At 41.3% G+C, this 72,089-nt stretch overlaps 1 protein-coding gene and 1 non-coding gene across 2 annotated transcripts; both read left to right on the forward strand.

Moving 5' to 3' along the window:
• The first annotated feature begins 24,274 nt into the window (after window positions 1–24,274).
• On the forward strand, window positions 24,275–24,381 carry LOC148789858 (small nucleolar RNA R71). Its single transcript, XR_016079933.1, has one exon. It is a non-coding gene; the product is annotated as a small nucleolar RNA R71 (small nucleolar RNA).
• Window positions 24,382–48,502: 24,121 nt separating this feature from the next.
• Window positions 48,503–50,521, forward strand: LOC148789859 (uncharacterized). Its single transcript, XM_088893791.1, has 4 exons — window positions 48,503–48,862; window positions 49,385–49,892; window positions 50,010–50,090; window positions 50,238–50,521. The coding sequence occupies exons 1-4, from the start codon at window positions 48,503–48,505 to the stop codon at window positions 50,519–50,521; spliced, it is 1,233 nt and encodes a 410-aa protein (XP_088749917.1).
• Window positions 50,522–72,089: the final 21,568 nt, after the last annotated feature.

Consider the following 72,089-nt stretch of genomic DNA (forward strand, 5'->3'; position numbering starts at 1 on the left):
AGTCACTCTTTCCAAGAAGTTGTCTCCCAAGACCTTTGAGGAGATTGAGGGAATGAAGGACGTTCCTTATGCCTCTGTCGTTGGGAGCATCATGTATGCCATGCTGTGCACTCGGCCCGACATTGCTCAGGTAGTGAGTGTGGTAAGCAGATTTCAGGCCAACCCAGGGTAGGACAAAAGAGTTTTGTTTGGTATTCGATGGTAGCTCTCTACAGATCCAGGGGTATACTGATGCCGATTTCCAGTCGGATCCAGATGATAGAAAGTCTACATCTGGATATGTTTTCACGATAGGATCGTGTGCTGTTTGCTGGAAAAGTAGCAAATAGGGGTCCACTGCAGACTCCACGACTGAAGCTGAATACATTGCCCCAAGTGAGGCTGCCAAAGAAGCCGTGTGGATGAAGAAGTTCGTTCATGAGTTGGGAGTAGTTTCGTCCAGCACATCACCCATCCCGTTGTTGTGTGACAACAATGGAGCCATTGCTCAGGCTAAGGAGCCATGAGCCCACTCGAAGTCAAAGCACATCGAAAGGATTTACCACGTACTACGGGAGAATGTTGGTAGAGGGGACGTCCTAATTCAGAAGGTAGTGTCAACGGAAAATGTAGCAAACCCATTGACGAAGCCACTATCATAAAAGTGTTTGAGAAACACGTGGAAAGCATGGGACTCCAGCTGGTACCAGATTGGACCTAAGTGCAAGTGGAAGCTGTTAGACAGTTTTTGTATCCCCTTAGCTTCAATCAGAATGATGTACATTATTAGTTTTCTGTAAATGAATAAAGTACATATTTGATTCATGTTCCTTTGGTGTGTCTCTGTGAAATACCCTTAAACTAGATACTTATTGAGACTCGTGTTAGTTTAGAATGTTCACAACTAGTGGGTTGGTCTGGGGAGACCTATCCTAATAAGGCTAACGCTGATGTGCCACCAAGTCGGTTGGGGTGGCCTGTCTCGGCCGCCAGGGTGAGACCCAAGGCACATGCAGTGTAGGATCAATTGAATCATTGAACTGGACCAAATTTCCAGTATTGCCGTGGACCTTGGAGATTAATGGGCAAAACTGAAAAGTTACACCCGACCCCTAGACTCGATTATGATACTACACTAGGTGTCGGATTTGACTGCCTTTGATGTACCAATCAGTGAGATCCTTAACGGGGGTCAAAACCTGGGTGTGCTGGGGCAGTCTGAGAATTCATCTGAGTGGGTGATCATAGTGACAGGATCAGCCCCTTTGTCGGACAAAGGTAATGATCGGGGATGCACTCTCACTGATGGAAACCAAGACTGCCGGCAGTCAATGTCAATCATTGAGACTTGTTTTTGCAAAATATATTTTATAAGAGATATAAAAGTATATATATGTTATGGTTTCGAATTGTTTGCAAAATGTTTCAATTCCCGGGATCCATATAAGCAAAGAGTGCAACACTATTCCTTGCAGCCGAGGGAGAGGTCCTCTCTTGTTGGGCAGTGTTTGATCATTATGGGCTGAGTGGTAAGTGTAAGACCATAGAAGGTAATACCTGATGGGCGAATCTTGCATCTGCCCACAGTCCCTGGGTGTTACAAGGTGGCTTGGCCCAGGGACCTCTTAGGGTAAGTGTTGGGCCCATAGAGCCCATGTGATGGGTTTTAGGGGGTGCACTGTCCATAACAGTGTATTCAGCCAGGCCTTATAACAAAGGCTAGGCCGAGCCCATGTGGCTGATATGTAGATCAATGTTTGAATCCCACGCCATACAAGGAAGCTCAACTGGGCAGTAGTTCGGAAGGCTAAGTGAGCACATAACCTTAATGGGCCTAAAGCCCATTTCGAACTGGGCTAATTTAATTAGTTATATATGGGGCGAATTCTGGAATGGATTAGCAGATAGTATAGGGTCTTAACCCTATCCACTTAGAGAGTCCAGATATGAATGTGATTCAGATATGGAAACCTCCTATTGAGATTAGGAGAAGGCTGATCTAATCTGCAGATAAGATAAGGGTTTATCCTTATCAACTAAAGGGATGTCTGATCCACATATGATTTGGATCAGCAACTCCTAATGGGATTAGGAGCTGATCCCTTTAAGGTTAAAAAAGAAGGGGGGGCGGCAGCCTTTAGAAAATACATTATTCACATCCTCTTTAGAGCTGAAATCACAGAAGGAAGAATTAAGCAATCCCGCGAAATTCTTTCTTGCCGCCTGCTTCCTATTGCCGCCTACCCTGCCAGTTCGATCTCCAGTTCAGTGGAAGAAATCAAGAATCGATCTTGACATCAGTTCCTTGTGAAGGGACTGATAGGAATTTGTGGTCACATGTCATTCTGCTACTTCTTGCGAAGGATTAGGTTCTTGGAGAGAACACTACTAATTCTGCTCCACCCTGCAAGAACAAAATTCTTGCCTCTTCTAGCAAAATTCTCTCCAAGAACAAAATTTTTGGAGAGAACCCATGGCTCTTCGGCAAGATAATGTATTTATTGCTGCAATATTAAGAGTATCAAGTTTCTTATTCAGACTAGCAAGTTGAGCCGATAGAGTAGCAAAGGAATCGATATGGTGTACTCTCCTTTGATTGGTTCGATCATTAATCCATTGGTAGCTGTTTGACACCATCTCTTCTACTAGGTCATAGGCTTCCTCTGGTGTTCTTCTCATGATAGTGCCACCTGCGGCTGCATCAATAATAGATCGATTAGGGGGGTAATGCCATTATAAAAGGTCTGATTTTGATACCAAACTAGTATTCCATGGTGAGGATACTCCCTAAGCATATCTTTAAATAAAGAAGGGTTCTTTCTATTTCAGGATCGAATCTTGCTAGTCCTTCTCTTCTAGTGTGTGTCATGCACTAATAAATCTGAACACAACAAGAGTTCGAACAAATAAAATAAAATAAAAATAAAAAAATAAGGAACAAAACAAAAATAAAAATCCAAATTAACCAAGGTTAACAAGTTCCAATATTATTTTAGGATTAAATCCCCGGCAACGGCGCCAAAAACTTGATAGCTATGAATATATAACCCTAGCAAGTGTACTAGTTATCAAGTAGTATAAAAAATATCGTTCCCACGGGGATTTAACAAAATAAGTATTAGAACCACAGTCTTCCTTAATTATTTGGACGTTCGAAATTCAGATTTGAGTAAGAACTACTGGAAATAGAAACTAAAAAAAGAAAAATAGAAGCAAGGGTGATCACTAACCAAATATGCAATGGATGAAATCACTAGGGCTTTTGGTCCACCAAACCAATGTAATGAATATTAATGGACTCGATTAACCAAGATTATTTGTCATTCAAATAAGCTGAGGTCTTTCCAATGTTATTTAATATTCTCTCTCGAGATATATTAAACCTATGCCTACCAGGTAGCCCTTCGATCTCTCGAGTAGAGCTCTCAAGATGGGAGTGCATTAAGTCAAAAAAACCATTAAATTCAGATGAATCATGTATATATATCTCTATATACCATTCAATTCACACTATGAATTATTCAGTCGATTATGTGAATTCCTCTCTCGATTCATTCACATAAAACAAATCAATTAAGAGGTGACCAAGCTCTTAATTGCATTAAGCACAATTATTCATAGACTATATGGAAATCACAATCTTGGATAAATCATAAAGATAAAAATATATTCATTAACATGGTTAGGCTTTCCACAGCCCTAGCAAGAAATAAATCAGTTCATGATAAGAGAATTAAAGCAAACAAAGGGAAAGAAATAACTCTTGAATTTTCCCATGGTGCTGAGATCTCCTCTCTTTGCCGCCACCTTCTTCTTGAAGTTTCTTGAATTCTTGATCACCTTCCCTCTGTTTCTTGACTTCTTTTCTCCTCTCTTGACTTATTGCTCAATGCAATTCGTGATCCCCTCCAGAGATTGAGTGATGATGCTCAAGCTGGTCCGCCCCCTCCTTTATATAGCTTAAAGGGGAGGGGGTGGTCTCCTACTTCCTCTTGAAGTTGATCTTACAAAAATAGAAAGTCCTATCCTAATTCTACTCTTATCTCTTTATCTAATGAATTCAATCCCTTTATCTCTCTAAGATTACATCAAGAATTTAGATATGGAGGACTCCTCTTAGTTTCTTGTTCTTGGATTCGTATTAAACCTCCTCTACGAATTGGACTTCAACTGCGGATTGGGCCTTCCTACGAATTTTCTCTGAATTCGGGCCCGGATTTGACATCGATGCAAGCCGAATCTGCGAAAGCCCAAAACATGAAAGTTGTGGCTTGTTCTCCTATCCTTCCAGTGGGTCTTGAATCAGCCTAATCGGAGTTTGGATACGCAAGTTAGTCCCAGATTACTGAACGGTGCCGAAACTATGAAAAATCATCAGATTTGCCTTTCTTTGCTCCTGATGCCTTCTTTCATGCCCTGAACCGAAATACAAGAAATATGAGTTTAATTATGTACTAATTCAGTATAAAATATAGAATATTAGGGGATAAAATATGATAGATTTTATTCTCATCAACAACTTTAGATTGCCTCTTCTAGAAAGAAGCAATATCAAGAATGGTTCATGATCTCTCCTACAGGTGGAGATCGAACTGGGTAGGGGCAGCAAGAATAGGAAGAAAAGAGTAGAAGACAGAAGCAGTCAAATTGTGAGTTCTCTTCTCTCTTAATTTACCAGATTGTGGGTTTATTTGGAGGTCCACCCTACTCTCCTATTTATAGCCTTAAAGAGAGAATCTCATAATCCTATTAGAAGTTTCCTAATCCAAATCTTTTATTTGGATCTGAACTCTCTTCAAGTGATAAGGATAATCCCTTATCTTATCTATAGATAAAGATCAACCTTCTTAATCAAATTAGGAGTTTCCTGATCCAAATCTTTATTTGGATCTGGACTCCTTAAGTGGATAGGGATAATCCCTTATCCTATCTGTTGATCCAAATCCCAGAACCACCCCTTATTTAATTTATCTTATTAAGCTGGTTCGAATGGGCTTTAGGCTCATTAAGTCTATGTGATCACTTAACCTCTTAACTTACTACCCCATTGTCTATCCTTGTATGGCATGGGACCCAAACATTGATCTACACATTAGCCACTTGGGTTCAGCCCTGCCTTTGTCACAAGGCCAGGCCGAATTCACTGTAGGAGACAGTGAACCCCTGAATTCATCACCATGGGCTCTTACTAGGCCCAACATTTACACTAAATGGTCCTTGGGTCCAGCCATCTTATGAAAACCCAAGGACTATGGGCAGATGCAAGATTAGCCCATCAGGTATTACCCTCATTGGTCTTACGCTTAACCTCTCAAGCCATAATGATCAAACACTACTCGACAATAGAGGACCTCTCCCTCGGTTGCAAGGTACAGTGCTTTACTCTCTACTCACATGGATCTTGGGAATTAAAACCATTTTCAAACATTTTGAAACCATAATGTATATATATATCTTTATATAAATATATTTTGCAAAACAAATTTCAACGGTTGAAATCAACTGCCGGTAGTTTAGGTTTCCATTAGAGAGAGTGCATCCCCATCCATTCACTTTGTCCGACAAAGGGGCTGATTCTATCACTATGATCACCCACTCAGATGAATTCTCGAACAGTCCCAACATACCCAGGTTGTGACCCCCTCTAAGGATCTCACTGATTGGCATATCAAAGACAACCCAATCCGATACCCATTGCAGTACCATAATCGAGTCTAGGGTTCAGGTATAACATTCTAGTTTTGCCCTTCTAACTCCAAGGTCCAAGGTAATACTGAAATTTTGGTCCGGTTTAGGGTTTCAAGAAAACCCACATTACATGTTCCTCAGGTCTCACCCTAGAAGCTGAGACAAGCCACCCCAACCAACTTGGTGGTAAGCTGCTACAGCTAGCAGGATCCTAAACGATTTAAGCATGGCCACAGGTGAAAAGGTTTTCTCATAATCGATTCCCTCTTTCTGAGTGTACCCTTTCGCCACAAGACGAGCCGTGTAGGTCTCAATTTTACCATCGGGGCCCTTCTTCCTCTTATAGATCCATTCGTAACCAATTGCCTTTACCCCAGAGGGTGGATCTACTAGAGTCCAGACTCCATTGGTCTTCATTGAGTCCATCTCAGCTCCAATGGCATCTACCCACTTCAAGGAATCTATGTCTAACATAGTTTTCGTGTAAGTCACAGGATCCTCCTCATTGGTCGTGGCTTCCACCATGTAACTTTCTTGGTCATAGCTGTAATGAGTTGGAGGCTTGGAAACCCAGGTAGATCAACTAGGTTAGTTATTTTCTGGAGCTGGTGGGACATCTCCCACTACCCCTAGGCTCTCCTCATTAAGAATAACTTCCTGATGATGATTATCCAGGATGTAATCTTCTAAGAAGTGGGTATTTCGTCTACAAAACACCTTTTGCTCTTTTGGATCATAGAATAAGTAACCCATAGATTCATTGGGGTAGCCTATAAATAGGCAACGACTGGTCTTGGATTCCAATTTGTCAGCACTAGTTCATTTAACATGTGCTACTTCAGTATGTATATCGCAGTCTAATGCGTAACCCCAAAAGGATGTGGGTAGTTCCGAGTGTACGAGAAGTGATCGGACCATATCCAATAAAGTCTCATTCCTTCTTTCTGACACACCGTTTAATTGTGGTGTAGTAGGAGGAGGTAGTTGTGATACTATTCCATTATCCTTTATGTAGTCCCTGAATTCGTCAGAGAGATACTCACTGCCTCAATTTGATTGAAGGGTCTTAATTTCTCTCCCTAACTGTTTCTCGACTTCTTGTCTGAATTATTTGAACTTTTTAAAAGATTCAGACTTATGACTCATTAGGTACACATAACTTTATGGTGAGTAATCATTGGTAAAGGTTATGAAATAAGCATGTTGTTTATGTGTCCTAACATTTAGGGGACCACATACATCAGTATGTATAAGGTCAAGGTTCACAGGTTGGAAGATCTTCTACAGTTAGAAAATCCAAATGACCATCCTTTACCAATCTTATGAAACGATCTACATTAATGTGGCCAAGTCGGTAATGCCATAGGCACGTGGGATTACCTGTATTACGAGTCCTCTTCTTGGGGATTATTTCCAACGTAGTTTCGGTAAGATTTGTTTCCAGAGAAGGATGGAGAACATAGAGATCGTTCTCAAGTTCTCCATATGCGAGGAATTTGTTGTTCCGTTTAATAGTAATACACATTACTGAATAGGATAGAATAACCATCCACGCACAATTTTGAGACAGAAATCAAATATCTTCTTAAATTGGGTACGAAAAGACAATCTTTAAGTACAATAGTTTCTTCTCTGAAAACTAATTCTGTAGTTCCTATGGTTGTAGCTGTAACTGTTGCAAAAGTCCCCATTGTAGAGCGTCACTTCTCCATCACTCAGTCTTTTGCTTATCTTGAACCCCTGTAGTGAGTTACACACATGAGTTGAAGCCCCGAAGTCAATACATTAGGAAGCAGAAGTGACCAACAAATTGGTCTCTATGATAAAAGATTCAAAATTACCTTTCTTCTTAGTCGCCAGAAATTGAGGACAATTCCTCTTCCAGTGGTTGGTCTGCTTGCAGAAGTGACAAGCATCCGATGCCTTATCCTTCTTATGCTTTTTAACTTTGCTACTTTTCTTCTGAGCCTTCCCTTTAGCCTTCTGCTTTCTCTTGCCTGATTTTCCACCTTCAATAAGCATGACTATTGACTTATCATTCTTAATTTATTCTTCAGCCCTCTGCAACATATTGCTGAGTTCTTGAAGGCTAACGTTTAGCTTATTCATGTTATAGTTCATGATGAACTGATTGAAGGAGGGAGGCAAGGATTTGAGGATAGCATCAATTTTAGCTTATTCATGTTATAGGAATTTAAATCTGATGTAATATTAATAAAAAAATAGGTTTTCTATTTTATTTCATTCAATGATGAAGCAAAAAGTGCAGAGGAGAAATTTTCACAGATTTGGGTTCAGTCATCTGCAATTTGCGGTTTTGGAAACTGCATACTGTGATCTCATCTTTGTCTTGCAAGGTAGCAGTCTTACAAATTGATCTTGAATTAAATAGCAAACCCTAGACCCATTTGAACCAGATTGAACCAAATCTATGGTTCAATGGGGGCTGTTCTCAGCCCTAAAATTTCATATATGGGTCCAGGAGTTGATGAATTGAATTTTAGATTTAAGAATAAGAGCTACTGAAAATAAAGACTAGGAAAAGAAAATAGAAGCAAGGGTGATCACTAACCGAATATGCAATGGATGAAATCGCTAGGGCTTTTGGTCCACCTAACCAATATAATGAATACTAATGGATTCGATTAACCAAGATTATTTGTCATTCCCATAAGCTGAAGTCTCTCCAATTTTATTTAATATTTTCTCTCGAAATATACTAAAACTACTTCCATCAGGTAAACCTTCAATCTCTCGAGTAGAGTTCTCAAGATTGGAGTGCATTAAGTCCGAGGAAAAACCATTATATTCAGATGAATCATGTATATATATCTCTATATACCATTCAATTCACACTATGAACTATTCAGTCAATTATGTGAATTCCTCTCTCGATTCATTCACATAAACCAAATCAATTAAGGGGTGGCCAAGCTCTTAATCGCATTAAGCAAGATAATTCATAGACTATATGGAAATCACAATCTTGGATAAATCATAAAGATAAAAATATATTCATTAACAGGATTAGGCTTTCCACAGCCCTAGCTAAAAACAAATCATTCATGATAAAAGAATTAAAGCAAACAAAGGGAAAGAAAAAACTCATGAATTCGCCCATGGTGCTGAGATCTCCTCTTCTTGCCGCCACCTTCTTCTTGAAGTTTCTTGAGTTCTTGATCTCCTTCCCCAAGTTTCTTGATTTGTTTTCTCCTTTCTTGATAGATAGCTCAATGCAATTTGTGATCCTTGATTTCTTAGGGTTGGTACGCCCAGCTCTGATATAGCTTACAATTACTTGGAGTTATCTCAAGAATGGATAATTCAGCCTTTATCCAAACTCCTCCTATCCTATCCTATCTCATCTCCTATCTCATGATCTAAATCTTTCCTAATAATTCTAGAATTACATTTAAAATTTAAATCTAAGATGACTCTCGAAATTCTTGAATTCGATTGGGCTGCTTTAAAAACTTGGGCCGCTTCATGGTTTTTCTGCGAAATGGGCTTCAGTTGGGAACTGGGCTTCACTACGAAATTTCTCCATCTTCGGCCCGGATTTGACTTCGATGTAGGCCAAATCTGCGAAGCCCACAACATGAAAGATGTAGCTTTCTCTCTTATTGTTCCAGTGGATCTTGAATCAGCCCAATCGGATCTCGGATATGAAAGTTATGCCCAGATTACCGATCGCTGCCGAAACTGTGCAAACCCATCCGATTAGCCTTGTTTTCCTTCTTGCGACTTCTTTCCTTGCCCTGCACCGAATTACAAGAAATATGAGTCTAATTAACTACTAATTCAGTATAAAAGACAGAATATTAGGGGGTAAAAATATGATAAATTTTATTCTCATCAAATCCCCCACACTTGAATTCTTGCCCGTCCTCGGGCAAGACAAAACTGAAGCAAAACTAAAACAAGACAAGTTGACTAACTACTAAAATTTTCGGAGGTCATTCTTAACAGGATGTTCACCGTCTTGCATGCCTTGATTCAGTATTTAATGATCCTTTCATTCGTCTACTTCTTGTTCCTCTTTAACTTGTCAAAGAATCATCTTAAATCGCCAATCCTCATGTTCCCCAGTGAAATCAACAATCAATGGGAGCAGGCATTTTGTCGCATAAACCATTTTAGGACTAATGTAAGCACTCATTGTTTTCATAATCAAAATGCAGCAAGATTCAAATAATAAAATATATATATTTTTTTGAATAAGTCAAAAAAAGGAATGTTATTACTATAGGCTTGCTCATGTATCACTCTCCACCACTAGCATGAGTTCATTGCATCAAAAGGTGACAAGGGGTTTGGGAGCTAAGGATGAGTGCATTTTATGCTCCATCTCACCCTTTTTTTATGCTTTTAGTGTGAGTGCATTTTATGCTCCATCTCACCTTTTTCTTATGCTTTTAGTGTGAATGCATTTTATGCTCCATCTCACACTACACTTTATTTCTTCTCCTCTTCCCTTTCCCTTTTTTTTTCGAAAAAGGGCATCACCATTTTCATACCAATCCTTGAACTCACTACCATGATCTCAACATGTCTACTGAAGCAAGTTCTAGAATAAACAAACCATGTTTGACGGTCATAAACCAAATGCTCATAGGGGTCAAATTTGTATTGCATCTTGCTCGTTTGATCATTCCAACTACTGAGGTACCTTCCATAGCCAAAAATTTCAGCTTGATTTGCTTGCATCCTTTCTTGTCTATCTCACCTAAGCACATGATTCATGGTGGTTTGCAATGATTCGAAAACAAGTTTCTAGGGAGCAGAAATTTTGAAAGCAAAGGTTAGAGAGTGATAATCAAAGCATGCTAGAGTCCAAAAAAAAATTTATCAACCCCTTAATCCTCCCCCACACTTAAGATATACATTGTCCTTAATGTATGGAATATGCATAACAAGAACAAGGAGAAAAGAATCCATGTTGTATATTTGAAACAGGTTGACCTCCTTGCTTCTCTCATGGTACAATCCTCTTCCCGCTGAGCCCCCCTTTCTCCTCGGTCCACAGAGACAAAATGTAGGACTGGTGCCAACAGTTCATCACGGAAGAAAGGACTCACCGAGCCGGGATCACTAACTAATACTAATATAATAGAAAAGAACTGTCTTTTCTGTATACTTTCCCCGGTTCCCTTGCTACCGCGGGCCTTATGCAATCGATCGGATCATATAGATATCCCTTCAACACAACATAGGTCATCGAAAGGATCTCGGACGACCCACCAAAGCACGAAAGCCAGGATCTATCAGAACAATAGATGGGAGGAGTTTTGTGTGAGATGGATGTAAACTAATAAAAGATGCATTATGAGTTGTAATTTCAAAAGAGTCTAGCTTAGAAGTCAAATTTTGCAATTTTGATTTCAGTACAAACTTCTGCTCTGCTTCTTGCAATTGATTAGGACTATTGTTAAGTGCAACTTTCAGCGTGTCTTCTGATTTAGATGTATCTACTTCATCAATGCAATCAATTGCATATATTTCATGTTCAATTGTGTTGGGACATTTCATGGTTTTATATACATTAAACACCACTTCTTCACCATTGATTCTAAGAGTAAGTAGATGAAGGGATGAGAGATCCATCCTATGGACGCCCAAAAGATTGTGGAATAAGGGGCGAATTTCAAAAATTTTATCTCTCCCTTCAACTGGGAATCGTATTCCCTATTTAGAAAATCATGTTTTCCAGGATCAATCTTGAACCATAAACTGAACCAGATCTGAACCAAAAGGAGTGGGAGAGGATTATACCTGATACGGAGAAATACTATCTCCCAATGGAGGTATTCACGCCCAAGGATCCAAAATCTGCTCCCACTGAAGATGGCGCAGTGCAGGGCGGAGCAGAATCAGCAACGTTCTTCAAAAGAACTTGATCCTTCGTTAGGATCAACTGGACGACTTGAGTACAGCTCCAACCAATCTTTTCACAAAAGATTGAAATCAAGATCCAATCTTGATTGCTCCCAAGAACTGGAGATCGAACTGAAGGAATGGCAAAAGCAGGAAGGTGGCGGCAGGAGAGAATTCGCAGTATGCAGGAAATCTCTCAATCTCTCTTTCTTGAAAGAGAAGATTGCTATGGATGTTGTTGTGTAGTAGGCTGCCGCCCCCTTCCCCTTTTATAATCTCAAAAGGGATCAGCTCCTAATCAGATTAGGAGCTGCTAATCCAAATCATATTTGGGTTAGAAGTCCCTTAGTGATAAGGGATAACCCTTATCTTATCTGCAGATAAGATCAGCTGTCTCCTAATCTAATTAGGAGGTTTCCAGATCTAAATCCCATTTAGATCTTGGACTCTCTGAGTGGATAGGGTCTAAGCCCAATCCTTTCAGCTGACCCTCTTTAGAATTCGCCCCCTTTAAATGACTGATCAAATCAGCCTAGTTCGAAATGGGCTTAAGGCCCATTTAAGGTTATGTACTCAAAAGGCTTCCAAATTGCTGCCCAGTTGGGCTTCCTTATATGGCGTGGGACCCAAGCATTGATCTACACATCAGCCACATGGGTTCGGCCCATCCTTTGTTACAAGGCCGGGCCGAATACACTGTTAATGACAGTGCACCCCCTGAAACCCATCAAATGGGCTCTATGGGCCCAACACTTACACTAAGTGGTCCCTGGGCCAAGCCACCTTGTAACACCCAGGGCTTTAATTTCTCTCCCTAACTGTTTCTCGACCTCTTGTCTAAACTCTTTGAACTTTTCAAAGGATTCAGACTTGTGTGTCATTAGGTACACGTAACCATATCGTGAAAAATCATCTGTGAAGGTGATGAAATACACGTGTTGATTTCGTGTCCTAACACTCAGGGGACCACATACATCAGTATGTATTAGGTCAAGTGTGCCTGTACATCTTTCAGGCTTACCGTCAAATGGCCGTTTCGTCATCTTGCCTTGTAGGCAAGGCTCACAGGTGGGAAGATCTTCTACAGCTAGAAAATCCAAAGGACCATCCTTTACCAACCTTGTGATTCGGTCAACACCGATGTGACCAAGTCGGTAATGCCACAGACACGTGGGATTAACTATATCACGGGCTCTCTTCTTGGGGTTTTCAACCGACGTAGTTTCGGTTATGTTAGTTTCTAGAGAAGGATGTAGAACATAGAGACCGTTCTCCAGTTCCCCGTATGCGATGAATCTGTTATTTGTTTTAATAGTAATCGTATTACTAAAGAAGACAGAATAACCATCTGCACACAGTTTTGAGACAGAAATCAAATTTCTTCTTAAATTTTGTATATAAAGACAATCTTTAAGTACAATTATTCCTTCTCTAAAATATAGTTCCATGGTTCCTATGGCCGCGGCTGCAACAGTTGCAGTAGTCCCCAAGTAGAGTGTGACTTCTCATTCACTCAGCCTTCTGCTTACCTTGAACCCCTGCAGTGAGTTACACGCATGAGTTGAAGCCCCGGAGTCAATACACCAGGACGCAGAAGCTACCAATAAATTGGTTTCTATAACACAAGTTTCAAAGTTACCTTTCTTGGATTCCAGGTAGGCAGGACAATTCCTTTTCCAGTGGCCGGTCTTCTTGCAGAAGTGACAGGCATCTGATGCCTTGTCCTTCCTCTGTTTCTTGGGTTTGGCAGCCTTTTTCTGGGGCTTTCTCTTCGCCTTCCTTTTCTTGCCCGATTTGCCAGTTTCAACAAGCATGGCAATGGGCTCATCCTTTTTAATCAATTCTTCGGCCCTCTGCAACATATTGCTGAGTTCCTGCAAGCTGACGTTCAGCTTGTTCATGTTGTAGTTCATGATGAATGGATTAAAGGATGGAGGCAGAGAGTTGAGAATAGCATCGATCTGAGTCACCAGATCCAGCCCGGATCCAAGAGCCTCTAGTTCGTTGATATACCCCATCATCCGGAGACAATGGTCGTGAACTTGTTGGCCCTTGGTCATCTGCGCGGTCATGAACTGTTTCAAGATCTTCTGCCGAGTAGAACGATTCTGCTCTTCGTACATTGTCCTAAGTCTGTCCAATACGTCTTTAGCAAGTTTGATCTGATCGAACTGCCTCTGAATTGGATTGTCCAAGGAGGCAATGATATAGCAACGGGCAAGGGAGTTTTTCTCCTCCCATTCTTGGTATTCTCTTCTTCGGGCCTCAGAAGCCCTATCTCCCGGACGGTCCGGGGCAGGATTCTTGGCTACCTTGTCCAATCTCTCAGAGGTCAAGACCAACATAAGGTTCCTGTACCAGTCAGCATAGTTTGGGCCTTTCAACTTGTTATCATCAAGTAGCTTTGCAAATGATCCATTTGCCATTTTCTGATAAAAGAGCAAACATCAGTCCACGACCGAATTTGATACATGTTCATTTCATAGATATGGATTTTAATCTACGATCCATTTCCATTTATTCATCTCTGAGATTTCCCTCCTTTCTCAGTGACGGAGACTACGGGTTGTCTCTGGAAATGTGGGAAATCACATAGGGTGCATGAGGCCAACTGTTTCAGCTGCATAACCCCACCACCTTTCTGTGAAGGATCATATCCACTCATCATATGAGTTTTCCCTTTGGCCTCTGTCAGACAAGGTTCAGAGCCGTTTTCAGGTAAACCTTTCTGTCCAGTGAGTGCTTACCCATCATATTCGTGAACGCCAAGGTACCGTGAGAGAGTTCCCATTTTCTGGTGAAGCCCCTCCCACATCGGTCTATGACGCCCCTATCATCTTATCTGGAGGGAACAGATAATTACGCCCTAGTTTTATCTTTAGGTCAAACCAAAGTGGCTCCCACTGACTTTCATAAAGCCAGATTTTGGTGGGCCTAAATCGGCTAGGGTTCCGCACGAGACCTCATGATGAGGTGTGGGGCCCACCACGGAGGGAGGTCATCCAATGACCAAAAGGGACACCATGGCAATGATGTGCATTCAGCCATGGTGTGCGAAAGAGCCACTATCGATTGAGCATGGGCCAAGTACTTATGGCCCATGTACGTAGCACATCACACATCCATACATCACATGCAGGGATAAATTGATCCAATCAATTAATTATCTGTAAAGCCCATTTGAAGCCCATTTTAAATCCATAATATTAACCATTAACATTATCTTGGTATATGGGCCGAACGGTTCAACCCATATAGCTTTAAGGGTTAAGTGGGCTTTTAGCAGTTTTAACTATTTAAAACTGGGCCTTTACAGGTTGGGCCGAATTAACAATTTAATTAAACATCAATCCTCAGGCCCATTAGTGGGAAAATTAGGGCTGACTTTCAGCCTTGATTAAACCCTAGATTTGGTCCAAACAGTTTGAACCAATCTTGGTTCGAATGGGTCTAGGGTTTGATTTTTAATTAAATCTTTAATTCAATAAAATAATCTGAAATTAATTACTGATAAAAGAAAAACAACAATCAGTCAATCAGGGCTGTTCGTACAATCCATCCTGCAAAACAGAGGTTAGATCACAGAATGCAGTTTCATAAACTGCAAATCGCAGATAGCGATTCTCCCATCTGCGAAATCTTCTTCTCTGCGATTTCTCCCTTTCTGCGCCGCCATCTTCGATCCAAAATAAAAAAAAATAGAAATCCTATTTCTATTAATTATTACATCAGATCCAATGCCTATACATTGAGTCTAAGAAAAAAAAAATTACAGACCAAATGTAATAAATAAATCAGGAAACTGCAAATCTTGCAGGTTCCCTGCGCAAACCAAGATTTCGATCTCCTCTTGTACGAACAGCCCATAAATCAAGAAAATCATAAAGAACAATTCTAAATAATAATCAGATTTATAAAATTAATTTCAGATTATTCGCCCATTAATTTTGGGAACAAAATTTCCCAAAACCCATATCTGCGCAAATCGGGTAGAACACCTTCTGCCCATTTGCGCAGGTTCAGATCTGAAACAAACTGGTTCAAGATTTGAACCTGGCTCTGATACCACTGAAGGGATGAGAGATCCATCCTATGGACGCCCAAAAGATTGCGGAATAAGGGGCGAATTTCAAAAATTTTATCTCTCCCTTCAACTGGGAATCGTATTCCCTATTTAGAAAATCATGTTTTCAAGGATCAATCTTGAACCATAAACTGTACCAGATCTGAACTAAAAGGAGTGGGAGAGGATTATACCTGATACGGAGAAATACTATCTCCCAATGGAGGTGTTCATGCCCAAGGAAGGATCCAAAATCTGCTCCCACTGAAGATGGCGCAGTGCAGGGTGGAGCAGAATCAGCAACGTTCTTCAAAAGAACTTGATCCTTCGTTAGGATCAACTGGATGACTTGAGTACAGCTCCAACCAATCTTTTCACAAAAGATTGAAATCAAGATCCAATCTTGATTGCTCCCAAGAACTGGAGATCGAACTGAAGGAATGGCAAAAGCAGGAAGGTGGCGGCAGGAGAGAATTCGCAGTATGCAGGAAATCTCTCAATCTCTCTTTCTTGAAAGAGAAGAATGCTATGGATGTTGTTGTGTAGTACGCTGCCGCCCCCTTCCCCTTTTATAATCTCAAAAGGGATTAGCTCCTAATCAGATTAGGAGCTGCTAATCCAAATCATATTTGGGTTAGAAGTCCCTTAGTGATAAGGGATAACCCTTATCTTATCTGCAGATAAGATCAGCTGTCTCCTAATCTAATTAGGAGGTTTCCAGATCTAAATCCCATTTAGATCTTGGACTCTCTGAGTGGATAGGGTCTAAGCCCAATCCTTTCAGCTGACCCTCTTTAGAATTCGCCCCCTTTAAATGACTGATCAAATCAGCCCAGTTCGAAATGGGCTTAAGGCCCATTTAAGGTTATGTACTCAAAAGGCTTCCAAATTGCTGCCCAGTTGGGCTTCCTTGTATGGCGTGGGACCCAAGCATTGATCTACACATCAGCCACATGGGTTCGGCCCATCCTTTGTTACAAGGCCGGGCCGAATACACTGTTAATGACAGTGCACCCCCTGAAACCCATCAAATGGGCTCTATGGGCCCAACACTTACACTAAGTGGTCCCTGGGCCAAGCCACCTTGTAACACCCAGGGACTGTAGGCAGATGCAGGATTAGCCCATCAGGTATTATCCTCAATGGTCTTACACTTAACCTCTCAGCCCATAATGATCATACACTGCCCGACAAGAGAGGACCTCTCCCTTGGCTGCAAGGAACAGTGTTGCACTCTCCACTTATATGGATCCCGGGAATTAAAACCTTCTTGCAAACAATTTAGAAACCATACATATATACTTTTATATCTTATATAAAATATATTTTGCAAAACAAATCTCAACGGTTGAAATCGGCTGCCGGCAGTCTTGGTTTCCTTCAGTGAGAGTGCATCCCCGATCATTACCTTTGTCCGACAAAGGGGCTGATCCTGTCACTATGATCACCCACTCAGATGAATTCTCGGACTGTCCCAACATACCCAGGTTTTGACCCCCTCTAAGGATCTCACTGATTGGTACATCAAAGACAGCCCAATCCGACACCTAGTGTAGTATCATAATCGAGTCTAGGGGTCGGGTGTAACTTTCCAGTTTTGCCCATCAATCTCCAAGGTCCAGGGCAATACTGGAAATCTGGTCCAGTTCAAAGATTCAATTAATCCTACACTGTATGTGCCTAGGGTCTCACCCTGGCAGCTGAGACAAGCCACCCCAACCGACTTGGTGGCACTACAGTGTCAGCCTTGTCAGGATAGGTCTCCCCAGACCGACCCACTGGCTGTGAACATTCTAAACTAACACGAGTCTCATTAAGTGTCCAGTTTAAGGGTATTACACAGAAACATACCAAGGGAACATGAATCAAATATGTATCTTTATTCATTTACAATAAACTCATAAAGTACATCATTCTGATTGAAGCTAAGGGCATACAAAACTGTCTAACAGTAGACCTTCTTTTACATCAATTAAAAAATTACCCGTAGCAAGGAAGGGTCTCCCTAGAATCAACGGCATTGTCTTATCTTCCTCCATATCCAACACAATGAAATCTGTAGGAATGATGAAATTACCCACTTTGACTAAAACATCTTCTACTATTCCCCTAGGATATTTAATGCTTCAATCAGCTAGTTGCAGGGTGATGAGACTGAAAAGAACCCTATTTTTGTCCCCTAATTTTCATCTTTTTACATTACTTTAGCACTTAAATGAACTCATTACTCTTGTATTTTGATTCAGGGCAATAAAGAAAGCAATTGGAAGAAAATAGGGCAAATCGAGTGATTTTGCATAGTTTCGTTGACAGACAGTAATCTGGGCTTACCTCTCTATTCCGGACTGCAAATTGGACAATTCAAGAAGCATTAGAAAGATGAAAGGAAGGTCCACAACTTTTATGTTTTGGGTTTTGACAGATATGGCCCGCATCGAGTAAGAAAATGAGGCCGAAGTCGGAGCAAGTTTGCAGCCACGCCCATTTCACAACTGAAGCCCAACTCGCAGAAGTACCTTTAAACAACCCAAATTATCAAAGCAACCTAACTCGAAATCAAGAGTCAAGAGTCCCAATTTTGAATGTAATCTCCAAGGAGAGAGTCTTATCAGATCTAAAGCATTGAATGTAATCCTAGAGAGATAAAAAGATTGAGATTAGATCATTAGATAAGAGATAGGATAGGATTAGTTCAAAGAAGATCAAGACTCCCTGAAGATAGGATGATCTCCTAGAAGGAGTTGGAAAACAGCCCTCTCCTTTGGATATATAAAGAGAGGGGCAAACCAGCTCAATCATCACTCATCCCAAGATCCAAGAGATCATCAAGAAAGTCAAAAACTCAAGAAAGCAGTTCGGCCATGGAGAAGCAGAGTGACGGGTTGTCGAAGCCCTCAAAATTAATACTAGTCCCACAATAAAATATTTGTAGTAAAAGTTGCACTAGGTCGAATCCCACAGGGAGCTAACAGCAATCTCTTAGCTGAATGAATACTAAAATTGAGTGGAAAAATTTTAATAACTAAAATTAAAAGAATAAGAAGGCAATAGCAAACTAAACAAACAAGAGAAAATCAGTCTTACCGAATTCTGGTTCAAGGGTTCGGGTTGAATCGATTGGCCATCGATCCTAGGTAAATCTCAGCATTCTTGCAATTCAAGCATTTAACTTTAGATTTATTAGGATAGCCATAATAAACCTTGTGTTTTCTTAATTCAGTTGACCAAACTCAGCATTCGATCAATACTTATCACCACTCAACTGGGTACGATAGCGTCCATTTTAAATAGTGATAGCATTAAGATTTGTGAAAACAGTTAAACCAAAATAACAATAATTGAGATAGCTGCAATTACTGAATCTTGTTCCATCGATTTCTTTAGGTTGAACCATGTTAAAACATTGGTCAAAGGCTGTCACGAACAAGTGACCCAAAAAGATATCAACCTAATTGCTACTTGTACCTCTATTCGTGACAATTACGGATCACCGAAATCATAGATAGCAGTAGGAAAATCAACATTAATTCAGTTTGTCAAACTAATTAACATCAACATCCAATAAAAATATGCACAAGAATCAATGAATACTTGAATTAGAAAGCAAAAAAATAAATTAACTACAAAACCTCACAATGACACAATTGAACCTCTCCCCTTGAATCAGAAATAAGAACCATAGCTGCTCATGATCTGCGCAATCTCCATGCTCTGCTTCTCCATTGCTATGTTAGACAGTTTTGTATGCCCTTAGCTTCAATCAGAATGATGTACTTTATGATTTTATTGTAAATGAATAAAAGTGCATATTTGATTCATGTTCCCTTGGTATGTTTCTGTGTAATACGAACTAAACACTTAATGAGACTCGTGTTAGTTTAGAATGTTCATAGCCAATGGGTCGGTCTGGGGAAACCTATCCTGACAAGGCTGACACTGTGGTACCACCAAGTTGGTTGGGGTGGCCAGTCTCAGCTGCCAGGGTGAGACCCTTGGCACATATAGTGTAGGATTAATTGAATCCATGAACTAGACCAGATTTACAGTATTGCCTTGGACCTTGGAGATTGATGGGAAAAACTGAAAAGTTACACCCGACCCCTAGACTCGATTATAATACTGCACTAGGTGTCGGATTGGGTTGTCTTTGATGTACCAATCAGTGAGATCCTTAGCGGGGGTCAAAACCTGGGTATGTTGGGACAGTTTGAGAATTCATCTGAGTGGGTGATCATAGTGACAGGTAATAGCTATAAATATATAACCCTAGCAAGTGCACTAGTTATCAAGTAGTATAATAATATCGTTCCCACGGGGATTTAACAAAATAAGTATTAGAATCACAGTCTTCCCTAATTATTTGGACAGTCGAAATTTAGATTTAAGGAAACAAGAACTACTAAAAATAAAAACTGGAACAAAGAAAATAAAAACAAGGGTGATCACTAATCGAATATGCAAATGATGGAATCGCTAGGACTTTTGGTCCACCTAACTAATGCAATGAATATTGATGGGTCCAATTATCCAAGACTAATTGTTATTCCCATAAGCTGAGATTTTCACAAATTTATTTAATATTCTCTCTCGAGATATATTAAACCTACACCCATCAGGTAATCCTTCGATCTCTCGAGTAAAGCTCTCAAGATGGAAGTGCATTAAATCCAAGAAAACCATTAAATTCAAATGAATCATGTATATATATCTCTATATACCATTCAATTCACACTATGAATTATCCTGTCAGTTATGTGAATTCCTCTCTCAATTCATTCACATAACCCAAATCAATTAAGAGGTGGCTAAGCTCTTAATTGCATTAAGCACAATAATTCATAGACTATATGGAAATCACAATCTTGGATGATCAAGAAGATAAAAATATATTCACTAACATGGTTAGGCTTTCCATAGCCCTAGCAAGAAACAAATCAGTTCATGATGGAAGAGTTGAAACAATCAAAGGGGAAGAAAGAACTCTTGAATTCGCCCATGGTGCTGAGGTCTCATCTTCTTGAAGTTTCTTGAATTCTTGAACCTTTCTTGAACCCTTCTTGACTGATTGCTCCTTGCTTCTTGATTCAAATCAGAAGTTGAATGATTGAATGATTCAGTGATCAAGTGATCCTAAAGCTGGTCTGCCCCCTACTTTATATAGATTAAAGGGGAGGGGTGGTCTCCTACTTTCTCTTGAAGTAGGCCTTTATATAGATTAAAGGCCAAGCTTTTCTTCGAGTTGGGCTTCAGCTGCGGATTGGGCCTTCCTACCAAATTACCCCAACTATGGGCCCAGATTTGACTTCGATGCATGCCGAATCTGTGAAATCCCAAAACATGAAAGTTGTGGCTTTTTCTCGTATCTTTCTAGTGGATCTTGAATCAGCCCATTCGGAGTTCGGAGCTACGAGTTAGGCCCAGATCACTGAACGATGTCGAAACTATGAAAAATCATCCGATTTGTCTTTCTTTGCTCTTGATGCCTTCTTTCATTCCGTGGACCAAAATACAAGAGATATGAGTCCAATTAGATGCTAATTTAGTATAAAAGACAGAATAATTGGGGATAAAAATATGATAAATTCTACTCTCATCAAATCCCCCTCACTTAAACTCTTGCCCGTCCTCGGGCAATACAAAACTCAAAACAAAATTAAAACAAGAACAAAGTAATTAAAAGATTTGTTTTGGATTTCTCTCAACAGGGTATTTGTCCTTCTGCAAGCCTTGATCAGTATCCATGCTTCTTCCCTTCGTCCACTTCTTTTCCTTTTTAACTTGTCCAAGAATAATCTTAAATCGCCAATCCTCATGTCCCCATGTGAGATCGACAATCAAGGGAAGCAGACATCTCTTTGCATGAATAATTTAGGGCTAGAGTAAGCCTCTTTGTTTTCATAATCACATGTGGTAAGATTCAAAAAATACCCTCTCATGATTCTTCAGAAGGAAACAAGGAATATTATTACCATAAGCTTGCTCATGTATCACATCTCCACCACTTATCATGATTGCAATGCATCAAAAGGTGAATTAGGGTTTGGGATCTAGGGATGAGTGCATTTTATGCTCCATCTCACCCTTTTATTCTTTTAGTGTGAGTGTATTTTATGCTCCATCTCACACTAGCTCTTTTTTCACTCGGTGTGAGTGCATTTTATGCTCCATCTCACACGAGTTTTTTTTCAAATTTTTTTTTTTGGATAACACGTTCCAATACATGAACTCATTATCGTGATCTCAACATGCCCAACAAAACAAGTTCTAGAATAATCAACCCCTGTTTGTCCGTTAGAAACCAAATGCTTACAAGGGTCAAATCTGTATTGCATCTTGCCTGTTGATCATTCAAACTACTGAGATACCTTCCATAGACAAAAATTTCAGCTAGATTTGCCTGCATCCTTTCCTGTCTATCCCGCCTAAGCACATGACTCAAGGTGGTTTACAATCATTCAAAAACAAGTCTCTAAGGAGCAGAAATTTCAAAAGGAAAGGTTAAAAAGTGATGATGAAGACATACTAGAGTTCGAAAAAAGTTTTATCAACCCCTTAATCCTCCCCCACACTTAAGATCTACATTATCCTCAATGTATGGAATCTACATAGCAAGAACAAGGAGAGAGATTTAAGAGGACTTCCCTGCTATCTATGATTAAGGTCTAAAGAAAGGAAAAAAACACAATCATAAGTAACAAAAGGAAAAATAATTTTTATTTTTTATTTTTTATTTTTTTATTTATTTTTTTTATTTATTTTTATTTTATTTATTTTTATTTTTTATTTTATTTTTGTTGTTAGCACAACCTAAACATAACCTAAAAGCAAAAGAAAAAAGAAAAACAAACTTCCCTATCATGAATCGGATCGTCTAACTTTCTTGGTTGCTGCTTTCGGTGTGCTCCCCTTTCATCCATCATGGGTGGGTTTAGATCTGGAATAGGGGCTTGCAAAACAGAGTGTAACGGTTTCTCATTAGGAATATAATGAGCATAATCTTGTCTTGACTTGAACCCTTCTTGGTCATCCTCTAAATAGTTCATCGCCTTCTTTACCTCTTCCTCCATGACCTGCATGTTTTTACATGAATTAATAATGTAGCTTTCAAAGGGGTCATCTAATTTAGATGTGTTAATTTCAGCTGCACCAACATCAATGCTATTGATTGCATAAATTTTATGTTCAATTGTGTTGGGATGTTCCATGGTTTTAAATACATTGAACACCACTTCTTCACCATTGATTCTAAGGGTAAGTAGACATTTTCACACATCAATTAAAGCATCACTAGTAGCAAGAAAGGGTCTCCCTAAAATTAATGGCAACAATCTATCCTCCTCCATATCCAACACAATGAAATCAACAGGGATGATGAAATTCCCTACTTTAACTAAGACATCTTCCACTATTCCCCTAGGGTATTTAATGCTTCGATCGGCCAACTCTAGGGTAATAGTGGTAGATGTTAGTTCATGCAATCCCAGCCTTTTAAAAATAGAGTAGGGCATTAAATTTATACTAGCACCAAGATCACATAAAGCTTTTTCAAATTCAGTTCTCCCTATGGTGCAAGGTATAGAAAAATTCCCTGGATCCTGAAGCTTTGGGGGCAATTTATTTTGGAGGATGGCTGAGAATTCTTCATTCAAATTTACCATCTCACATTCCTCCCATTTCCTTTTATTTGACATCACCTCCTATAAGAATTTGGCATATTTTGGCATCTATGACAATACATCAAGTAGGGGAAGGTTAATATGGATCTTTTTAAACACTTCCAAAAATTTTTCAAATTGTCTATCTAAGTTAGCTTTCAAAATTCTTCTAGGGTAGGGGATAGGGAGTTTAATTTCATGTAAATTCAGTTTAGGTGTACTTCCCTCATCCTCCTTTTACAGATTAGCCACATCAGCTTTCATGTCTTCTTTTTGGATTTCGCCAACTACCTTCCCGCTTCTTACGGCTATGGCGTTCACATGCTCTTTGGGATTCTTTTCTGTGTTGCTGGGCAGCCTTCCTTCTTTCCTCTCTGATAACATGTTCACCACCTGCCCCATTTGAACTTCTAAGTTTTTAATCAATGCTTCATGGCTTTAGAATCTTGCTTCAGTAGCATTAATGAACTTAGAAATTATCTCTTCCAAATTACTCTTTTTTTCTTGTGGGGGCGGATGTGGTTGGAATCCCATGGGTGCTTTTTGCTGATTGTTGCTCCATGAAAAGTTTGGATGACTCCTCCACCCTGGGTTGTATGTATTTGAATATGGGTTGTAGTTTGACCTGGCAGCATGACAGATAAAATTAGCATTCTCATGGAAAATAAAAGGACTGTTTAATTGACAATCATAATTAATATGTCCTATTTGACCACATAAATCGCATGAGATGCTAGATGGTGTATTCATGGCTGCAATACTAAAATTATCCAGTCTCTTATTTAAGTTGGCAATTTGCGCAGATAGGGATGCAAAGGAATCAATGCGGTGTACTCCCCTCTGATTGGTTCGATCATTGCTCCACTGGTAACTGTTTGATGCCATCTCCTCCACTAAGTCATATGCTTCCTCTGGAATATTCCTCATGATTGTACCACCTGCGGCTGCATCAATAATGGATCTATTAGAGCGGGTAATACCATTATAAAAAGTCTCTATTTGCCACCAAATTGGTATCCCATGGTGAGGACACCTCCTAAGCATCTCCTTGAATCTTTTCCATGCTTCATACAAGGATTCCCACTCAAATTGAGCAAAAGTAGTAATGTCATTAATTAATTTTGCTGTTTTGGAGGGTGGGAAATATTTAGCCAAAAATTTCTGGGTTAAATCATTCCAAGTGGTGATGCTTCCTGCAGGGAGTCAGTTGAGACAATCTTTAGCTCTATCACGTAGTGAAAAAGGAAATAATCTAAGCCTAATTGCATCATCACTAACTCCATTGTGTTTAAATGTATCACATATTTCAAGGAAGTTAACGATGTGTGCATTAGGGTCATCACTTGGTAACCCACTATACTGAATACTTGTTTGGATCATTTGAATTATTGCAGGCTTTATTTCAAAATTGTTTGCATGGATGGTGGGCTTGCAAATGCTGGATGTCGCCCCATCAATGTTTGGACAAGCATAATCCAAGAGGGTGCGATTTCCTTCTGCCATCTCTCCTTCTACCTCTATTGCTGGTTCGCAGATGACAACATCTTCTCTTTCTTTTCCTTTGTTGGCCCTTTGCAACAAACGAAGGGTCCTTTCAATCTCAGGATCCAATTCAGCTAATCCTTCCTGTCTAGTGCGTGTCATGCACTAGTAATTCTGAACTAACAAGAATTCGAACAAAGAAATAAAAATAAAAATAATAACAGAAAAAAGAAATAAAAGGAAAATAGAATAATAATAAAAAAAACAGAAATAAAAGGTCAAAATTAATCAAGGTTAACAAATTCTAATATTATTTTAGGATTAAATCCCCGACAACGGCGCCAAAAACTTGATAGCTATAAATATATAATCCTAGCAAGTGCACTAGTCATCAAGTAGTATAATAATATCGTTCCCACGGGGATTTAACAAAATAAGTATTAGAATCACAGTCTTCCCTAATTATTTGGACAGTCGAAATTTAGATTTAAGGAAACAAGAACTACTGAAAATAAAAACTGGAACGAAGAAAATAAAAACAAGGGTGATCACTAATCGAATATGCAAATGATGGAATCGCTAGGACTTTTGGTCCACCTAACCAATGCAATGAATATTGATGGGTCCAATTATCCAAGACTAATTGTTACTCCCATAAGCTGAGATTTTCACAAATATATTTAATATTCTCTCTCGAGATATACTAAACCTACACCCATCAGGTAATCCTTCGATCTCTCGAGTAGAGCTCTCAAGATGGAAGTGCATTAAGTCCAAGAAAACCATTAAATTCAGATGAATCATGTATATATATATCTCTATATACCATTCAATTCACACTATGAATTATTTTGTCAATTATGTGAATTCCTCTCTCAATTCATTCACATAACCCAAATCAATTAAGAGGTGGCCAAGCTCTTAATTGCATTAAGCACAATAATTCATAGACTATATGGAAATCACAATCTTGGATGAATCAAGAAGATAAAAATATATTCACTAACATGGTTAGGCTTTCCATAGCCCTAACAAGAAACAAATCAATTCATGATGGAAGAATTAAAACAAACAAAGGGGAAGAAAGTGAAGGGATGGGATATCCATCACATGGACGCCCTAATCTTGCGGAAGGGATGGGGCGAATTTCAAAAATTTCTCCCATCTTTGCAGGGAATCGAATTCCCTATTTCAGAAAACATATTTTCAAGGATCAATCTTGAATCAATATACCTGATATAGAGAATCAATATCTCCCAATGGTGGTGTTCACGCCCAAGGAAGGATCCAAAATCTGCTCCCACTGAAGATGGCGCAGTGTAGGATGGAGCAGAATCAGCAACGTTCTTCCAAAAGAAGTTGAACCTTCGCAAGAATCAACTGGATGGCTTGTGGGTACAGCTCCAAGCAATCTTTTCCCAAAAATATTGAGATCAAGATCAAATCTTGATTTCTCCCTGTAACTGGAGATCGAACTGAAAGGAATGGCAATGACAGGAAATAGGCGGCCGAAGAGAATTTGTAGTATGCAGGAAATCTCTCCTTCTCTCTTTCTTTTTTTCTGAAGAGAAAATATGTTGTGAATCATATATCTTAAGGCTGCCACCCCCTTCTTCTTTTACAATCTTAAAGGGATCAGCTCCTAATCAGATTAAGAGTTGTTAATCCAAATCAAATTTGGGTTAGAAGTCCCTTTAAGTGATAAGGGATAATCCTTATCTTATCTGCAGATCAGATCAGCCACCTCCTAATCTAATTAGGAGGTTTCCAGATCTAAATCTCATTTAGATCTTGGACTCTCTAAGTGGATAGGGTCTAAGCCCAATCCTATTAGCTGATCCACTCCAGAATTTGCCCCCTTTTTAATTGACTGATCAAATCAGCCCAGATCGAAATGGGCTTAAGGCCCATTTAAGGTTATGTACTCAAAAAGCCTTCCAAACTGCTGCCCAGTTGGGCTTCCTTATATGGCGTGGGACCCAAACATTGATCTACACATCAGCCACATGGGTTCAGCCCAGCCTTTGTTGCAAGGCTTGGCCGAATACACTGTTAAAGACAGTGCACCCCCTGAAAACCCATCAAATGGGCTCTATGGACCCAACACTTACCCTAAGTGGTCCCTGGGCCAAGCCACCTTGTAACACCCAGGGACTGTGGGCAGATGCAACATTAGCCCATCAGGTATTATCCTCAATGATATTACACTTAACCTCTCAGCCCATAATGATCATACACTACCCGACAAGAGAGTACCTCTCCCTCGGCTGCAAGGAACAGTGTTGCACTCTCTACTTATATGGATCCCAGGAATTAAAACCTTTTGCAAACATTTTAGAAACCATAATATATACTTTTATATCACATATAAAATATACTTTACAAAAACAAATCTCAACGGTTGAAATCGGCTGCCGGCAGTCTTGTTTCCATTAGAGAGAGTGCATCCCCGATCATTACCTTTGTCCGACAAAGGGACTGATCCTGTCACTATGATCACCCACTCAGATGAATTCTCGGACTGTCCCAACATACCCAGGTTTTGACCCTCGCTAAGGATCTCACTGATTGGTACATCAAAGACAGCCCAATCCGACATCTAGTGTAGTATCATAATCGAGTCTAGGGGTTAGGTGTAAGTTTCTAGTTTTGCCCATCTATCTCCATGGTCCAGGGTAATACTGGAAATCTGGTCCGGTTCAAAGGTTCTATTAATCTTACACTATATGTGCCTAGGGTCTCACCCTAGCAGCTGAGACAGGCCACGCCAACCGACTTGGTGGCACTACAGTGTCAGCCTTGTCAAGATAGGTCTCCCCAGACTGATCCACTGGCTATTAACATTCTAAACTAACACGAGTCTCATTAAGTGTCCAGTTTAAGGGTATTACACAGAAACATACCAAGGGAACATGAATCAAATATGCACTTTTATTCATTTACAATAAACTCATAAAGTACATCATTCTTGATTGAAGCTAAGGGCATACAAAACTGTCTAACAGAAAGAACTCTTGAATTCGCCCATGGTGCTGAGATCTCCTCTTCTTGAAGTTTCATGAATTCTTGAACCTTTCTTGAACCCTTCTTGACTGATTGCTCATTGCTTATTGATTCAAATCAGAAGTTGAATGATTGAATGATTCAGTGATCAAGTGATCCTAAAGCTGGTCCTCCCCCTCCTTTAAATAGATTAAAGGGGAGGGGGTGGTCTCCTACTTTCTCTTGAAGTTGATCTTTACTGGAAATAGAAAGTCCTATCCTCATTCTAATCCTATATCTTTATCTCTTGAACTCAATCCTTTTATCACATCAAGAATTTAAATCTAGAAGGATCCTTCTTAGTTTCTTGTTCTTGGATTCATATTAGACCTCCTCTGCGAATTGGACTTCAGCCAAGCTTTTCTACGAGTTGGGCTTCAGCTGCGGATTGGGCCTTCCTACGAAATTTCCCCACTTTCTGGCCCGGATTTGACTTCGATGCAGGCCGAATCTGTGAAAGCTCAAAACATGCAAGTTGTGGATTTTTCTCTTATCTTTCTAGTGGGTCTTGAATCAGCCCATTCTGAGTTCGGAGACGCAAGTTAGGCCCAGATCACTAAACAATGTCGAAACTGTGAAAAAGCATCCGATTTGTCTTTCTCTGCTCTTGATGCCTTCTTTCATACCCTGGACCAAAATACAAGAGATATGAGTCCAATTAGATGCTAATTTAGTATAAAAGACAGAATAATTGGGGATAAAAATATGATAAATTATACTCTCATCAACAGGATCAGCCCCTTTGTCGGACAAAGGTAATGATCGGGGATGCACTCTCACTAATGGAAACCAAGACTGTCGGCAGCCGATTTCAATCGTTGAAATTTGTTTTGCAAAATATATTTTATATGAGATATAAAAGTATATATATTATGGTTTCTAAAATGTTTGCAAGAAGGTTTTAATTCCCGGGATCCATATAAGTAGAGAGTGCAACACTGTTCCTTGCAGCCGAGGGACAGGTCATCTCTTGTCGGGCAGTGTATGATCATTATGAGCTGAGAGGTTAACTGTAAGACCATTGAGGATAATACCTGATGGGCTAATCTTGCATCTGCCCATAGTCCCTGGGTGTTACAAGGTGGCTTGGCCCAGGGACCACTTAAGGTAAGTGTTTGGCCCATAGAGCCCATTTGATGGGTTTTTAGGGGGTTTACTGTCCATAACAGTGTATTCGGCTAGACTTTGTAACAAAGGCTGGGCCGAACCCATGTGGCTGATGCGTTGATCAATGCTTGGGTCCCACGCCATACAAGGAAGCCCAACTGGGCAGCAGTTAGGAAGGTTAAGTGAGCACATAAGCTTAATGGGCCTAAAGCCCATTTCGAACTGGGCTATTTAAATAGTTAATAATGGGGCGAACTCTGAGATGGATTAGGAGATAGGATAGGGTCAAGATCCTATCCACTTAGAGAGTCCAGAACTGAATGTGATTCAGATCTAGAAACCTCCTATTGAGATTAGGAGAAAGCTATTCTAATCTGCAGATAAGATAAGGGTCTATCCTTATCATCTAAAGAGAAAGCTGATCCAAATATGATTTGGATAAGCAGCTTCTAATTGGATTAGGAGCTGATCTTTTAGGTTAACAATAGAAGGAGGGGGCGGCAACCTTTAGAATACACACAATCAGATTTTCTTTAGAGCTAGAATCACAGAGAAGAAAGAATGAAGCAACCCTGCAGAATTCTTTCTTGCCGCCCTGTTTGCCAGTTCGATCTCCAGTTGTGGGGGAAGTCAAGATTCGATTTTGACATCAGTTCTTTGTGAAAGATTTGATAGGAAGTTGTGCTCATGTGCCATCCTGTTGATTCTTGCGAAGGACAGAGTTCTTGGAGAAGAACATTGCTGATTTTGCTCCATCCTGCACTGCGCCATCTTCAGTGGGAGCAGTCTTTGGATCCTTCCTTGGGTGTGAACATTTTCGTTGGGGGATACTATTTCTCCATATCAGGTATAATCCTCTCCTACTCCTTTTTGGTTCAGATCTGGTTCAGTTTATGGTTCAAGAATGATCCTTGAAAATATGATTTTCTAAATAGGGAATGCGATTCCCAGTTGAAGGGAGAGAAAAATTTTTGAAATTCGCCCCTTATTCCGCAATCTTTGGGCGTCAATACGATGGATCTCTCATTCCCTTCAGTGGTATCAGAGCCAGGTTCAAATCTTGAACCATTTTGTTTCAGATCTGAACCTGCGCAAATGGGCAGAAGGCGTTCTACCTGATTTGCGTAGATATGGGTTTTGGGAAATTTGTTCCCAAAATTAATGGGCGAATAATCTGAAAATATTTTTATATAAATCTGATTATTGTTTAGAACTATTTTTTATGATTTTCTAGATTTATGGGCTTTTCGTACAAGAGGAGATCGAAATCTAGATTTGCACAGGGATCCTGCGATTTTCCAGTTTTTGAATTATTTTGTTACATTTGGTCTGTAAAATATTTTTTTTTTATTTTTTAGATTGAATGTATTGAAGGGATGAGAGATCCATCGTATGGACGCCCAAAGGTTGTGGAATAAGGGGGCGAATTTCAAAACTTTTTCTCTCCCTTCAACTGGGAATCGCATTCCCTATTTTAGAAAATCATATTTTCAAGGATCATTTTTGAACCATAAACTGAACCAGAACTGAATCAAAAGAAGTAGGAGAGGATTATACCTAATATGGAGAAATAGTATCTCCCAACGAAGGTGTTCACACCCAAGGAAGGATTCAAAGACTGCTCCCACTGAAGATGGCGTAGTGCAGGATGGAGCAGAATCAGTAGTGTTCTTCTCCAAAAACTTTGTCCTTCGCAAGAATCAACAGGATGGCACGTTAGCACAACTTCCTATCAATTCTTTCTCAAAGAACTGATGTCAAGATCAAATCTTGACTTCTCCCACAACTAGAGATCGAACTGGCAAACAGGACGGCAAGAACAGGGAGGCGGCAAGAGAGTATTCGCAGGGTGCAGAATTCTCTCTTCTTGTGATATCAGCACTGAAGAAAATCTGATTGTGTGTCTTCTAAAGGATGCCGCCCCTTCCTTCTTTTGTTAACCAAAAAGATCAGCTCCTGATCCAATTAGGAGCTGCTTATCCAAATCGTATTTGGATAAGACCTCTTTTAGGTGATAGGGATAAACCCTTATCTTATCTACAGATTAGATTAGCTTTCTCCTAATCTCATTAGGAGGTTTCTAGATCTGAATCACATTCATATCTGGACTCTATGAGTGGATAGGGTCAAGACCCTATCCTATCTGCTAATCCATCTCAGAATTCGCCTCATTATTAACTAATAAAATAGCCCATTAAGCATATGTGCTCACCTAACCTTCCTAACTGCTGCCCAGTTGGGCTTCCTTGTATGGCGTGGGACCCAAGCATTGATTTACACATCAGCCACATGGGTTCGGCCCAGCCTTTGTTACAAAGCCTGGCCGAATACACTGTTGTTGACAGTGCACCCCCTGAAACCCATCAAATGGGCACTATGGGCCCAACACTTACCCTAAGTGGACCCTGGGCCAAGCCACCTTGTAACACCTAGGGATTGTGAGCAGATGCAAGATTAGCCCATCAGGTATTATCCTCAATGGTCTTACACTTAACCTCTCAGCCCATAATGATCATACACTGCCCGACAAGAGAGGACCTCTCCTTCGGCTGCAAGGAACAGTGTTGCACTCTCTACATATATGGATCGTGGGAATTAAAACCTTCTTGCAAACCCTTTTAGAAACCATAATATATATACTTTTATATCTTATATAAAATATACTTTGCAAAACAAATCTCGACGGTTGAAATCGGCTGCCGGCAGTCTTGGTTTCCATCAATGATAGTGCATCCCCAATCATTACCTTTGTCCGACAAAGGGGTTGATCCTGTCACTATGATCACCAACTCAGATTAATTCTTGGACTGTCCCAACATACCCAGGTTTTGACCCCCGCTAAGGATCTCACTAAATGGTACATCAAAGACAGCCCAATCCGACACCTAGTGCAGTATCATAATCGAGTCTAGGGGTCGGGTGTAACTTTCCAGTTTTGCCCATCAATCTCCAAGGTCCAGGGCAATACTGGAAATCTGGTCCAGTTCAGAGATTCAACTAATCCTACACTGTATATGCCTAGGGTCTCACCCTGGTAGCTGAGACAGGCCACCCCAACCGACTTGGTGGCACCACCATGTCAGCCTTGTCAGGATAGGTCTCCCCAGACCGACCCACTGGCTGTGAACATTCTAAACTAACACAAGTCTCATCAAGTGTCCAGTTTAAGGGTATTACACAAAAACATACCAAGGGGACATGAATCAAATATGCACTTTTATTCATTTACAATAAACTCATAAAGTTCATCATTCTGATTGAAGCTAAGGGCATACAAAGCTATCTAACATGTATAGGTATTCGATCTGGTGTAATCATTAATAGAAATAGAATTTCTATTTATTTTTATTTTTGGATCGGAGATGGTGGCGCAGAAAAGGAGATTTCACAGAGAAGGAGATTTCGCAAATGGGAGAACTACAATCTACAATTTGTAGTTTATAAATTTGCAAACTATGATCTAACCTCTGTTTTGCAGGATGGATTGTGCGAACAGCCCTGATTGACTGATTCTTGACTTTCTTTTATCAGTATTTAATTTTAGATTATTTTCTTGAATTAAAGATTTAATTACCAAGATTGGTTCAAATTGTTTGGACCGAATCTAGGGTTTAATCAAGGCTGAAAGTCAGCCCTAATTTTCCTACTAATGGGCATGAGGATTGATATTTAATTAAATGGTTAATTCGGCCCAACCTGTAAAGGCCCAGTTTTAAATAGTTAAAACTGCTAAAAGCCCACTTAACATTTAAAGCTATATGGGCTGAACCATTCGGCCCATATACCTAGATAATATTAATGGTTAATACTATGGATCCAAAATGGGCTTCAAATGGGCCTTATAGATGATTAATTGATTTGATCAATTTATCCCTACATAAGATGTATGGATGTGTGATGTGCTACGTACATGGGCCATAAGTGCTTGGCCCATGCTCAATCGACAGTGGCTCTTGCGCACACCATGGCTGAATGCACATCATTGCCATGGTGTCTCTTCTAGTCATTGGATGACCTCCCTCAGTGGTGGGCCCCACACCTCATCAAGAGGTTACGTGCGGAACCCTAGCCGATTTAGGCCCACCGAAATCTGGCTTTATGAATGTCAGTGGGAGCCATTTGGTTTGACCTAAAATTAGAACTAGGGCATAATTAACTGTTCCCTCCAGCTAATATGAGTGCATGTGATAGGGAGATTCATATGATGAACTCTCTAAAGGCCTTCTATCATTAGCACGAGGATGGGTCCATCAGTAATGATGAAACGCACCAGAAAATGGGTTATCCATTTGCTGTTGGGCTTGTATAACTGTTTCATAAGATGATAGGGGCGTCATAGACCGATATGGGAGGGGCTTCACCAGAAAATGGGAACTCTCTCACGGTACCTTGGCGTTCACGAATATGATGGGTAAGCACTCACTGGACAGAAAAGTTTACCTGAACACGGCTCTGAACTTTGTCTGACAGAGGACAAAGGGAAATCTCATATGATGAGTGGATATGATCCTTCACAGAAAGTTGGTGGGGTTAAGCAGCTGAAACAGTTGGCTCCATGCATCCTATGTGATTTCCCACATTTCTAGAAACAACCTGTAGTCTCCATCACTGAGAAAGGAGGGAAATCTCAGAGATGAATAAATGGAAATGGAACATAGATTAAAATCCATATCTATGAAATGAACATGAATCAAACAAGGTTGTGGATTGATGTTTGCTCTTTTATCAGAAAATGGCAAACAGATCATTTGTAGAATTGCTTGATGACAACAAGTTGAAGGGCCCAAACTATGCCGACTGGTACAGGAACCTTATGTTGGTCCTAGCTTCTAAAAAGCTAGACAAAGTGGCAAAGAATCCTGCCCCGGAGCGTCCGGGAGATAGGGCTTCTGAGGCCCGAAGGAGAGACTATCAGGAATGGGAGGAGAAAAACTCCCTTGCCCGGTGTTACCTCATTGCCTCCTTGGATGACCCAATACAGAGGCAGTTCGATCAGATCGAACTTGCCAAGGACATATTGGACAGTCTCAGGATGATGTATGAAGAGCAGAATCGTTCTACTCGACAAAAGGTCTTGAAACAGTTCATGACCGCATAAATGACCAAGGGCCAACAAGGTCACGACCATTGTCTTCGGATGATGGGATATATCAACGAACTGGAGGCTCATGGATCAAGGCTGGACCTTGCGACACAGATAGATGCTATCCTTAATTCCTTGCCTCCTTCCTTCAATCCGTTCATCATGAACTATAACATGAACAAGCTGAATGTCAGCTTGCAAGAGCTCAACAATATGTTGCAAAGAGCAGAAGAACTGATTAAAAAGGATGAGCCTGTAGGTATGCTTGTTGAAGCTGGCAAGACAGGCAAGAGAAAGAGGAAGGCAAAGAATCTTCAGAAGAAAGCCACTAAGGGCAAGAAGCAGAAGAAAGACAAAGCATCGGATGCATGCCACTTGTACAAGAAGACTGGCCACTGGAAAAGGAACTATCCTGCCTACCTGGAATCCAAGAAAGGTAATTTCGAAACATGTGTTATAGAAACCAATTTATTGGTAGCATCTGTGTCCTGGTATATTGACTCCAGGGCTTCAACTCATGCGTGTAACTCACTACAGGGGTTCAAGGTAAGCAAAAGGCTAAGTGAAGGAGAAGTCACACTCTACTTGGGGACTACTACAACTATTGCAGCCACAGCCATAGGAATCGTGGAGTTACTTTTTAGAGAAGGAACTATTGTACTGAGAGATTGTCTTTATGTACAAAATTTAAGGAGAAATTTGATTTCTGTATCAAAACTGTGTGCAGATGGTTACTCTGTCTTCTTTAGTAATACGATAACTATTAAAAGAAATAACAGATTCATCGCATACGGGCAACTGGAGAATGGTCTCTATGTTCTACATCCTTCTCTAGAAACTAACATAACCGAAACTACGTCGGCTGAACACCCCAAGAAGAGAGCCCGTGATACAGTTAATCCCACGTGTCTGTGGCATTACCGACTTGGCCACATCGGTGTTGACCGAATCACAAGGTTGGTAAAGGATGGTCCTTTGGATTTTCTAACTATAGAAGATCTTCCCACCTGTGAGCCTTGCCTATAAGGCAGGATGACGAAACGGCCATTTAACGGTAAGCCAGAAAGATGTACAGGCACACTTGACCTAATACATACTGATATATGTGGTCCCCTGAGTGTTAGGACATGGAATCAACACGTGTATTTCATCACCTTGATAGATGATTTTTCACAATATGGTTACGTGTACCTAATGAGACATAAGTCTGAATCCTTTGATTTCAAAGAGTTTAGACAAAAGGTCGAGAAATAGTTAGGGAGAGAAATTAAAGCCCTTCGATCAGATCGAGGTGGTGAGTATCACTCTGACGAATTCCGGGACTACTTAAGAGAAAATGGGATAGTATCACAATTAGCTCCTCTTGCTACACCACACCTTAACGGTGTTTCAGAGAGGAGAAATTGGACCTTATTGGATATGGTCCGGTCGCATCTCATACACTCGGAGTTACCCACATCCTTTTTGGGTTACGCATTAGAGACTGTGATTTATGTGCTGAATCGGGTTCCAACCAAATCGGTTCTGAATACTCCATATGAACTTTGGACCGGAAAGAAACCAAGTGTCAGACACTTGAAGATTTGGGGTTGTCCAGCACAAGTTAAAAGAACGAGTGCAGACAAGTTGGAATGCAAGACCAGCCGTTGCCTATTTGTAGGCTACCCAAAAATCTCTGTGGGTTACCTATTCTATGACCCATGTGAGCAGAAAGTGTTATGTAGTCGAAATGCGCAATTCTTGGAAACTGACTATATCCTGGACACCATTGGTTAGGAAGTTGTTCATGATGAGGAGAGCTCAGGAGCAGTGGGAGATGTCCCACAAGTTCCAGGTAGTGACCAACCAAGAAGATCCACTCGGGTATCCAGGCCACTAGTCCGTTATGGTTATGACCAGGATAATTACCTGGTGGAAACCTTGACTAGTGAGGAGGATCCCGTGACTTACGCAGAAGCTATGTTGGATAGAGATTCCCAGAAGTGGGTGGAGGCCATGAGAGCAGAGATGGACTCAATGGAGACCAATGGATGCTGGACTCTAGTAGATCCGCCCTCTGGGGTAAAAGCAATCGGTTTCAAATGAATTTACAAGAGAAATAAGGGCCCCGATGGTAGGGTTGATACCTTCAAAGCTCGTCTGGTGGTGAAAGGGTACACTCAGAAAGAGGGCATCGATTATGAGGAAACATTTTCGCCTGTGGCCATGCTTAAATCCATTAGGATCCTGCTAGCTGTAGCAGCATACCAGGATTATGAGATTTGGCAAATTGATGTCAAAACTGCATTCCTGATTGGAGATCTTATTGAAGATATCTATATGCAGCAGCCGCAAGGCTCTATTGCTACAGGTTAGGAAAACATGGTATGTAAACTTAATAGATCCATTTATGGACTTAAGCATGCTTCTATAAGTTGGAACATCCGTTTTGACTATACTGTCAAATCGTTTGACTTCGAGCAGAATCCAGATGAACCCTGTGTCTACAGGAAGTACAGTGGAGATAAGGTTACCTTTTTGGTTCTGTATGTAGATGACATTCTACTCATTGGGAATGATGTAGGAATGTTAACTATGGTGAAAGTGTGGCTTTCATTGCAATTCTCCATGAAAGACCTTGGAGAAGCCTCATATATACTAGGTCTTCGACTCTATAGAGATAGATCGAAGCGGATAATAGGACTATCCCAATCTGTTTAAATTGACAAAATAGTCAAAAGATACAGCATGGAAAACTCCAAGAAAGGAAATGTTCCTTTCTGGCACGGAGTCACTCTCTTTAAGAAGATGTCTCCCAAGACTTCTGAGGAGATTGATGGCATGGAAGACATTCCCTATGCCTCTGCCGTAGGGAGCATCATGTATGCCATGCTGTGCACTCGTCCTGACATTGCTCAGGTAGTGAGTATAGTAAGCAGATTTCAGGCCAACCTAGGGCAGGAGCACTAGACTGCTGTGAAAAACATACTTAAGTACCTTTGAAGGACAAAAGAGTTTTGTTTAGTATTCGACGGTAGCACACTACAGATCCAAGGGTATACAGATGCTGATTTCCAGTTGGATCCAAATGATAGAAAGTCTACATATGGATATGTTTTCACGATAGGATCGTGTGTTGTTTGTTGGAAAAGCAGGAAATAGGGGTCCATAGCAGACTCCATGACCGAGGTGAGTGCATTGCCGCAAGTGACACAGCCAAAGAAGCCGTGTTGATGAAGATGTTCATTCACGAGTTGGGAGTAGTTCCGTCCAGCACATCACCCATCCCATTGTTGTGTGACAACAATGGAGCCATTGCTAAGGCTAAGTAGCCACGAGCCCACTCGAAGTCGAAGCACATCGAGAGGAAGTACCACGTACTGTGAGAGATTGTTGGTAGAGGGGACATCCTGATTCAGAAGGTAGCGTCAGCAGAAAATGTAGCAGACCCATTGACGAAGCCACTATCAGAGAAAGTGTTTGAGAAACACGTGGAAAGCATGGGACTCCAACTTGTACCTGATTGGACCTAAGTTCAAGTGGGAGCTGTTAGATAGTTTTGTATGCCCTTAGCTTCAATCAGAATGATGTACTATATGAGTTTATTGTAAATGAATAAAAGTGCATATTTGATTCATGTTCCCTTGGTATGTTTCTGTGTAAAACCCTTAAACTGGACACTTAATGAGACTCGTGTTAGTTTAGAATGTTCACAGCTAGTGGGTCGGTCTGGGGAGACCTAGACAAGGCTGACACTGTGGTGCCACCAAGTCGGTTGTGGTGGCCTGTCTCAGCTACCAGGGTAAGACCCTAGGCACATACAGTGTAGGATTAATTTAATCCATGAACTAGACTAGATTTCCAGTATTGCCCTGGACCTTGGAGATTGATGGGCAAAACTGGAAAGTTACACCCGACCCGTAGACTCGATTATGATACTGCACTAGGTGTCAGATTGGGCAGTCTTTGATGTACCAATCAGTGAGATCCTTAGCGGGGGTCAAAACCTGGGTATGTTGGGACAGTCTGTTAATTCATCTGAGTGGGTGATCATAGTGACAGGATCAACCCCTTTGTCGGACAAAGGTAATGATCGGGGATGCACTCTCACTGATGGAAACCAAGACTATCGGCAGCCGATTTCAATCGTTGAGATTTGTTTTGCAAAATGTTTGCAAGAAGGTTTTAATTCCCGGGATCCATATAAGTAGAGAGTGCTACACTATTCCTTGCAGCCGAGGGAGAGGTTAAGTGTAAGACCATTGAGGATAATACCTGATGGCTAATCTTGCATCTGCCCACAGTCCCTGGGTGTTAGAAGGTGGCTTGGCCCAGGGACCACTTAAGGTAAGTGTTGGGCCCATAGAGCCCATTTGATGAGTTTTCAGGGTGTGCACTATCCATAACAGTGTATTTGGCGAGGCTTTGTAACAAAGGTTGGGCCGAACCCATGTGGCTGATGTGTAGATCTTTGCTTGGGTCCCACGCCATACAAGGAAGCTCAACTGGGCAGGAGTTAGGAAGGTTAAGTGAGCACATAAGCTTAAGGGGCTTAAAGCACATTTCGAACTAGGCTATTTAATTAGTTAATAATGGGGCAAACTCTGAGATGGATTAGCAGATTGGATAGGGTCTTGACCCTATCCACTCAGAGCGTCCAGATCTAAATGTGATTCAGATCTAGAAACCTCCTATTAAGATTAGGAGAAAGCTATTCTAGATAAGGGTTTATCCTTAACACCTAAAGAGAAGGCTGATCCAAATATGATTTGTATGAGCAGCTCCTAATTGGATTAGGAGCTGCTCTTTTAGGTTAACAAAAGAAGGAGGGGGTGGCAGCCTTTAGAATACACACAATCAGATTTTCTTCAGAGCTGAAATCACAGAGAAGAAAGAATTAAGCAACCTTGCAGAATTCTTTTTTGCCGCCTCCCTGTTCTTGCTGCCTTGTTTGCCAGTTCAATCTCCAGTTGTGGGAGAAGTAAAGATTCGATCTTGACATCAGTTCTTTGAGAATGAATTGATAGGAAGCTGTGCTCATGTGCCATCCTATTAATTCTTGCGAAAGACAGAGTTCTTGGAGAAGAACACTGTTGATTTTGCTCCATCCTACACTGCGCCATCTTCCGTGGGAGCAGTCTTTGGATCCTTCCTTGGGCATGAACACCTTCGTTGGGGGATACTATTTCTCCTTATCAGGTATAATCCTCTCCTACTCCTTTTTGGTTCAGATCTGGTTCAGTTTATGGTTCAAGAATGATCCTTGAAAATATGATTTTCTAAATAGGGAATGTGATTCCTAGTTGAAGTGAGAGAAAAAATTTTGAAATTCGCCCGTTATTCCGCAATCTTTGGGCGTACATACGATGGATTTCTCTTTCCCTTCAGGCCGAACTGCTTTCTTGAGTTTCTTGAGTTGTTTGATGATCTCTTGGATCTTGGGATGTGAGTGATGCTACAGCTGGTCCGCCCCCTCTTTATATAGCCAAAGGAGAGGGCTGTTTTCCAACTCCTTCTAGGAGATCATCTTATCTTCAGGGAGTCTTGATCTTCTTTGAATTAATCCTATCCTATCTCTTATTTAATCCCCAACATTCTTATCTTTATAGGATTACATTCAAAATTTAGATCTAATAAGACTCTCTTTCTGGAGGTTACATTCAAAATTGGGACTCTAGGCTCTTGAATTTGAGTTGGGCTACTTTAAAACTTGGGCTGCTTCAAGGTACTTCTGCGAGTTGGGCTTCAGTTGTGAAATGGGCCTGGCTGCGAACTTGCTCTGACTTCGGGCTCGTTTTCATACTTGATGCGGGCCGAATATGTCAAAACCCAAAACATAAAAGTTGTGGGTCTTCCTTTCATCTTTTTAATGGCTCTTGAATTGTGCAAATCGGAGTCCGGAATTGAGATGTAAAAGAGTGAATATTAGGGGATAAAAATAGGGTTCTTTTTGGTCTCATCAAATCCCCCCACACTTAAACCTTGCCCGTCCTCGGGCAAGACAAAATTCAAACAAAAACAAACTAAATATCCTACCATTTTTTTTAAATTCAACTCTCCTTCATCTTTCTCCACAAATATTCTAGGTTAAATATTCTGAACCGTTAAATCAACACAACCATGTAGTAAATCAGGGAAAACCTCTTTCTTTTTCTCTCTCTTTTGGATTACTTGGTCAGTAGGTGCATTTTATGCTCCATCCTACTGTTTGAATTGCTAGCTAGTAGGTGCATTTTATGCTCCGTCCTACTATTAGATGACTTGGCTGGTAGGTGCATTTTATGCTCCATCCTACCATCGGATTACTTGACTAGTAGGTGCATTTTATGCTCCATCCTACCATCGAATTACTTGACCTGTAGGTGCATTTTATGCTCCATCCTACCAATTGTGGCAATGGTGAAGTACTTACCCTATTTACTTAATCCAAAATTTAGGACTAGCTTAACTAGAAAATGACTTCAGATAAGTCATGTACTCCTTGATCATATTTTTTTACTAGGTTCACAAGAATTTCCCTACAACATTGATTCAATTGATTGCAAAAGAGTTGCGGTTTTGATTTTTTTTTGAAAAGCAAATGCAGAAAAACATGACCTAAATCAAATTTTAGAATGAAACCTAAGTTCTAACCTAAATCTCCCTCCCACACACTTAAAATTTACATTGTCCCCCATGTAAGGTTAAATGCAAAGAAAGGGCAGAAAAAACTAAACTAGGAATGTAAATGTTAAACAGTTTTGTATGCCCTTAGCTTCAATCAGAATGATGTACTTTATGAGTTTATTTTAAATGAATAAAAGTGCATATTTGATTCATGTTCCCTTGGTATGTTCCTGTGTAATACCCTTAAACTGGACACTTAATGAGACTCGTGTTAGTTTAGAATGTTCACAGCCAGTGGGTCGGTCTGGGGAGACCTATCGTGATAAGGCTGACACTGTGGTGCCACCAAGTCGATTGGGGTGGCCTGTCTTAGTTGCCAGGGTGAGACCCTAGGCGCATATAGTGTAGGATTAATTGAATCTTTGAATAGGACCAGATTTCTGGTGATGCCCTGAACCATGGGGATTAATGGGCAAAACAGGAAAGTTACACCCAACCCCTAGACTCGATTATGATACTGCACTAGGTGTCGGATTGGGCTGTCTTTGATGTACCAATCAGTGAGATCCTTAGCGGGGGTCAAAACCTGGGTATGTTGGGGCAGTCTGAGAATTCATCTGAGTGGGTGATCATAGTGACAGGATCAGCCCCTTTGTCGGACAAAGGTAATGATCGGGGATGCACTCTCACTGATGGAAACCAAGACTACCGGCAGTCGATTTCAATCGTTGAGACTTGTTTTTGCAAAATATATTTTATAAGAGATATAAAAGTATATATATGTTATGGTTTCGAATTGTTTGCAAAAGGTTTTAATTCCTGGGATCCATATAAGCAAAGAGTGCAACACTGTTCCTTGCAGCCGAGGGAGAGGTCCTCTCTTGTTGGGTAGTGTTTGATCATTATGGGCTGAGAGGTAAGTGTAAGACCATAGAAGGTAATACCTGATGGGCTAATCTTGCATCTGCCCACAATCCCTGGGGTGTTACAGGGTGGCTTGGCCCAGGGACCACTTAGGGTAAGTGTTGGGCTCATAGAGCCCATGTGATGGGTTTCAGGGGGTGCACTGTCCATAACAGTGTATTCGGCCAGGCTTTGTAACAAAGGCTGGGCCGAACCCATGTGGCTGATGTGTAGATCAATGCTTGGGTCTCACGCCATACAAGGAAGCCCAACTGGGCAGCAGTTAGGAAGGCTAAGTGAGCACATAATCTTAATGGGCCTAAAGCCCATTTCGAACTAGACTTATTTAATAAGTTAAATATGTGCCAATTCTGAGATGAATCAGAAAATAGGATAGGGTCTTAACCCTATCCACTCAGAGAGTCCAGATCTGAATATGATTCAGATCTAGAAACCTCCTAATGAGATTAGGAGATGGCTTATCTACTCTGTAGAAAAGATAAGGGCTTATCCTTATCACCTAAGGGGATGTCTGATCCAAATATGATTTGGGTTAGCAACTCCTAATTGGATTAGGAGCTAATCCTTTGGGTTTACAAAAGAAGGAGGGGGTGGCAGCCTTTAGAAGAATCACATAATTAGATCCTCTTCAGAGCTGAAATAACAGAAGAAAGATTTTTGCAATCCCTGCAAAGATCATTCTTGGCGCCTCCTTCCTGCAGCCGCCAGACATCCAATTCGATCTTCAATTGTGGGAGAAGTCAAGATTCGATCTTGACATCAGTTCTTTGAGAAAGAATTGATAGGAAGCTGTGCTCACGTGCCATCCTACTGTTTCTTGCGAATGACAGAATTCTTGGAGAAGAATACTATTGATTCTGCTCCATCCTGCACTACGCCATCTTCAGTGGGAGCAGTCTTTGGATCCTTCCTTGGGCGTGAACACCTTCATTGGGAGATACTTTTTCTCCATATCAGGTATAATCCTCTCCAATCCTTTTGTTTCAGATTTGGTTCAGTTTATGGTTCAAGATTGATCATTGAAAATATGATTTTCTAAATAGGGAATGCGATTCCCAGTTGAAAGGGAGAGAAAATTTTTGAAATTCGCCCCTTTATTCCGCAAGATTTGGGCGTCCATACAATGGATCTCTCATCCCTTCAGTAAAAGCAAAAAGAAAAATGAAAAACAAACTTCCCTATTTTTAATAATCATGGATTAGATCCTCTAATTCTTGTGGATGCAGCTTTCGGTGTGCTCCCCTTCCATCCATCATGTGCGGGTTCAAATCTGAAATAGGGGCCTTGGTATTCAATTGTGCACTCGATTCTAGCTCCCCATTCATATCTTTTTCAAAATTTTCCTACACAGTTGGATCAATATGTCAACCGAATAGATTGGATGGTCTTCATTTGGGTACTTCATAGCTTCAAAAATATTAAATTTAACAGTCTCCGCATCAAACTTGACAGAGAAGGTACCCTCATCCCCATCTATTTTGGTCTTGGCCATTTTCATGAATGGCTTGCCTAATAGAAGTGGGGCTGAACTTGTGATCGTGTCCTCCATCTTCAAAATATAAAAATCAGCTGGAAAAATTAAAATTTTAACCTGCACCAATACATTCTCAACAATCCCTTCTGGGTAGGTGTTAGAACGATTAGCTAATTGGATAACAACTCTAGTTTCCTTTAAAGGACCTAATCTCAAAGCATAGTAAATTGTGTATGGCATGACATTGATAGATGCACCTAAGTCTAGCATGCCATGCTCGATTCGCTTATTGCTAATCACACAAGGTAGGGTGAACATACCTGGATCAACATGTTTTTCTGGTAAGGTCCTCTTGATCATGGCTGAAACGTTCTCTCCAACTCTTACCTTAATGGGGCTCTCGGTTGAGTCTTGTACCTCCTCTTCTTCTTCATGTCCTTTATCCGCCTTCCTTGGTGAGGTAGGTTCTAGCTGCAGTTCCTTCCCGCTTCTCAGCACCACTGCACTTACATTCTCCTTGGGGTTGACTACCGTTTGTGATGGTAGTTTCCCGGAGCTCTGCGCCTCCAACTTGCTAATGGAAGTGGCAAGTTGGTTGATTTGGTTCCCCAAATTCTGAATGTTGGCTCTTGTTTCCAGCTGAAATTGCTGAGTGTTAGTAGCAAGAGCCTTAACGATTTCCTCTAACGACATACCTAAACTTGAGTGTTGACTTTGCACAGTGTTGGGTGCTGAGTATTGGGGCTGTCCGTAGGATGCATCCTGCAATGATGGGCACATGTCCGTAGGATGCCCAGGAATCGAACAGATACCACACACCTTGGCTATTTGTAATTGTCCTATAGTGAGTTTCTTAACCAAAGCAGTTAAATCTGAAATTTGATTTTCCAAGTTAGTATGACTTACCTCATTTACATGCCTAATGGTACCATCTATCCTTGCACCGAACTGTTGTGAATTTTCGGCCATGTTGGAAATTAATTCCCTGGCCGCTTCGGGTGTCTTGTTCACTAAAGCTCCACCACTGGCTGCATCAACCATACTTCTATCCATGGGCTGGAGCCCTTCATAGAAGTATTGGATTAACAGTTATTCAGGTATTTGGGGGTGTGGACAGCTAGCAACAAGTTGTTTAAATCCTCCCCAATATTCATATAGCGTCTCACCACCAAATTTCTAAACTCCACATATTTCTTTTCTTATAATTGCAGCTCGGGATGCAAGAAAATATTTGTCCAAAAATATCCTATTCATCTCATCGCATGTGCGTATTGAACCGGGAGGAAGAATATACAACCAATCCTTTGCTTTATCATGTAAAGTAAATGGAAAGGCTATAAGTTTTACCTGGTTCTCGGTCATACCGTGGGGCTTCAAGCTCAAACAAACGACATGGAATTCCTTTAGATGCTTATGAGGGTCCTCACCTGGAAAACCATGAAATATAGGTAGTAGTGGAGTCAAACCAGATTTGAGTTCCAAAGCTACCTCAAGAGTGGGATACGTTATACATAAGGGTTGTTGGTTCATAATCGGTGCAGCCAACTCCCTTAATGTCCTCTCCCTGTCAGCCATTCTTTCTTTTTCTTCGAAGATGGGTAGATCACAACCAGGTAAATCAAAATCTGGGTTCACCCTTTTAGGTGAACGATCCTTCTTTTGCTTCGCCACCTTCCTTAAACGACGGGTGGTCCTCTCAGTTTTGGGGTTGTATTCAAGTTCACCTCGTTGAGAAGCACGAGTCATAAAAAAAGAAGGTTAACAAAAAGAAGGTAATAGCTAAGAAATTAAAGTTGCTTCCTGGCAGCGGCACCAAAATTTTCATGGGTTGTCGAAGCCCTCAAAATTAGTACTAGTCCCACAATCAAATAATTGCAGTAAAAAGTGGCACTTGGTCGAATCCCACAGGGAGCAATTCAGTAATCTCTTAGCCGAATGGATAAAGTAATTGAGTGGGAAAATTTAATAACTAAAATTAAAAGAATAAGAAAGCAATAACAAACTAAACAAATAAGAGAAAAATCAGTCGTACCGAATTCTGGTTTAAGCGTTCGGGTTGAGTCGATTGGCCATCGATCCTAGGTAAATTTCACCATTCTTGCCATTCAAGAATCTAACATTAGATTTATTAGGATAGCCATAATAAACCTTGTGTTTTCCTAATTTAGTTGATCAAACCCAGAATTCAATCAACACTTATCACCACTCAACTAGATACGATAGCGTCCATGTTAAATAGTGATAGCATTAAGATTTGTGAAAACAGTTAAACCAAAATAACAATAATTGAGATAGCTGCAATTACTGAATCTTGTTCCAGCGATTCCTTTAGGTTGAACTATGTTAAAACATTGGTCAAAGGCTATCACAAACAATTGACCCAAAAAGATATCAACCTAATTGCTACTTGTACCACTATTCGTGACAATTACGAATCACCGAAATCATGGATAGCAGTAGGAAAATCAACATCCAATAAAAATATGCACAAGAATCAATGAATACTTGAATTAGAAAGCAAGAAAATAAATTAACTACAAAACCTCACAATGACACAATCGAACCTCCCCCCTTGAATCAGAAATAAGAAGCTTAGCTACTCATGATCTGAACAATCTCCATGCTTTGTTTCTCCATGGCCGAACTGCTTTCTTGAGTTTCTTGAGTTGCTTGATGATCTCTTGGATCTTGGGATGTGAGTGATGCTACAGCTGGTCCGCCCCCTCTTTATATAGCCAAAGGAGAGGGCTGTTTTCCAACTCCTTCTAGGAGATCATCTTATCTTCAGGGAGTCCTGACCTTCTTTGAACTAATCCTATCCCAGCTCTTATTTAATCCCCAACCTTCTTATATTTATAGGATTACATTCAAAATTTAGATCTAATAAGACTCTATTTCTGGAGGTTACATTCGAAATTGGGACTCTAGGCTCTTGAATTCGAGTTGGGTTGCTTTAAAACATGGGCTGCTTCAAGGTACTTCTGCGAGTTGGGCTTCAATTGTGAAATGGGCCTAGCTGCGAACTTGCTCCAACTTCGAGCTTGTTTCGTACTCGATGCGGACTGAATATGTCAAAACCCAAAACATAAAGGTTGTGGACCTTCCTTTCATATTTGTAATGGCTCTTGAATTGTCCAAATTGGAGTCCGGAATTGAGAGTTATGCCCCGATCACTGATCGTAGCCGAAACTGTGCAAATTCACCCGATTTGCCTTGTTTCCTTCCACTTGCCTTCTTCCTTGCCCTGAATCGAAATACAAGAGTAATGAGTCCACTTTAGTGCTAAAGTGATGTAAAAGAGTGAATATTAGGGGATAAAAATAGAGTTCTTTTTGGTCTCATCACAGAGCATGGGGATTGCGCAGATCATGAGCAGCTAAGCTTCTTTTTTTGGTTCAAGGGGTGATGTTCGATTGTGTCATTGTGAGGTTCTGTAGTTAATTTATTTTCTTGCTTTCTAGTTCAAGTATTCAATGATTCAAGTGCATATTTTCTGGATGTTGATGTTAATTAGTTTGACAAACTGAATTAATGTTGATTTTCCTACTGCTATCCATGATTTCGGTGATCCGTAATTGTCACAAATAATGGTACAAGTAGCAATTAGGTTAATATCTTTTTGGGTCAATTGTTCGTGACAACCTTTGACCAATGTTTTAACATGGTTCAACCTAAAGGAATCAATGGAACAAGATTCAGTAATTGCAGCTATCTCAATTATTGTCATTTTGGTTTAACTATTTTCACAAATCTTAATGCTATCACTATTTAACATGGAACGCTATCGTACCCAGTTGAGTGGTGATAAGTGTTGATCAAATGCTGGGTTTGGTCAACTGAATTAGGAAAACACAAGCTCGAATGGCAAGAATGGTGAAATTTACCTAGGATCGATGACCAATCGATTCAACCCGAACGCTTAAACCAGAATTCGGTACGACTGATTTTTCTCTTGTTTGTTTAGTTTGTTATTGCTTTCTTATTCTTTTAATTTTAGTTATTAAATTTTCCCACTCAATTACTTTATCCATTCGGCTAAGAGATTACTGAATTGCTCCCTGTGGGATTCGACCAAGTGCCACTTTTTACTACAATTATTTGATTGTGGGACTAGTACTAATTTTGAGGGCTTCGACAACCCATGAAAATTTTGGCGCCGCTGCCAGGAAGCAACTTTAATTTCTTAGCTATTACCTTCTTTTTGTTAACCTTCTGGTTTTATGACTCGAGCTTCTCAATGAGGTGAACTCGAGTACAACCCCGAAATTGAGAGGACCACCCATCGTTTAAGGAAAGATCTTTCACCTAAAAGGGTGAACTCAGATTGTGATTTACCTACTTGTGATCTACCCATCTTCGAAGAAGAAGAAAGAATGGCTGACAGAGAGAGGACATTTAGGGAGTTGGCTGCACCGATTATGAACCAACAACCCTTATGCATAACGTATCCCACTCTTGAGGTAGCTTTTGAACTCAAATCAGGTTTGATTCATCTACTGCCTATATTTCATGGTTTTCCAAGTGAGGACCCTCATAAGCATCTAAAGGAATTCCATGTCGTCTATTCGAGCATGAAGCCCCACTGTATGACCGAGAACCAGGTAAAACTTATAGCCTTTCCATTTACTTTATGTGATAAAGCAAAGGATTGGTTGTATATTCTTCCTCCCAGTTCAATACGCACATGGGATGAGATGAATAGGATATTTTTGGACAAATATTTTCCTGCATCCCGAGCTGCAAATATAAGGAAAGAAATATGTGGAGTTCTGCAATTTGGTGGTGAGACGCTATTCGAATATTGGGAAAGATTTAAACAACTTGTTGCTAGTTGTCCGCACCACCAAATACCCAAACAACTATTAATCCAATACTTCTATGAAGGGCTCCAGCCCATGGATAGAAGTATGGTAGATGCAGCTAGTAGAGGAGCTTTAGTGAACAAGACACCCGAAGCAGCCAGGGAATTAATTTCCAACATGGCAGGAAATTCACAGCAGTTCGGTGCAAGGACAGATGGTCCCATTAGGCATGCAAATGGGGTAAGCCATGTAAATTTAGAAAATCAGATTTCTGACTTAACTGCTTTGGTTAAGCAACTCGCTGCAGGACAATTACAAACTGTCAGGGTGTGTGGTATCTGTTTGATCCCTAGTCACCCTATGGACATGTGTCCATCACTACAGGATGGACCGATACAGCAAGTAAGTGTCGTAGGAGGATTCCCGGGCCAGCCCCAATGAAAGTATGATCCCTACTCCAATTACTACAATCCGGGGTGGAGAGATCATCCAAATCTAAGCTACGGGAACCAAGGAGGACAGCAGAAATCTCAGCCCCAGTTTTCAACACCCATCATAGCACAAGGCCAACCCCCAAATTCAGGTATGTCATTAGATGATATAGTCAAGACTCTAGCTACTAATACTCAGCAATTTCAGCAGGAAACAAGAGCCAGCATTCAGAATTTGGAGAACGAAATCAGCCAACTTGCCACTTCCATTAGCAAGTTGGAAGCGTAGAACTCCGAGAAACTACCATCACAAATGGTAGTCAACCCAAAAGAGAATGCAAGTGCAGTGGTGTTGAGAAGTGGAAGAGAGTTGCAGCCCCAACCAAGTTCACCATCGAAGGCGGCCAAGGAAGAAGAAGGACAAGGGTCAAATGACAGCCCCATTGAGGTGAAATCTGACCCCCCTCTTCCTAAAGTTACTAATGTTGTACCACCTTTTCCTAGCAGGTTGGCCAAGTCAAGGAAAGAGGAATATGAGCAAGAAGTGCTAGAAACCTTCAGGAAGGTGGAGATCAACATTCCCTTGTTAGATGCAATCAAACAAATCCCAAAATATGCAAAAATTTTTAAAGAGTTATGCACTAACAAGAGAAGGTTGCGAATTGATGAAATGGTAAGAGTTGGAGTGAATGTTTCAGCCGTGATCAAAAGGACCCTGCCAGAAAAATGTGTTGATCCTGGTATGTTTACCCTACCTTGTGTGATTGGCAACAAACGAATCGAGCGTGCCATGCTGGACTTAGGTGCATCTATTAATATCATGCCATACTCGATTTACTGTGCATTGACACTGGGTCCTTTGAAAGAGACTAGAGTTGTTATCCAATTAGCTGATCATTCTAATTCCTACCCCGAAGGGATTGTTGAGGATGTATTGGTGTAGGTTAACGATTTGATCTTTCCAGCTGATTTCTATATCCTAAAGATGGAAGAAGACACAGCCACGAGTTCAGCCCCACTTCTATTAGGTAGGCCAATCATGAAAATGGCCAAGACCAAAATAGATGTGGATGAGGGTACCCTCTCCATCGAGTTTGATGGAGAGATTATAAAATTTAATATTTTTGAAGCAATGAAATATCCTAGTGAAAGTCATTCGATTTGCTCTATTGATACCATTGATTTGATTGTACAGGAAGTTTTTGGAGAGGAAGACATGGACGATGAGCTGGAATATAAGGCACAATCGGGCAGGGAAGAGGAGATCGATGCATCCTGTGAAACTCCGGAACCAGAACAAGAGGTAAGTAATTCTGATGTTCAATTGAAAATTTCTCATACAAGGTTGCTGCCCTCTGTTTTGCAAGCTCCGGAGCTGGAACTTAAGACCCTACCTGATCACCTGAAATATGCATACTTGGGCGAAAAAGAGACACTGCCTGTGATCATTGCAAAAGGGTTGACAGAGGAGCAAGAGGAGAGGCTCATCAAAGTCCTAAAGGACCATAAGGAGGCAATTGGCTGGACCCTAGCTGACATAAAGGGGGTCAGCCCCTCGATTTGCATGCATAGGATCCTTTTGGAGGATGATGCCAAACCGGTTAGAGAACCACAAAGAAAACTCAACCCAGTAATGAAAGAGGCAGTAATGAAAGAAGTGCTTAAACTGTTAGATGAAGGAATAATTTATCCAATTTCGGACAGTAAATGGGTAAGTCCTATTCATGTTGTGCCTAAGAAAACTGGGATTACTGTAGTAAAAAATCAAAATAATGAACTAATTCCCATGAGGGTACAAAGTGGCTGGCGAATGGTAATAGATTTTCGAAAACTTAACTTAGCCACTCGGAAGGACCACTTCCCCTTGCCCTTCGTCGATCAAATGCTAGAGAGGTTGGCAGGTAAGGCTTTCTTTTGTTTTCTCGATGGTTTCTTAGGTTATTATCATATTGTTATTGCGTAGGAGGACAAAGAGAAAATGACATTCACTTGCCCATTCGGCATCTTTGCCTACAGATGAGTGCCCTTTGGTTTGTGTAATGCTCCAGACACTTTTCAAAGTTTCAGTGTTGTAGGGTTTATCAAATCTAACATCTTCAGCAGGTTTGGCATTCCTCGAGCCATCATAAGTGATCAAGGGACACAGTTTTGCAATAGAACAGTAGAAGCCTTGTTGAGAAGGTATGGGGTGCATCACCGAATCACCACTGCCTATCAACCCCAGACTAATGGGCAAGCTGAAATTTCCAATAGAGAGGTAAAGTCCATCTTGGAAAAGAAGGTGAATCTAGGAAGGAAGGGTTGGAGCCTACGCTTGGATGATGCTCTCTAGGAATATCGAACAGCTTACAAAATCCTAATAGGTATGTCCCCTTACAGGTTAATTTTTGGCAAATCTTGCCACTTTCCAGTCAAAATTGAACATAGGGCCTATTCGGCAATAAAGCGATGCAACATGAATATGGAAGAAGCAGGGAAGGAAAGGAAGCTCCAGTTGCAAGAGAAGGAAGAGTTGAGGTTAGAGGCATATGAAAATTCAAGAATCTACAAAGAAAAAACCAAATTGTTCCATGACAATGTACTCTTAAGAAAACAATTTAAAGTTGGACAAAAGGTCTTACTGTACAACTCTCGCCTCCAACTCATGCCAGGTAAGCTGCGTTCCAGATGGATGGGTCCTTTTAGAGTGACTAATGTATTTCCTTATGGTGCAGTAGAGATCAAAAGTCTCGACATAGGTAAGATCTTCAAGGTGAATGGGCATCGATTAGAGCTGTTCCATAAGGATCCAAATGTCTCCTCTACGATAGACATCTCGTTGGACATTCCTCGGTATTCATTCGATTAAAGAAAAAAAAGGAGGACGTCGATCAAAACGATGTTAAACAATTGCTCTTGTGAGAGGCAACCCATTGTGATTTTGTTATTTTGTTTAAGTTTTGATTTTTTGTGTTTAGCAGGAACCAACAAGACAAACAGGGATGTAGCCCCCAAATCCTTCTACTTAATGCATAATCACATACGTTGGGGACAATGTACAACTTAAGTGTGGGGGGGATTAGGGAAATCTGATGAAAGTTGGATAACCCTAGCATGCGTCGATCATCATTTTTTTAACCTTGCCTTTTGGAAACTCTATTCCCTGGAAGCATATCCCTGAACGATTTCAACTTATCAGGAATCATGTGCCTAGGCTGAATAGATTGTTAGACAGTTTTGTATGCCCTTAGCTTCAATCAGAATGATGTACTTTATGAGTTTATTGTAAATGAATAAAAGTGCACATTTGATTCATGTTCCCTTGGTATGTTTCTGTGTAATACCCTTAAACTAGACACTTAATGAGACTCGTGTTAGTTTAGAATGTTCACAGCCAGTGGGTCGGTCTGCGGAGACCTATCCTGACAAGGTTGACACTGTGGTGCCACCAAGTCAGTTAGGGTGGCCTGTCTCAGCTGCCAGGGTGAGACCCTAGGCACATACAATGTAGGATTAATTGAATCTTTGAATTGGACCAGATTTCCAGTATTGCCCTGGACCTTCGAGATTAATGGCCAAAACTGGAAAGTTACACCCGACCCTTAGACTCGATTATGATACTGCACTGGGTGTTGGATTGGGTTGTCTTTGATGTACCAATCAGTGAGATCCTTAGCAGGGGTCAAAACCTGGGTATATTGGGACAGTCTGAGAATTCATCTGAGTGAGTGATCATAGTGACAGGATCAGCCCCTTTGTCCGACAAAGGTAATGATCGGGGATGCACTCTCACTGATGGAAACCAAGACTGCCGGCAGCCGATTTCAACCATTGAGATTTCTTTTGCAAAGTATATTTTATATGAGATATAAAAGTATATATATTATGGTTTCTAAAATGTTTGCAAGAAGGTTTTAATTTCTGGGATCCATATAAGTAGAGTGTGCAACACTGTTCCTTGCAGCCAAGGGAGAGGTCCTCTCTTGTCGGGCAGTGTATGATCATTATGGGCTGAGAGGTTAAGTGTAAGACCGTTGAGGATAATACCTGATGGGCTAATCTTGCATCTGCCCACAGTCCCTGGGTGTTACAAGGTGGCTTGGCCCAGGGACCACTTAGGGTAAGTGTTGGAACCATAGAGCCCATAAGATGGGTTTCAGGGGGTGCACTATCCATAACAGTGTATTCGGCCAGGGCCTTGTAACAAAGGCTGGGCTGAACCCATGTGGGTGATGTGTAGATCAATGTTAGGGTCCCACGCCATACAAGGAAGCCCAACTGGGAAGTAGTTAGGAAGGTTAAGTGAGCACATAAGCTTAATGGTCTTAAAGCCCATTTCGAATTGGGCTTGACCCTATCCACATATGGGGCGAATTCTGAGATGAATTAGCAGATAGGATAGTGTCTTGACCCTATCCACTCAAAGAGTTCAGATCTGAATGTGATTCACATCTAGAAACCTCCTAATGAGATTAGGAGAAAGTTGATCTAATCTTCAGATAAGATAAGGGTTTATCCTTATCACTTAAAGAGAAGGTTGATCCAAATATGATTTGGATAAGTAGGTCCTAATTGGATTAGGAGCTGATCTTTTTAGGTTAACAAAAGAAAGAAGGGGCAGCAGCTTTTAGAAGACATAGATTGAGATCCTCTTGAGTGCTGAAATCACAAGAAGAGAGTGCCGCCTCCTTACTGCCGCCGCCATTACCTTCAGTTCAATCTCCAGTTCTTGGGAGAAATCAAGATCTGATCTTGATACCAATCTTTTGGAAAAAGATTGATTGGAGTTGTACTCACAAGCCATTCAGTTGATTCTTGCGAAGGGTCAAGTTCTTTTGGAAGAACATTGCTGATTCTGCTCCATCCTGCACTACACCATCTTCAGTGGGAGCAGATTTTGGATCCTTCCTTGGGCATGAACACCTCCATTGGGAGATACTGTTTCTCCGTATCAGGTACATCCTCCCACCTACTCCTTTTGGTTTAGATCTGGTTTGGTTCATGGTTCAAGATTGATCCTTGAAAAATATGTTTTTCTAAATAGGGAATGCGATTCCCAATTGAAGGGAGAGAAAAATTTTGAAATTCGCCCACTTATTCCGCAAGATCTGGGTGTCCATACGATGGATCTCTCATTCCTTCAGTGGTATCGGAGCCATGGTTCAAATCTTGAACCAATTTGTTTCAGATCTGAACCTGTGCAAATGGGCAGAAGGTGTTCTACCCGATTTGCGCAGATATGGGTTTTGGGAAATTTGTTCCCAAAATTAATGGGCGAATAATCTGAAATTAATTTTATATAAATCTGATTATTATTTAGAATTGTTCTTTATGATTTTCATGGTTTATGGGTTGTTCGTACAAGAGGAGATCGAATTCTTGGTTTGCGCAGGGAACCTGCAAGATTTGAAGTTTCTTGATTTGTTCATTACATTTGGTCTGTAAATAATTTTTTTTTTATTTTCTAGACTCAATGTTTTAGGTATTCGATCTGATGTAATTATTAATAGAAATAGGATTTCTATTTTTTTATTTTTGATCGAAGATGGCGACACAGAAAAGGAGATTTCGTAGAGAAGGAGATTTCGCAGATGGGAGAACTACAATCTATGATTTGCAGTTTATGAAATTGCAAACTGTGATCTAACCTCTGTTTTGCATGATGGATTGTGCGAACAACCCTGATTGATTAATTCTTGATTTTCTTTTATCAGTATTTAATTACAGATTATTTTACTGAATTAAAGATTTAATTAAGGATCAAACCCTAGACCCATTCGAACCAAGATTGGTTCAAACTGTTTGGACCAAATCGAGGGTTTAATCAAGGCTGAAAGTCAGCCCTAATTTTTCCCACTAATGGGCCTGAGGATTGATATTTAATTAAATAGTTAATTTGGCCCAACCTGAAAAGGCCCAGTTTTAAATAGTTAAAACTGCTAAAAGCCCACTTAACATTAAAAGCTATATGGGCCTTACAGATGATTAATTGCTTGGATCAATTTATCCCTGCATGAGATGAATGGATGTGTGATGTGCTACGTACATGGGCCATAAGTGCTTGGCCCATGCTCAATCGATAGTGGCTCTTGTGCACACCATGGCTGAATGCACATCATTGCCATGGTGTCCCTTTTGGTCATTGGATGACCTCCCTCAGTGGTGGGCCCCACACCTCATCAAGAGATCACGTGTGGAACCCTAGCCGATTTAGGCCCACCAAAATCTAGCTTTATGAAAGTCAGTGGGAGCCACTTTGGTTTGACCTAAAATTAGAACTAGGGTGTAATTAACTGTTCCCTCCAGCTAATATGAGTGCATGCGATAGGGAGATTCATATGATGAATTCTCTAAAGGCCTTCCATCATTAGCATGAGGATGGGTCCTTCAGTAATGAGGAAACGCACCAGAAAATGGGCTATCCCTTTGTTGTTGGACTTGTCTGAGTGATTCATAAGATGATGGGGGCGTCATAGAACGATGTGGGAGGGGCTTCACCAGAAAATTGGAACTCTCTCTCGGTACCTTGGCGTTCACGAACATGATGGGTAAGCACTCACTGGACAGAAAGGTTTACCTGAAAACGGCTCTGAACCTTGTCTGACAGAGGCCAAAGGGAAAAACTCATATGATGAGTGGATATGATCTTTCACAGAAAGGTGGTGGGGTTATGCAGCTGAAACAGTTGGCTCCATGCATCCTATGTGATTTCCCACATTTCCAGAGACGACCCGTAGTCTCCGTCACAGAGAAATTAGGTTGTGGACTGATGTTTGCTCTTTTATCAGAAAATGGCAAACAGATCATTTGCAAAATTGCTTGATGACAACAAGTTGAAGGGCCCAAACTATGCCGACTGGTACATGAACCTTATGTTGGTTTTAACCTCTGAAAAGTTGGATAAGGTAGCCAAGAATCCTACCCCGGATCGTCCGGGAGATAGGGCTTCCGAGGCCCAGAAAAGAGAATACCAAGAATGGGAGGAGAAAAACTCCCTTGTGCACTGCTATATCATTGCCTCTTTAGACAATCCAATTCAGAGGCAGTTTGATCAGATCAAAATAGCTAAGGATGTATTGGACAGTCTGAAGACAATGTACGAAGAGCAGAATCATTCTACTCGGTAGAAGGTCTTGAAACAGTTCATGACCATGCAGATGTCCAAGGGCCAACAAGTTCATGACCATTGTCTTCGGATGATGGGCTCTATCAACGAACTGGAGGCTCTTGGATCCGGGCTGGATCTGGTAACACAAATCGATGCTATTCTCAACTCTCTGCCTCCATCCTTTAATCCATTCATCATGAACTACAACATGAACAAGCTGAATGTCAGCTTGCAGGAACTCAGCAATATGTTGTAGAGGGCTGAAGAATTGATTAAAAAGGATGAGCCCATTGCCATGCTTGTTGAAACTGGCAAATCGGGCAAGAAAAGGAAGGCAAAGAGAAAGCCCCAGAAGAAGGCTGCCAATCCCAAGAAACATAGGAAGGATAAGGCATCAGATGCCTGTCAATTTTGCAACAAGACCGGCCACTAGAATAGGAACTGTCTTGCCTACCTGGAATCCAAGAAAGGTAATTTTGAAACTTGTGTTATAGAAACCAATTTATTGGTGGCTTCTGCGTCCTGGTGTATTGACTCCAGGATTCAAGGTAAGCAGAAGGCTGAGTGAAGGAGAAGTCACACTCTACTTGGGGACTAATGCAACTATTGCAGCCGCGGCAATAGGAACCGGGGAGTTATTTTTTAGAGAATGAACGATTGTACTGAAAGATTGTCTTCATGTAAAAAATTTAAGGAAAAATTTGATTTCTGTTTCAAAACTGTGTGCAAATGGTTATTCTATCTTCTTGAGTAATACGATTACTATTAAAAGAAACGACAGATTCATCGCATACGGGGAACTGGAGAACGGTCTCTATGTTCTACATCTTTCTCTAAAAACTAACATAACCGAAACTACGTCGGCTGAAATCCTCAAGAAGAGAGCCCGTGAAACAGTTAATCCCACGTGTCTGTGGCATTACCGACTTGGCCACATCGGTGTTGACTAAATCACAAGGTTGGTAAAGGATGGTCCTTTGGATTTTCTAACTATAGAAGATCTTCCCACCTAAGAGCCTTGCCTACAAGGCAAGATGACGAAATGGCCATTTAACGGTAAGCCTGAAAGATGTACAGGCACACTTGACCTAATACATACTGATGTATGTGGTCCCCTGAGTGTTAAGACACGGAACCAACACGTGTATTTCATCACCTTTACAGATGATTTTTCTCGATATGGTTACGTGTACCTAATGAGACACAACTCTGAATCCTTTGAAAAGTTCAAAGAGTTCAGACAAGAGGTCGAGAAACAGTTAGGGAAAGAAATTAAAGCCCTTCGATCAGATCAAGGTCGCGAATATTTCTCTGACGAATTCATGGACTACTTAAAGGACAATGGGATAGTATCACAGTTAGCTCCTCCTGCTACACCACAACTTAACGGTGTTTCAGAGAGGAGGAATAAGACCTTATTGGATATGGTCCGGTCGCTTCTCATACAATCAGAGTTACCCACATCCTTTTGGGGTTACGCATTAGAGACTGCGATTTACATGCTGAATCGGGTTCCAACCAAATCGGTTCTGTAAACTCCATATGAACTTTGGACCAGAAAGAAACCAAGTGCCAGACACTTGAAGATTTGGGGTTGTCCAGCGCACGTTAAAAGAACGAGTGCAGACAAGTTGAAATCCAAGACCAGCCATTGCCTATTTGTAGGCTACCCAAAAGGCTCTGTAGGTTACCTATTCTATGACCCAAGTGAGCAGAAAGTGTTCTGTAGTCGAAATGCGCAATTCTTGGAAACCGATTACATCCTGGGCACCCATCGTCAGGAAGTTATTCTTGATGAGGAAAGATCAGGAGCAGTGGGAGATGTCCCACAAGTTCCAAGTAGTGACCAACCTATGAGATCCACTCGGGAATCCAGGCCACCAATCCGTTATGGTTATGACCAGGATAGTTACCTGGTGGAAACCTTGACTAGTGAGGAGGATCCTGTGACTTACGCGGAAGCTATGTTGGACATAGATTCCCAGAAGTGGGTGGAGGCCATGAGAGCAGAGATGGACTCAATGGAGACCAATGGAGTCTGGACTGTAGTAGATCCGCCCTCTGGGGTAAAAGCAATCGGTAGCAAATGGATTTACAAGAGGAAGAAGGGCCCCGATGGTAGGGTTGAGACCTTCAAAGCTCGTCTGGTGGCAAAAGGGTACACTCAAAAAGAGGGCATCGATTATGAGGAAACCTTTTCGCCTGTGGCCATGCTTAAATCCATTAGGATCCTGCTAGCTATAGCAGCATACCATGATTATGAGATTTGGCAGATGGATGTCAAAACTGCATTCCTGAATGGAGATCATACTGAAGATATCAATATGCTGCAGCCGTAAGGCGTCATTGCTGCAGGTTAGGAAAACATGGTATGTAAACTTAATAGATCCATTTATGGATTTAAGCAAGCTTCTAGAAGTTGGAACATCCATTTTGACTCTACTGTCAAATCGTTTGACTTCGAGTAAAATCCGGATGAACCCTGTGTCTACAAGAAGTACAGTGGAGATAAGGTTACCTTCTTGGTTCTGTATGTACATGACATTCTATTCATTGTGAATGATGTAGGAATGTTAACTACAGTGAAAGTATGGCTTTCACAGCAATTCTCCAGGAAAGACCTTGGAGAAGCCTCCTATATACTAGGTCTTCGACTCTATAGATATAGATCGAAGCGGATAATAGGATTATCCCAATCTGCTTACATTGACAAAATAGTCAAAAGATACAACATGGAAAACTCCAAGAAAGGAAATGCTCCTTTCAGGCACAGAGTCACTCTCTCCAATAAGATGTCTCTCAAGACTTCTGAGGAGATTGATGGCATGAAAGATGTTCCCTATGCCTCTGCCGTAGGGAGCATCATGTATGCCATGCTGTGCACTCGTCCTGATATTGCTTAGGCAGTGACTGTAGTAAACAGATTTTAGGCCAACCCAGGGCAAGAGCATTGGACTGCTGTGAAAAACATGCTTAAGTACCCTCGAAGGACAAAAGAGTTTTGTCTAGTATTCGACGGTAGATCACTACACATCCAAGGGTATACAGATGCCGATTTCCAGTCGGATCCAGATGATAAAAAGTCTACATCTGGATATGTTTTCACGATAGGATCGTGTGCTGTTTGCTGGAAAAGCAGCAAACAGGGGTCCACTGCAGACTCCACGACCGAGGCCGACTACATTTCCATAAGTGAGGCTGCCAAAGAAGCCGTGTGGATGAGGAAGTTCGTTCACGAGTTGGGAATAGTTCCGTCCAGCACATCACCCATCTCATTGTTGTGTGACAACAATGGATCCATTGCTCAGGCTAAGGAGCCACGAGCCCACTCGAAGTCGAAGCACATCGAGAGGAAGTACCACGTACTGCGGGAGATTGTTGGTAGAGGGGACGTCCTGATTCAGAAGATAGCGTTAGCAGAAAATGTAGCAGACCCATTGACGAAGCCACTTCACAGAAAGAGTTTGAGAAACACGTGGAAAATATGGGACTCCGGCTAGTACCTGATTGAACCTAAGTGCAAGTGGGAGCTGTTCGACAGTTTTGTATGCCCTTAGCTTCAATCAGAATGATGTACTTTATGAGTTTATTGTAAATGAATAAAAGTGCATTTTTGATTCATGTTCCCTTTGATTCACAGCCAGTGGGTCTGTCTGGGGAGACCTATCCTGACAAGGCTGACACACTGGTGCCACCAAGTCGGTTGGGGTGGCCTGCCTCAGCTGCCAAGGTGAGACCCTAGGCACTTACAGTGTAGGATTAATTGAATCTTTGAATTGGACCAAATTTTCAGTATTGCCCTAGACCTTGGAGATTGATGGACAAAACTGGAAAGTTACACCGGACCGCTAGACTCGATTATGATACTGTAGTAGGTGTCGGATTGGGCTGTCTTTGATGTACCAATCAGTGAGATCATTAGCGGGGGTCAAAACTTGGGTATGTTGGGACAGTCTGAGAATTCATCTGAGTGAGTGATCATAGTGATAGGATCAGCCCCTTTGTCGGACAAAGGTAATGATCGGGGATGCACTCTCACTGATGGAAACCAAGACTGCCGGCAGCCGATTTCAACCGTTGAGATTTGTTTTGCAAAGTATATTTTATATGAAATATAAAAGTATATAAATTATGGTTTCTAAAACGTTTGCAAGAAGGTTTTAATTCCCGAAATCCATATACGTAGAGACTGCAACACTGTTCCTTGCAACCGAGGGAGAGGTCCTCTCTTGTTGGGCAGTGTATGATCATTATGGGCTGAGAGGTTAAGTGTAAGACCGTTGAGGATAATACCTGGTGGCTAATCTTGCATCTGCCCACAATCCCTGGGTGTTACAAGGTGGCTTGGCCCAGGGACCACTTTGGGTAAGTGTTGGGCCCATAGAGCCCAAAAGATGGGTTTCAGGGGGTGCACTGTCCATAACAGTGTATTCGGCCAGGGCCTTGTAACAAAGGCTAGGCTGAACCCTTGTGGCTGATGTGTAGATCAATGTTTGGGTCCCACGCCATACAAGGAAGCCCAACTGGGCAGCAGTTATGAAGATTAAGTTAGCACATATGCTTAATGGGCTTAAAGCCCATTTCGAACTGGGCTATTTAATTAGTTAATTATGGGGCAAATTCTGAGATGGATTAGCAGATAGGATAGGGTCCTGACCCTATCCACTCAGAGAGTCCAGATCTGAATGTGATTCAGATCTAGAAACCTCCTACTGAGATTAGGAGAAAGCTAATCTAATCTTCAAATAAGATAAGGGTTTATCCTTATCACCTAAAGAGAAGGCTGATCCAAATATGATTTGGGTAAGCAGCTCCTAATTGGATTAGGAGCTGATCTTTTTAGGTTAACAAAAGAAAGAAGGGGCGGTAGCTTTTAGAAGACACAGATTTAGATCCTCTTGAGTGCTGAAATCACAAGAAGAGAGAATTCTGCACCCTGCGAATACTCTCTTGCTGCCTCCTTACTGCCGCCGCCATAATATTCAGTTCAATCTCCAGTTCTTGGGAGAAATCAAGATCTGATCTTGATACCAATATTTTGGGAAAAGATTGATTGGAGATGTACTCACAAGCCACCCAGTTGATTCTTGCAAAGGGTCAAGTTCTTTTGGAAGAACATTGTTGATTCTGCTCCATCCTGCACTGCGCCATCTAGAGTGGGAGCAGATTTTGGATCCTTCCTTGGGCGTGAATACCTCTATTGGGAGATACTGTTTCTCAGTATCAAGTACATCCTACCACCTACTCCTTTTGGTTCAGATCTAGTTTGGTTCATGGTTCAAGATTGATCCTTGAAAAATATGTTTTTCTAAATAGGCAATGCGATTCCAAGTTGAAGGGAGAGAAAAATTTTGAAATTTGCCCCTTATTCCACAAGATCTGGGTGTCCATACGATGGATCTCTCATCCCTTCATAGATAGGATAGGATGGAAGCATGACTAACTAAATCGTTCTTGGCTGCATATGGTACCTCATGATTTTAATCGATCAATAGGCAAGATGCATGAATATCTGTCAGGATCAGGTGGCGAGACCCTGTGATTCTTGTGCAAAAAAAAAAAAGAAGAGAAAATAAAATCATGACTAATGTGAGATGGAACATAAAATGCACTCACATCTAGATACGAAAGCAAGGGTGAGATGTAGCATAAAATGCACTCACCCTAGAACCCTAACCCCGCTCTCTCTTTCACATCCTTGGAATTCACACTAAGTGGTGGAGATGTGATACATAGCAAGCTTATGGCAACAAGCACACCTTGCTTTGATTTAAAGAAAGGTAATTGAATCTGGCTAAATTGGTTTGTTAAAAGCAATGAGCACCCATGCAGTCCAAGGAGTTTCAGCTTGGGAAGGCTTGTCTCCTTGACTATCGATTTAACTTGGGACCATGTGGAATGGTGATTTGTGATCACTCTTGGAAGAGTAAAAGGGGAGAAAGAGATGAAAAAGGGGAAGGTTACCAAGACTGGACTGAAGCATGCATTGGACAGGCCTCGTATAGAGAAAAAGAAGAGAGATTCAATAGTTAGGTTCTCTTGTTTTGCTTGAGTTTTGCCTTGCCCGAGGACGGGCAAAGTTTAAGTGTGGGGGGATATGATGAGACTGAAAAGAACCCTATTTTTGTCCCCTAATTTTCATCTTTTTACATTACTTTAGCACTTAAATGAACTCATTACTCTTGTATTTCGATTCAGGGCAATAAAGAAGGCAATTGGAAGAAAACAAGGCAAATCGGGTGATTTTGCATAGTTTCGGTGACAGACAGTAATCTAGGCTGAACTCTCCATTCCGGACTCTGAATTGGACAATTCAAGAAGCATTAGAAAGATGAAAGGAAGACCCACAAGATTTATGTTTTGGTTTTTGACAGATTCGGCTCGCATCGAGTATGAAAACGAGGCTGAAGTTGGAGCAAGTTCGTAGCCAGGCCCATTTCACAACTAAAGCCTAACTCGAAGTACCTTGAAACAACCCAAGTTATCAAAGCAGCCCAACCTGAAATCAAGAGTCAAGAGTCCCAATTTTGAATGTAATCTCCAAGGAGAGAGTCTTATCAGATATAAAGTCTTGAATGTAATCCTAGAGAGATAAAAAGATTGAGATTAGATCATTAGATAAGAGATAGGTTAGGATTAGTTCAATGAAGATCAAGACTCCCTGAAGATAGGATGATCTCCTAGAAGGAGTTGGAAATCAGCCCTCTCCTTTGGCTATATAAAGAGGGGGGTGAACCAGCTGTAGCATCACTCATCCCAAGATCCAAGAGATCATCAAGAAACTCAAGAAACTCATGAATGTAGTTGGCCATGGAGAAGTAGAGCATGGAGATTGCGCAGATCATGAGCAGCTAAGCTTCTTTTTCTGGTTCAAGGGGGGAGGTTCGATTGTGTCATTGTGAGGTTCTATAGTTAATTTATTTTCTTGCTTTCTAATTCAAGTATTCATTGATTCTTGTGCATATTTTTTGGATGTTGATGTTAATTAGTTCGACAAACTAAATTAATGTTGATTTTCCTACTTATATCCATGATTTCGGTGATCCGTAATTGTCATGAATAATGGTACAAGTAGCAATTAGGTTAATATCTTTTTGGGTCAATTGTTTGTGACAGCCTTTGACCAATGTTTTAACATAGTTCAACCTAAAGCAATCGGTGGAACAAGATTCAGTAATTGCAGCTATCTCAATTATTGTTATTTTGGTTTAACTATTTTCACAAATCTTAATGCTATCACTGTTTAACATGGAATGCTATCTGAAGGGATGAGATATCCATCCTATGGACTCCCAAAAGATTGCGGAATAAGGGGCGAATTTCAAAAATTTTTCTCTCCCTTCAACTGGGAATCGTATTCCCCATTTAGAAAATCATATTTTCAAGGATCAATTCTGAACCATAAACTGAACCAGATCTGAACCAAAAAGAAGTGGGAAGGATTATACCTGATACAGAGAAGTAATATCTCCCAACGAAGGTGTTCACGCCCAAGGAAGGATCCAAAGACTGCTCCCACTGAAGATGGCGCAGTGCAGGTGGAGCAGAATCAGCAGTGTTCTTCTCCAAGAACTCTGTCCTTCGCAAGAATCAGCAAGATGGCACGTGAGCACAGCTTCCTTTCAATCCTTTCTCAAAGGACTGATGTCAAGATCCAATCTTGACTTCTCCCACCAGTGGAGATCGAACTGGAAAGCAGGGCGGCAAGAATAGGGAGGCGGCAAGAGAGTATTTGCAGGGAGCAGAATTCTCTATTCTAGATTATAGCACCAAAGAAACCTGATGATCTGTTTGTATTGTGTCTCTAAAGGCTGCCGCCCCCTTCTTCTTTTATAGTCTTAAAGGGATCAGCTCCTAATCAGATTAGGAGTTGCTAATCCAAATCATATTTGGTTTAGAAGTCCCTCTAAGTGACAAGGGATAATCCTTATCTTATCTGGAGATCAGATCAGCCATCTCCTAATCTGATTAGGAGGTTTCCAGATCTAAATCTTATTTAGATCTTGGACTCTCTAAGTGGATAGGGTCTAAGCCCAATCCTATTAGCTCATCTACTTCAGATTTCGCCCCTATATTAACTAAATAAGTAGCCCAGTTCGAAATGGGCTTTAGGCCCAGCTTATGTGCTCACTTAACCCTCTTAACTACTGCCCAGTTGGGCTTCCTTGTATGGCGTGGGACCCAAGCATTGATCTACACATCAGCCACATGGGTTCGATCCAGCCTTTGTTACAAGGCCAGACCGAATACACTGTTAAAGACAGTGCACACCCTGAAACCCATCAAATGGGCTCTACGGGCCCAACACTTACCCTAAGAGGTCCCTGGGCCAAGCCACCTTGTAACACCCAGGGACTGTGGGCAGATGCAAGATTAGCCCATCAGGTATTAACCTCAATGGTCTTACACTTAACCTCTCAGCCCATAATGATCATACACTGCCCGACAAGAGAGGACCTCTCCCTTGGCTACAAGGAACAGTGTTGCACTCTCCACTTATATGGATCCCGGGAATTAAAACCTTCTTGCAAACAATTTAGAAACCATACATATATACTTTTATATCTTATATAAAATATATTTTGCAAAACAAATCTCAACGGTTGAAATCGGCAGCCGGCAGTCTTGGTTTCCATCAATGAGAGTGCATCCCCGATCATTACCTTTGTCCGACAAAGGGGCTGATCCTGTCACCATGATCACCAACTCAGATGAATTCTCAGACTATCCCAACATACCCAGGTTTTGACCCCCGCTAAGGATCTCACTGATTGGTACATCAAAGACAGCCCAATCCGACACCTAGTGTAGTATCATAATCGAGTCTAGGGGTCGGGTGTAACGTTCCAGTTTTGCCCATCAATCTCCAAGGTCCAGGGCAATACTGGAAATATGGTCCACTTCAAAGATTCAATTAATCCTACACTGTATGTGCCTAGGGTCTCACCCTGGCAGCTGAGACAGGCCACCCCAACCGACTAGGTGGCACCACAGTGTCAGCCTTGTCAGGATAGGTCTCCCCAGACCGACCCACTGGCTGTGAACATTCTAAACTAACACGAGTCTCATTAAGTGTCCAGTTTAAGGGTATTACAGAGAAACACACCAAGGGAACATGAATCAAATATGTATCTTTATTCATTTACAATAAACTCATAAAGTACATGCCGGAGTCCCACTTGCACTTAGGTCCGGATTGAAGCTAAGGGCATACAAAACTGTCTAACAGCTCCCACTTGCACTTAGGTCCAATCAGGTACTAGCCGGAGTCCCATGCTTTCCACGTGTTTCTCAAACACTTTCTCTGATAGTGGCTTTGTCAATGGGTCTGCTACATTTTCCGCTGACTTTACCTTCTGAATCAGGACGTCCCCTCTACCAACAATCTCCCGCAGTACGTGGTACTTCCTCTCGATGTGCTTCGACTTCGAGTGGGCTCGTGGCTCCTTAGGCTGAGCAATGGCTCCATTGTTGTCACACAACAATGGGATGGGTGATGTGCTGGACGGAACAACTCCCAACTCGTGAACGAACTTCTTCATCCACACAGCTTCTTTGGCAGCCTCACTTGCGGCAATGTATTCGGCCTCGGTCATGGAGTCTGCAGTGGACCCCTGTTTGCTGCTTTTCCAGCAAACAGCACACGATCCTATCATGAAAACATATCCAGATGTAGACTTTCTATCATCTGGGTCTGACTGGAAATCGGCATCTATAAACCCCTGGATCTGTAGTGAGCTACCGTCGAACACCAGACAAAACTCTTTTGTCCTTCGAAGCTACTTAAGTATGTTTTTCACAGCAGTCCAATGCTCCTGCCCTGGGTTGGCCTGAAATCTGCTTACTACACTCACTGCCTGAGCTATGTCAGGACGAGTGCACAGCATGGCATACATGATGCTCCCTACGGCTGAGGCATAAGGAACGTCTTTCATGCCATCAATCTCCTCAGAAGTCTTGGGAGACATCTTCTTGGAGAGAGTGACTCCGTGCCTGAAAGGAACATTTCCTTTCTTGGAGTTTTCCATGCTGTATCTTTTGACTATTTTGTCAATGTAAGAAGATTGGGATAATCCTATTACCCGCTTCGATCTATCTCAATAGAGTCGAAGACCCAGTATATAGGAGGCTTCTCCAAGATCTTTCATGGAGAATTGCTGCGAAAGCCATACTTTCACCGTAGTTAACATTCCCACATCATTCCCAATGAGTAGAATGTCATCTACATACAGAACCAAGAAGGTAACCTTATCCCCACTGTACTTCCTGTAGACACAGGGTTCATCCGGATTCTGCTCGAAGTCAAACGATTTGACAGCAGAGTTAAAACGAATGTTCCAACTTCTAGAAGCTTGCTTAAGCCCATAAATGGATCTGTTAAGTTTACATACCATGTTTTCCAGACCTGCAGCAATGAAGCCTTGCGGCTGCTGCATATAGATATCTTCAGTAAGATCTCCATTCAGGAATGCAGTTTTGACATCCATCTGCCAAATCTCATAATCATGGTATGCTGCTACAGCTAGCAGGATCGTAATGGATTTAAGCCTGGCCACAGGCGAAAAGGTTTCCTCATAATCGATGCCCTCTTTCTGAGTGTACCCTTTCGCCACCAGACGAACCTTGAAGGTCTCAACTTTACCATCGGGGCCCTTCTTCCTCTTGTAAATCCATTTGCAACCGATTGCCTTTACCCCGGAGGGCGGATCTACTAGAGTCCAGACTCCATTGGTCTCCATTGAGTCCATCTCTGCCCTTATGGCCTCCACCCACTTCTGGGAATCTATGTCCAACATACCTTCCGCGTAAGTCACGGGATCCTCCTCACTAGTCAAGGTTTCCACCAGGTAACTATCCTGGTCATAACCATAATGGACTGGTGGCCTGGATGCCCGAGTGGATCTTCTAAGTTGGTCACTACCTGGAACTTGTGGGACATCTCCCACTGCTCTTGAGCTCTCCTCATCAAGAACAACTTCCTGACGATGGGTGTCCAGGATATAGTCGGTTTCCAAGAATTGCGCATTTCGACTGCAGAACACTTTCTGCTCACTTGAGTCATAGAAAAGGTAACCTATAGAGCCTTTTGGGTAGCCTACAAGTAGGCAATGGCTGGTCTTAGATTCCAACTTGTCTGCACTCGTTCTTTTAACGTGTGCTGGACAACCCCAAATCTTCAAGTGTCTGACACTTGGTTTCTTTCCGGTCCAAAGTTCATATGGAGTATTCGGAACCGATTTGGTTGGAACCCGATTCAGCACGTAAATCGCAGTCTCTAATGCGTAACCCCAAAAGGATGTGGGTAACTCTGAGTGTATGAGAAGCGACCGGACCATATCTAATAAGGTCATATTCCTCCTCTCTGAAACACCGTTAAGTTGTGGTGTAGCAGGAGGAGCTAATTGTGATATTATCCCATTGTCCTTTATGTAGTCCCTGAATTCGTTAGAGAGATATTCGCCACCTGGATCGGATCGAAGGGCTTTAATTTCTCTCCCTAACTGTTTCTCGACCTCTTGTCTAAACTCTTTGAACTTTTCAAAGGATTCAGACTTGTGTCTCATTAGGTACACGTAACCATATCGTGAAAAATCATCTATGAAGGTGATGAAATACACGTGTTGATTTCGTGTCCTAACACTCAGGGGACCACATACATCAGTATGTATTAGGTCAAGTGTGCCTGTACATCTTTCAGGCTTACCATTAAATGGCCATTTCGTCATCTTGCCTTGTAGGCAAGGCTCACAGGTGGGAAGATCTTCTACAGCTAGAAAATCCAAAGGACCATCCTTTACCAACCTTGTGATTCGGTCAACACCGATGTGGCCAAGTCGGTAATGCCACAGACACGTGGGATTAACTGTATCACGGGCTCTCTTCTTGGGGTTTTCAACCGACGTAGTTTCGGTTATGTTAGTTTCTAGAGAAGGATGTAGAACATATAGACCGTTCTCCAGTTCCCCGTATGCGATGAATCTGTTGTTTCTTTTAATAGTAATCGTATTACAAAAGAAGACAGAATAACCATCTGCACACAGTTTTGAGACAGAAATCAAATTTCTTCTTAAATTTTGTACATAAAGACAATCTTTTAGTACAATTTTTCCTTCTCTAAAATATAATTCCACGGTTCCTATGGCCGCGGCTGCAACGGTTGCAGTTGTCCCCAAATAGAGTGTGACTTCTCCTTCACTCAGCCTTCTGCTTACCTTGAACCCCGGCAGTGAGTTACACGCATGAGTTGAAGCCCCGGAGTCAATACACCAGGACGCAGAAGCTACCAATAAATTGGTTTCTATAACACAAGTTTCGAAGTTACCTTTCTTGGATTCCAGGTAGGCAGGACAATTCCTTTTCCAGTGGCCGGTCTTCTGGCAGAAGTGATAGGCATCTGATGCTTTGTCTTTCTTCTACTTCTTGCTTTTAGTGGCTTTCCTCTGAGGCTTCTTTGCCTTCCTCTTTCTCTTGCCTGTCTTGCCAGCTTCAACAAGCATGGCTACAGGCTCATCCTTTTTAATCAGTTCTTCAACTCTTTGCAACATATTGCTGAGCTCTTGTAAGCTGACATTCAGCTTGTTCATGTTATAGTTCATGATGAACGGATTAAAGGAAGGAGGCAAAGAGTTAAGGATAGCATCTATCTGGGTTGCAAGGTCCAGCCCGGATCCAAGAGCCTCCAGTTCATTGATGTATCCCATCATCTGAAGACAATGGTCGTGAACTTGTTGACCCTTGGACATTTGTGTGGTCATTAACTGTTTCAAGACCTTTTGTCGAGTAGAACGATTCTGCTCTTCATACATTGTCCTGAGACTGTCCAATATGTCTTTGGCAAGTTCGATCTGATCGAACTGCCTCTGTATCGGATTGTCCAATGAGGCAATGATGTAACACCGGGCAAGGGAGTTTTTCTTCTCCCATTCTTGATAGTCTCTCCTTCGGGCCTCAGAAGCCCTATCTCCCGGAAGCTCCGGGGCAGGATTCTTTGCCACTTTGTCAAGTTTTTCAGAAGCAAGGACCAGCATAATGTTCCTATACCAGTCAGCATAGTTTGGGCCCTTCAACTTGTTGTCATCAAGTAGCTTTGCAAATGATCCGTTTGCCATTTTCTGATAAAAAGCAAACATCAGTCCACGACCTAATTTTGATTCATGTTCATTTCATAGATATGGATTTTAATCTACGATCCATTTCCATTTATTCAACTCTGAGATTTCCCTCCTTTCTCAGTGACGGAGACTACGGGTTGTCTCTAGAAATGTGGGAAATCACATAAGGTGTATGAAGCCAACTGTTTCAGCTGCATAACCCCACCACCTTTCTGTGAAGGATCATATCCACTCATCATATGAGTTTTCCCTTTGGCCTTTGTCAGACAAGGTTCAGGGCCGTTTTTAGGTAAACCTTTCTGTCCAGTGAGTGCTTACCCATCATATTCGTGAACGCCAAGGTACCGTGAGAGAGTTCCCATTTTCTGGTGAAGCCCCTCCCACATCAGTCTATGACGCCCCTATCATCTTATGAAACACTTAGACAAGCCCAACAGCAAATGGATAGCCCATTTTCTGGTGCGTTTCCTCATTACTGAAGGACCCATCTTCATGCTAATGATGGAAGGCCTTTAGAGAGTTCATCATATGAATCTCCCTATCACATGCACTCATATTATCTGGAGGGAACAGATAATTACGCCCTAGTTCTATCTTTAGGTCAAACCAAAGTGGCTCCCACTGATTTTCATAAAGCCAGATTTGGGTGGGCCTAAATCGGCTAGGGTTCTGCACGAGACCTCATGATGAGGTGTGGGGCCCACCACGGAGGGAGGTCATCCAATGACCAAAAGGGACACCATGGCAATGATGTGCATTCAGCCATGGTGTGCGAAAGAGCCACTGTCGATTGAGCATGGGCCAAGTACTTATGGCCCATGTACGTAGCACATCACACATCCATACATCACATGCAGGGATAAATTCATCCAATCAATTAATTATCTGTAAAGCCCATTTGAAGCCCATTTTAAATCCATAATATTAACCATTAACATTATCTAGGTATATGGGCCGAACGGTTCAACCCATATAGCTTTAAGGGTTAAGTGGGCTTTTAGCAGTTTTAACTGTTTAAAACTGGGCCTTTACAGGTTGGGCCGAATTAACCATTCAATTAAATATCAATCCTTAGGCCCATTAGTGGGAAAATTAGGGCTGACTTTTAGCCTTGATTAAACCCTAGATTTGGTCCAAACAGTTTGAACCAATATTGGTTCGAATGGGTCTAGGGTTTGATGGTCCCTGGGCCAAGCCACCTTGTAACACCCAGAGACTGTGGGCAGATGCAAGATTAGCCCATCAGGTATTAACCTCAATGGTCTTACACTTAACCTCTCAGCCCATAATGATCATACACTGCCCGACAAGAGAGGACCTCTCCCTTGGCTGCAAGGAACAGTGTTGCACTCTCCACTTATATGGATCCCGGGAATTAAAACCTTCTTGCAAACAATTTAGAAACCATACATATATACTTTTATATCTTATATAAAATATATTTTGCAAAACAAATCTCAACGGTTGAAATCGGCTGCCGGCAGTCTTGGTTTCTATCAGTGAGAGTGCATCCCCGATCATTACCTTTGTCCGACAAAGGGGCTGATCCTGTCACTATGATCACCCACTCAGATGAATTCTCAGACTGTCCCAACATACCCAGGTTTTGACCCCCGCTAAGGATCTCACTGATTGGTACATCAAAGACAGCCCAATCCGACACCTAGTGTAGTATCATAATCGAGTCTAGGGGTCGGGTGTAACTTTCCAGTTTTGCCCATCAATCTCCAAGGTCCAGGGCAATACTGGAAATCTGGTCTAGTTCAAAGATTCAATTAATCCTACACTGTATGTGCCTAGGGTCTCACCCTGGTAGCTGAGACAGGCCACCCCAACCGACTTGGTGGCACCACAGTGTCAGCCTTGTCAGGATAGGTCTCCCCAGACCGACCCACTGGCTGTGAACATTCTAAACTAACACGAGTCTCATTAAGTGTCCAGTTTAAGGGTATTACAGAGAAACATACCAAGGGAACATGAATCAAATATGTATCTTTATTCATTTACAATAAACTCATAAAGTACATCATTCTGATTGAAGCTAAGGGCATACAAAACTGTCTAACACTATCGTACCCAGTTGAGTGGTGATAAGTGTTGCTCGAATGCTGGGTTTGGTCAACTAAATTAGGAAAACACAAGGTTTATTATGGCTATCCTAATAAATCTATGGTTAAATGCTTGAATGGCAAGAATGGTGAAATTTACCTTGGATCGAAGGCCAATCTATTCAACCCGAACCCTTGAACCAGAATTCGGTAAGACTGATTTTCTCGTGTTTGTTTAGTTTCCCATTTTGTTTTGTTCGACATTACCTCCTTCAGGAATTTGGCATACTTCGGCATCTGTGACAATACATCAAGAAGAGGAAGATTAATATGAATATTTTTTAACACTTCCAAAATTTTTTCAGATTGCTTAGCTAATTTAGCCTTCAAGACTCTTCTTGGGTAGGGGGTAGGAAGTTTAATTTCATGTAAATTCAGTTTAGGGGTGCTTCCCTCATTCACCTTTTGCAGATTGGCCACATCAGCTTCCTTGTCTTCTTTCTGAATTTTGCTAACTGTCCTCCCACTTCTTAAGGCTATGGCATTTACCTGCTCTCTGGGATTCTTCTCCATGTTGCTGGGTAGCTGTCCCTCTTATCTTTCCAACAATAGATTCACGATCTGCCCCATTTGGACTTCTAAGTTCTTGATTGATGCTTCTGAAGGGATGAGAGATCCTTCGTAGGGACGCCCAGATATTGTGGAATAAGGGGGCGAATTTCAAAAATTTTTCTCTCCCTTCAACTGGGAATCGCATTCCCTATTTAGAAAAACATATTTTTCAATGATCAATCTTGAACAATGAACCAAACCAGATCTAAACCAAAAGGAGTAGGAGGGAGGATGTACCTGATACGGAGAAATAGTATCTCCCAATGGAGGTGTTCACGCCCAAGGAATGATCCAAAATCTGCTCCCACTAAAGATGGCGCAGTGCAGGATGGAGCAGAATCAACAATGTTCTCCAAAAGAACTTGACCCTTCGCAAGAATCAACTGGATGGCTTGTGAGTACAGCTCCAATCAATCTTTTCCCAAAAGATTGGTATCAAGATCAGATCTTGATTTCTCCCAAGAACTCGAGATCGAACTGAAGGTAATGGTGGCGGCAGTAAGGAGGCGGCAAGAGAGTATTCACAGGGTGCATAATTCGCTCTTCTTGTGATTTCAGCACTCAGGAGGATCTCAATCTGTGTCTTCAAAAGCTGCTGCCCCCTTCTTTCTTTTGTTAACCTAAAAAGATCAGCTCCTAATCAAATTAGGAGCTGCTTATCCAAATCATATTTGGATCAGCCTTCTCTTTAGGTGACAAGTATAAACCCTTATCTTATCCGAAGATTAGATCAGCTTTCTCCTAATCTCATTAGGAGGTTTCTAGATCTGAATCATATTCAGATCTGGACTCTCTGAGTGGATAGGGTCAAGACCCTATGCAATCTGCTAATACATCTCAGAATTCACCCCATAATTGACTAATTAAATAGCTCAGTTCGAATTGGGCTTTAAGCCCATTAAGCTTATGTGCTCACTTAACCTTCCTAACTACTGCCCAGTTGGGCTTCCTTGTATGGTGGGGGACCCAAGCATTGATCTACACATCAGCCACATGGGTTCAGCCCAATTTTTGTTACAAGGCCTGGCCGAATACACTGTT

Source organism: Nelumbo nucifera, chromosome 8, assembly GCF_055504915.1.
Source record: "Nelumbo nucifera cultivar China Antique chromosome 8, China Antique-T2T, whole genome shotgun sequence".
NCBI classification, from domain to species: domain Eukaryota; kingdom Viridiplantae; phylum Streptophyta; class Magnoliopsida; order Proteales; family Nelumbonaceae; genus Nelumbo; species Nelumbo nucifera.

Excerpts from the sequence above, each read along its gene's own strand:
- LOC148789859 (XM_088893791.1), top strand. The coding sequence starts at position 48,503 with ATGGTAGTCAACCCAAAAGAGAATGCAAGTGCAGTGGTGTTGAGAAGT. Across the intron at positions 48,863-49,384 it reads GGTTGCGAATTGATGAAATG|GAAGTTTTTGGAGAGGAAGA; the intron begins GTAAGAGTTGGA and ends TTGATTGTACAG. Across the intron at positions 49,893-50,009 it reads AATTTATCCAATTTCGGACA|ATTTTCGAAAACTTAACTTA; the intron begins GTAAATGGGTAA and ends GAATGGTAATAG.